Below are 70,200 nucleotides of genomic sequence, written 5' to 3' on the forward strand. Positions count from 1 at the left end.
TAACTTTGGTTTTGCGATGAATTTCCAATCACGTTGGGTCTCAAATCCATGTTAAAGGTGGAATAGTTTTTTATTACTGGCTCCTGTTCAGAGTCTTATTCCAACTAAAACGGCAATGGTTTTCACAGGTATGTGCATGTCCATTTTATGACCTATTTCTAAGCTTTTTTGTTGAATGGTATCATGATAAAAAGCTCCTAAAGATGTTCTGCTTTTAGATGACATTTCTGAGGCTGAGGAGTTGGCCCAGCAGTGGCAAACAGCCGGGAATGGCCACATCCATGCCTCTTTAACCCTTTGGGGCATCTCAGTGTTACCCACCAGGGCACACATCCTCACCAGCCCTGTGACAACTGAAGGTGACCGGCCCTACTGCTGCCGCCTGCGCCCTCAAGGGCGCCGCGACCGAGACCCTCCGTGCCCCGGCCGCCATGCCGGATGGCCGTCGCGCTGAGCCGCGCCCGCCAAAACCACTCTGAGGAGAAAGGGGCGTGGCCCCGCGGGGGCCGCCCGGGGGTAAAGTTCGCGGGGGGGCGCGCGCGTGGGCCTAAGGGTCAGCGCGTGCCCAACCGTCTGCTCGCCTCGCCTCGCCTCGTCCCCTCCCGCGCCGCGCCATGGCGGGAGGCCTGGAGTCGCTGGAGGAGTGCTTGGAGCAGCATATCCCGCCCGAGGACCTCGCTGAGGTGAAGCGGATCCTCTACGGGGGAGAGGCAAGGTGCGCTGCCGGGACGGGCTCTGCTCCCTCTCCCCGGCGCGGGGGGTGTCGTGTCTCGTCCAGGCTCCCTCCTCCCCCTGGGGGATGCCCAGCTCGGGAGCTGAGGGGGAAGGAGTCAGTTTGAGGGCGGGTGCGCAGTACACGGGTCTGGGCTGAAAGGAAAAAGAAGAGTAGGTCCTGTGGTGCTTGTGGTACTGCGGTGAGGTTAGGCTGTGGTGAGATAACCGGGGTAGTTTGGAGGTAATCCAAGTTTGGGAAGCAGGGTGGTAGAGAGGTGGTTTGAGAAGGTGACTGACTGGAATGAAACTTCTGAGAAGGATAGTTTTGAGGGGGGGCTGGGGAGGTCGTGGCTTCGGGGTTAGTGAGCTGCAAAAGTGGGGATCTAACATACATTGGAGGGAAAGCATTTATAATTTGGGGATGGCAGATGAAGGTTGGTACATATGTGCTCCTCGATTTCTGTAGCAAGGTAATAGTGCCTGGGAATCACAATTATAGAGGAGGACGCTGGGAGTTTGCTGTAACGGAGAAGAGTAGTGAGATTTGCAGGTGACTTAGCAACTGTCTCACTGTTCCCTTGTCTGATAGTTGCATAGAGGGGCATGGGAGCTTGGGTGTCTCTGCAGGGGTAGGCAGTGTTTGTGATCCTTTTGATCTGTTGCATGCAGAGCACAAAAGGAGAACATCTCATCTTGAAATGTCTTTGTTTCTTGTTCAAAACAGAAAACTTAATTTGCCAGCTGCTGCTCTATCATCAGCTCAGGAAAGAGAATTTGAGCTACAGGGCTATGGATTTGAAGCTGCTCCAGAGCAATTGAGAAGGCCACGTATTGTTCGAGTAGGACTGGTACAAAATAAAATTCCACTTCCCACAGACACAGCCGTGGCAGTTCAGGTACGCAAACTGGGATCTGGACCGTTTCTGTATAACTCCTCTGCTAGTGGATTGAGACATAACCCAACTCAGTTGTTGATGTTAGAAACTCCCCCATGAAATCTCTGTTGGTTGTCTGGCAATACGGGACCCATCACTATCTTAATACAGCATACTGTAAGAAATTCAAATGACATGTTTGGTTTTATTGTTTTTTTCAGAAACATCTCTTGTATTTACCTAGTGAATTGCCTAACCTGTTTGCAGTTTTTCCAAAGCTAAATATTTAATCACTGATTTTGTACGTGAAAATCCTTTGCCTCTAAAATGAAACAAAATCATTTACCCAAAATCAAAAGAGATGGCAACCTATGGAAACCACAGGTGCAGTTCTTGTTCTAATTGAAAAATCTTCCATTATAGGAAAATCCATTAGAGTAAACACAGATTAATAAAGCTGTGTTCACTATTCTTTGTACAGCAGTAAACCAAATCTTATTACAAGGTGACCATCATATCCTGACATCTTGGACACAAAAGCACTGAGGTGACATATATAGAAATAGCCTCCTAAAAGTAGCTTTAAAAAAGTGAAAGAAAATATTACATTTATAAAATCTCCTGGGTAGTAGTTGTGTACAGTGACAGGACAGAACATTTCTGAGGTAATTTGTTTTGGAAAGATTACCTGTCACAGATGCAAGTAAGTAATTTGGTATATGGATCAAGTTTGTGGACTCTTTGTAGCATCTCTTAAAAAGACTGCCAGTTATATTAATGTTTTTATCTTATAAATAACTAGTTAACTGTTTCTGTAAATCAATGTACAGTTGTTGAGTTCGTAGGTCACTGTTGACTTGTGTTGGGTTTTTTTTTTTTTGACACGTGAAAGTATCAATGCAAAGTGCTACACCTATGCTTATCTTTAAGTAGAATAGTCAAGAAAAAATTACTTTGAAACAGTGCTTTTTTGACTAATTAATAAATGCTTTGATGTTTTTTCTTGGTAATAATCTATTTAGCTCTTTGGACAAAGGGATTTAGAAAATAGATTGGAGTTGTTAACTTCTACAGAGTGTCCAAGATCCACATGTGTGAGCAGGATTCAGAGATAACCAAGGAAATGGACTGTCCTTGTCTCATATTTTAAGATTCTGAGTACTTGACTTTGAAGTTTAAGACTTGACACTTACTTAACATTGTTCTGTAGGTTGTTTATGATGAGCAGTAAAATTATAATTTTTGCTCATTCTGTGAAGATTTTTGGCTATTTGCAAGTCAGTCAGCAATGAATTGTCATGTATTTAAATGTTGTAACCACAGAGTTAGAATTCCATTGGATTGCCTTCTCTATTATCAGCATCTAAATGGTTTTAAAAATCTGTATCTAACTCTTTCTATTATCAGTGCTCAGGAATGATAACTTAAAGCTTAACTGAAAGCAATGGGACCAAGTATAGAACAAGATTCATTTAATGTGAACAAGCTTGTAAAACCAGGCTATTAATATATGAGTTAGAATATACAGCTTTTTTTATTGTGTGATGCTTCTCGCAATCAGGTGGCTGCACTGCACAGACGAATTGAGGAGATTGTGGAAGTAGCTGCAATATGTGGGGTCAACATAGTTTGTTTCCAGGAGGCTTGGAGTGAGTATTTTCTGTGATTCCTTCTAGGTTGTCAGAGGTCAAGTTCCTTCTATTTTAACAAGTATCCTGTACTAGAAGTATGTCTTGTAAGTAAACAGCAGAGGTCTTCCAAGATGCAACAGCTGACTTCCCTAATTTGCTTTCTAAAGGAAAAAAACGGAGTCATAGTTAGCAAAACTGTATGGAAGATGTATGTGAAGTCTGTTATATTGAAGACTGGTGTATGCTGCAACAGTGATATTTGTAGGCATGCGCCTTCTTCACGTCATCCTTCATGATCCTTCCCTAATTTTTTTCCTTCTAAAACTTTGGGGCATTTCTAGACAGATATAAAAATTTTTTAAAATCTAATTTTAATTACAATGGAGTCTTTGAGGCTTAATAGAGGTGAAAACCAAAATGAAGGCCCGAGTTGTGAAAACAGGTTATTCACAGAAAGTGTACACTAGTGACTAGGGTGTATTTTGTATTTTTACCTCCGGTAAGACTTCACTAAATGCATTCTTTCTGTTCTACTTTGCTCTGTGTGGGTCCAAAACTCCTTGCCCTTGCTAAAAATAATTTTAAATAGCTTTTGCCTTTAAACAAGGAAAACAGTTGAATAATTCTTAACTGTTTAATTTTATATCTGTATTCATGCAAACAGTGTGTATTTCTTGAGTGACATGAACGTTTTTGTAAATTTTGTCTTGCACTGGTGTTTTCTAGCCATGCCCTTTGCTTTTTGTACAAGAGAGAAGCTTCCTTGGACTGAATTCGCTGAGTCAGCAGAGGATGGGCCAACAACAAAATTCTGTCAAGAGGTAAAAAAAAAATCAAGAAAAAAACCCTCTACATCCAGCCTCCAACCCCAGCCCATAACTGTCACTGATTAGCACATATTTCTTCTTTATATACTGGTCTTGTACTGCTGAGAAAACTGAAATAATCAAAAATGAATTTTTACCTTACTTGACAAATATTATGATAGTGAGTGAAGTAGAAATGGACAACAAAAACTGTGCCCAATAATTATTTTTTAAACTATTTTGTATTTGTTGCCTTGTACCATGGAAGGCATATGAAACTGCACATTTAACTATTCCTGAATTTCACAATGGAGGAACTATTCTTCATACAAATATTTTAAAATTAGTATTTAAAAGTATTTCTTACCTAGACCAGCTGAGCATTAAACAATGCTTGGATGAAGGTGTGAGGAGAATAGCTAGCCTTTTCTGAACGGGAACACTTTCACACAGATCTCTTGCATCTCCCTGTGAAATGACACAAAATATAGGGGGCTTTTTATGGACCCAAGGAGATTTGTTATTGTCTGACTCTTAATTTTCCAGACACCATTGATTGCAAGGGTGGCAGAGTTTATTTTTGTTTTCTGAAAACTTTTTTTAATAGGGAATTTCAATTATTTTCTTTTACAAGTGATTGAAACAACAAAAGACTGTTTTGATGTAGAATATGCCCAGATATGCACTGATCTATTAAGTTTTCGTGGACAGCGTAATATCGTTACTCTGATCTAGGGCAGGTGTGTGTTGCTTCTCACTATGGAATTAATGACACTGGAAGTTCAGGGAAATAGAAGTGATTTGAAGGAAAGGACAGTGTGCTAGTAAACTGGCAGTCGGAAGTTGCTGTATTTCTTACTCACACATATGTTATTTAATATTTATAGTTAACGTACTGCTACTTTTACCTTTTTTTTTTTTAATAACTATTCTTAGCTAGCCATGGTGTCTTGTTCTGGTGTACTACTCATGGTATACCAGAATGAAAGAATGGGATAAGATCTCCTCTTATACCTGTGACTCGATAGACGTCAGCTTCGTAGTTTGACCATTGCTGTTAGGCTGCTTTTTTTCTTGTTGGTACCTCGCATTTCTAGTTGACGGATTCAGGTGGAAAGCTCTCTGTGATGTATCCATCCTTGATGAAGAAATTGTGGCAATGTGGGCATGCCAGTGTGGGTTAAGCATTAGCCCTTGATAACAGGCAAAGTAGTGTACTAGAGGAAAACTTTTTTTAATCCTTCTTTATGAACAAAAAATGAAAATAATTACTGCAGGCTTATGTATAATAAAAGAATTGTGTTCATTTGTGTAGCTGGCAAAGAAATACAATATGGTTGTGGTATCTCCAATCCTGGAGCGAGATGAAATACATGGGGGAACTCTGTGGAATGCTGCAGTGGTCATTTCTAATTCTGGAGCTGTCCTTGGCAAAAGTAGGAAAAATCACATTCCAAGGGTGGGAGATTTCAATGAGGTAAGATGCTGTATTGTAATTATCAAGCTAGTCTTACTTTGCAGCTCTTGTTTTTGTCAGCATGTGTTGTATCGGAGTCATATTGGGAGGTAATGTAAGGTATTTCTAGAAAACGTGGTTCATTAAGTGTCAAATTATTTTTTTCTCAGATGTTTTCAGGCTGTCCTCTGGAATCAGCTTCAGAAATTGAACTGGTAGTGAAGGCAATGCCAGAACAAAACTGGTAGATGTGAAATGTGTTTATCCATCCATAGAATTGTCACAAGCAGAAAGATCAGGATTAAAAATTAACCAAAGTCTAAAAATACATTGTCTTGCCTAACTAAATCTCTCCTTGTCAGCTAAAGCGGGTAATTAACAGAGGCATTTCTTCTAAGCACTGGGGGATATATACCTGCAGTTGCTTTTGTTCCCTGTCCAAATGCTTCAGTAACTAAACTGAGGCTTCAGAATCCAAACTGTTTTTTTTTATTAATTTAAAAACTTTTTTTTTGTGTCTTGAAACTTTATGTTTGTTTTGACCTGGGCTCCCAGACCTGATCAGACTGGTTTGTGTTTCTTCAGAGGCGGCTGTTAGTAGGTTTCTACACAGCGAACTTCTGGCACAGGCCTGTTAGTCATCAGTGTTGACTTCTATCTTTAACAGTTATTTTGCTATTTAATGTTATTGTATCAGATCTGTCTTTTAGCTAGCAAAACAATAACTAACAAACCCACATAAAATACAAGCACTAATAAAAATGAATTCTGGTTACTTTCCACATTCTTGATTTGTTCCTTGTGTAGTCAAACAAAGAGTAACTTCCTGTTGCTTGTGCTAAAATATGATGTCTTTTAGTTTTCCAGACAGCGTTTTGTGGATCAGCAACAGATTCAGAGAACCTTCTTGTTTCCAGCTATGAAACTGTAATGAAAGGCATCTAAAAAAAGGAAATACTTTTACTTTTCCATGTGAAGTATAGAGTTTCATTAAGAGGTTTGCATAATTCCTAAAAGCAGTTAGTTCTTATCATCCTAATGCCAGAATTACCACAAAACTATTTATATCTTGCAGGTATACTATAATGATTTGACATTTCTTGTTGTATCTACCCCATTATAGAATCAATTTTTTACCCAAAACAGCACTGTCTTTTTAGCTAGTTTTATTAACAAAGCATTAAGTCCATTCTTCTGAGCTGAGCAATTCTGATAGAGGAACTTTAGAAACCACCAAGACTAAAGGCAAGGATTATGCTCATCTCTTTTACTTGAATGTAGTTTTCCTTATCAACAAAGTTAACCCCCAAGGAAGAGTTGAATTTGAAATTATTTTTGTGGATTGTCTCTGCAGACCAGATAGAGAAAGGAGCCTTGTTAAAATCATCCTTGTTGAATCAGTGAGAACTAAATGGAAAGGGGAAAGAGGCTGGTCTGTAACCTATTCAGCCTTGTGTGGGAGGGCATATAAATAAACAAAAATCAATCCTTCTTGAGGCATCACAGTTTGTTGCTGTGGAGATGATTGTGACCTCTGGTGAGGAATAAAGAACTAAGAACTGATGAATTCCCTGAAGCAACAGCATTTTTGTTTTTCTTCTCCCATTGTAATAAAAGAAAGCAGAGAAAAGAAGAAAAAATAGAAATATAGTCAATCAGCGGAATTGTTTTGAAAAAGGATTGTGTGAGTGCCCACCACATGATGTACTTTCTACAGACATGAAAGGGGATAAAATCAGTGCCCAAGGGACTGTGCAAATTCATGAGAGCTGATAATAAATAAGAAACATGAGATGTCACATTTGCTGGGAATACCGAACCTCTAGTCCTTCTTGGTTTCAGAAGAAGATCCCTCTGTATCTATCATGCCATTCTCTTACACTTCGATGAGGCCCTAGTTTGTTCCCTGGCTGTAACTGTGCTTGCTTCAGGCCTGATGTGGTTCCGTGTCCTTTAAGACCAATGGCAGTGGTTATTACAATGGACAGATAATTTCAATAAAAAAGGAATTATTTTATAACACACCTTTCTTATATGATAAGAGGCATGCCCTGTTGGGTCAGGCTGGTGGATTATGTACATTGCTTTTCTGTCTCTGAGATCATTACAAAAAGGTACTGTTAGGAATAAGTCTGGCTACTCTGCAACTTTTGTACTCACTTGGTATCCACAGTTGTCGTATTAGGGATGTTGGGTGGCATGTTCCTGTACAGTTCGTTTCTTATCTGCAGTTCTTTTATCAACAGCTTTGTCTAGTCCCTTCTGAACTTGGTGATAATACCTGCTTTCACAAAGAAGCAATTTCAGAAGTGCACTGCCTGCTACATGAAAAAAGTTACTTTGGTTGAAAACAAGTACAAGAGTGTAATTTCAGTCAATACCTACTATTGCTGCTGCTTTGGGATTTATGTATGTCATTCATCTTATCCACTGCCTTTGTGATTTAGTAAATCTCATTCGTAAGATTGCCCTCAGCCTTCTGTCTGCAAATTGAAGAGCCTTTTTAGTTGCTCCTCACAAAGGAGCTGCCCCATCCCCTTCAGCATTTCAGTTGCCTTTGCTTATTCTATCTCTTGTATATCATTACTAAGATGCAGACACTAGAATTCCCCCAAGTACTCAAGCCAAGGGCACACAGAATTCATATAAACCAGCAAAACAATGTTTTTTTGTGACATTTCAATACCCCTCCTGTTGATGTCCTGAGATTTTCTTGGGTTTTTGAATACCACTGAGCACTAAGCAGGCAGCTGTCAGTGACTCCACACATACCCTTGTCTTGTAACTGGGAAGAACCGTTTCTGTACACTTCGTTTAGAATATCTCCTTGTATGTTTATCTCTCTTGATAGCTGTTAACCATGCCCTATCCTTCTCTTCACTACTGCCTTTTACAGGAACCAGTGCATTTCTAATTGTTTAGAAATGTTTGATACGATAAGGTGAAAGCTCACAGCATATGGTAAATAGGATCTTTCAAGCCAACAGTTGGTTCCACTTTCTTTAAGGAGTGTTCTCTAGATTTATCCTGTGATTTTCCTGGTGGTAGTTTCAAGCCTTCTGTTTGTTTAGAGCAATAGGCATATAGAAAATTTAAATAACCAATCTTAGCTACATACTGATACTTCCTTATAACATTCATAAAATTACTGCATGTCATTACATAACAGGTGAATGTAAAGGAATTTGTTGTCCTTTCAACAGAGTTCATCGTCTCTTTAATCAGAATCAAAGGATCGTGATGACTTAGGAAAATTTTCTTATGTGATGAAAGTACTAAGAGAGGTCCCTAAAGTTTGGCAATTTGTGGAACTCTCTTAAGCTTCTGTAGAAATTTCAGCATTAATAGAAGTCTTTGCGTCAAAGTCAGACAGTGCTTAAGAGTAGTATGAGTGATGGGAAACAGAAAGGGGCTTGAATTTGATCTCAGCAGCCTAAGAGCCACTTTTGCTATGTACCTTTTACAGTGCAGCTATGTACTAAATGAAAGGTGTTGTCTTTGCTCATGGTCTAATGACATGAAGCTGGTAATCAGAAATCGGGAAGTGTCAAAGCAATGTTGGAGATATTTCTTTTTGCTTTTTTAAGAAGTCTGTATTTGTGGGTTTTTGTTTGTTTCTAGTCTACTTACTATATGGAAGGAAATACAGGACACCCAGTGTTTCAGACACAGTTTGGAACAATTGCTGTGAATATCTGCTATGGGCGCCATCACCCTCTGAACTGGCTAATGTTTAGTATGAATGGAGCAGAGATCATCTTCAACCCTTCAGCCACTATTGGAACGCTCAGGTAAAACACAAACTGATTTAGGCCATTGCATGCGTTCTGGGCCAGCTGAACATCTGAGGCAGTTGGGGCTCAGGGGCGCCTTGCAGAGGTCTTGGAACCTCGGGTATCGCCTCCTTGTTTTGCCTTCACGAAGGAATCTGTGTTCTTCTCCATACGGAGTTTTGGGCTACCAGTCTGTTCATAGTCACTAACTCTATTCCAGAACTTTAGTTGTACGTCTGCAGGTCTTTTGTCTCTGTCTCAGAGTTAACCAGCCTCCATCTGGTGTTCTGAAAACTAATGAGAGTTTATTTAGATTATCTATGTAATATTTTTTCTTTATGATAAGCAGTAGTAATTTACATTCAGGCTTAGCTTGCCAGCTTGCATCGTCCACCTAGGAGCCAGTAAGTATGGTATCAAATTGCAGTGTCAGAGCCAAGCTGAGAAATCCTTTTCTCAGAAACATTTTTTTTTTAACTGTTGGCAGTTTTGTGATTATAAGGCCTCTTGAACCAGACTGAACCAGTGTAAACTGTTTCCCTTGAGATTAATCTTCTGCAGATTGACATTAATTGCACTCTACTGACTTGATTTCCTAAAAGAAAAAAGAAAAACAGCTCCGTGAGCTAAGAAAATACACTTCTTACCTAGCCCATAATGATTAATTTGTGGATTAGATCTTGAATAGTCTTTGCCTCTGCATTATCAGCATCAGTCACATTTCAATATAATATCCTTTGAATGTGTCATGCTTCCAAAGCATTGTCTGACACAGGCTGTGTATTGCTTGGGATACTATAATGTGATGCAAAATAACTGCATTTCTTTGGGGCCAGTGGGGGGGCTTTATTTAGGTAGAAACCTTGTAGAAATGGTTTCAGTTGTTCTTTATACCACTCTTCTTGACAAAATTGCCAAGCTACTCAATACTTCCAAATCAGACTATTTGTAAATTGAGGTGTGGGATTCCAGAATGTGTCTACACATCAGCTTAACACATGATAAAACAACTGTGCTTTTTCTTTTTTTTTTTTTCCTCTTTTCCTGGTAACAGTAGGCTCTGAAAAGTAATTTATTATTGTATAATGTTTACATAAATATGACTGAGGAAGTGATGGTAGTTTATGCTTAATTATAAATACTAATATTTTTAACCCTTTTCAGCATAAGTGGTTAGCTTTGTACGGGGTGGGGGGGAGGGAAGTCTGGGTTTGCAGCGTTCTTTGGAACAAAAACATTTCCTTTGTGAGTTAAAATACCATGTTTTGGGCTAGCTGAACTGTCTTTCTGAATCGACTTTCCAGCTCCAAAGGTAAATTATAGGAAGGTAACAGAAGCATATTTCACTGTTACTGATGATATTGTAATGCAAGTATAATATCCAGTAGCAAGCAAAAAAAGAATGCATACTGATCTCTTATAATACTAAAAATTCTTTCTCATTTCTCTTCTCTCTCCCTTCAGCTGGGGTTGTGTGTGTAGACTAATTGCATAATACTTTGATTTTTATTTCTTTAAACCTAGAGAAAGAGATCTTTCCAGTGTCAGTTTTGTAAACCTTAATGTATGAAATGTTCAGGCAATATGGACTTGCTAACCGGGTGTACAACACGACAGAAGAGTTAGAAATGTAATAGGAGTATCTTTTCCAGCATTTTCCATATCTTCAGGATTCACCCAATTCCCTCCCTTTATCTGTTTAATCTAAATTCAGAGTCCAAGAATATTTATCCAGTTTTTGTTCCTGACCGGCTAGAAAATTCTGAGGACATTGAGCATTCATAAGAGGATAGAAGTGGTGAAAAACAGATTAGAGGCATAAAATTTTCATACCCGCAGCCAGTTTAGATGCAGAGAACCATGAATTTACAAACCTGAAGAGTGGAACTGTCAATGCAGTATTTTGTCATTCAAACTGCCTTTAATAGTTTTTGGTATAAAAGATAATTTAGGTTAAGTAATGTTGGAAACTGTCCTTTGAAAAAGAGTTGAATGAATACACAATGCCTTCGGGGCATTTATGTCACTACTAGAATAATATTTGTGATGTTTGTCCAGTTAGAGCCCATTAACAGGAGAGCAAAGAGAAATTACCCTGTTGTCATACAGCACTTCATTGGTACTCTGGGTGCTTCAGGCTCTCCTAATTATTGGCTTTCACTTGATTGTTTTAAGCATATAATTTTTATTGCAGGAAGAGGACTCTTGAGGCCCAAGTAAAAACTGTCTCTGGGGTTGTTTCTTGGCTATAGCCTCTTTTTCCCTGTCTCTCTTCTGTGAAATCGTAATTTGCTGGAGCTTTTCAATAAAATCCCTTTTTCTTAGAAGAGCTGCCTGCCAGACTCAAAGCTATTGGGAAAAGCAGCAATAAACCAACTCCTTTCAATCAGTCCAGTGACCATCTCTTAAGATTCTTGAGTCTGACTGGGAGATTAATGAGTCAGATGCTTGCAACCTTGTCTGGTACTCAGAATCTGGCAGGTACATGCTGTCACAGGAGTGTACAAATTGTATCGCCTTTGTTTTGGAGCTCTGAGTACTTCCAGGCATCATGAACTAGTCTGATCCTTGTGTATCAAACTGTCTAATAAAAAGACAACTGTTTCAGTTTGAAACATCAGTCAGAATTGAAATCTCCTTTGGAAAAGAGGTAGAGGCTTGTAAAAGAGAAGGAACTTTTTATTTCTCAGTTCTTGGTTTTATGTAAATTTAGTGACTGGTTTAATAGAGAATTACCAAGAAATTATTAGAATGCTTTTGTTAAACATGCTTTTTTTTCAACAACCCATCGTGGGAAAATGACTTGCTGGAAAGTCCTATGAAAACTGTGGTTGAAATAACAGAAGTCGGGAATTTTGGTGGAAATGGATTTTTTCTTTTCCTTTCATTTTTGTATTATTCCCATAATTAATTTTTTTTCATTCACTCCTGGATCATTTGGGGAAAGAGGAGCAATTTGTATGAATTTCTTACATCTTTGCTGCAGAATGATATTTGGTATATTGAGGGTTAACAGAATGTGAAAGCACATGTGTAGATCCTTTGCATTTGGAGAGTAAAACATTTTACACTTTAATTGCTTTGAAAATCTTGAGATGTGTTAATTTTTTTCTTTTTTTTTTTCCATGACAAAACCATATTTACCAGGTTGTCAGATAAAATTGTTTATACCTATATTTGAGCACAAAATAATTATAGTGCTTGGCTGTATCTGTGGGGAGATTTTGAGTGTAAGAGCAAGATCATCTTAGCACCTAACTTTGGCTTCTTTGACAGAAAATGTACAGTGTGAGACAGTCATAATCTAAATTTAGCTCTGAAATAGACAAGTAGTGAATACCTGCCACCTCTTTTGTGTATTCCAGTGAGTCGCTGTGGCCAATTGAAGCAAGAAATGCTGCTATAGCTAATCACTGCTTTACATGTCCCATCAACAGGGTAGGAACGGTATGTATCTTCACTTTGCTATTTCATTTCATCGTTTAGGTATTGTAGCATGAGTTAATTCAAGGTAATGAACTGAATAGCACTGGAGTGCATAGATTCTTCTGCTGTATAACTACTGTATTAGTGTTTATAATATGATTTGAAGATGGACAGGGATAAAGAGATTGAAAGCTGCCTTGTTGCTGGCAGCCTATTTTTTGGTTGCAGCTGCTTCCTGTTCTTGAATTGCTCCCTTTGTAATAGGTACCCGCCCTTTTGCTAGTTCTCCTAGTTTCTATCATGAAATCAGTATTCTTTTAGACAAAATGACTGAAAATGAAATATATCCTCAAGTCAGTGGTACACAACTGGTTGCTGTTGTACAGATACTACACTGAAATTCTTTAATGAAAATTAATATTGCACAAAATAGGTAATTCTTGCTTTCAGATTAGTCCACGTACCCTACATATGTGTTCTTTATAAGGTTCTCTGCAAAAATCCAGACTTGTTATTGCCATTATGTGAATACCTTTGCCTTCTTTTGTGATCCACAAAGATGTATTTGGTTAAATGTCTCCTCTTTTGCCTCTTCTTTAGACTTGCGAAACTGATACAAAACATGTTCCCCAAAGTGTATGAACAACAGGCGGTGATACAAAAAGATCTTGTTTTCTAGTCTACCCATCGTAGAAACTAGACCCCTTTGATGACTCCCTTTAGACGGGGCTGATAGTATGCCAGGAAAATTCTTAATAGATTTATATAAACTTCCATACAAAATATGGTAGACTAGCAAGGATTTCTTGAATGAAACAGAATTATACTGCCACCTATGGATTCCTCTTATTTCACAGGAATACTACAAAAATGCCTTTACTTCCGGAGATGGTGGAAAAGGTATGTTCAGAAATCACATTCAGTGGTTGCTAGTAATAGGTAACTAGAAAGTCTGAAGAAATGATAGCTCTGCTGCAAGTGTCTATCCCATGACAACTATGGTAGCTAGTGACCTTCCTACTTAAGTCTGCTGTTTTGTAAGCTGGAGAAAAACAGCATTTCCTATTAAGGTGGTAGTACCCACAGTATGGGGTCACCAGAAGTTCATACCTAAGGTTTCTATATACTTTCAGAGGACTAAGATTCTTGGAGTCAATGTAGTGCTGTAGGACTGGAAGACAGAAATCCCACGAATTAGACTGTGTTGTCAGTGCATGCATGACATTCATTTTATTTGTAGTTTTAAGATTATTAACAGTAATAGCCCTGGCCTGAGCCCCTGGCCAAGTCATTTTGCCCTGTTTCACAGATTTGCTGGAATTTAAAGAAGAGAATGCTCAAAGAAGAGCATGAGATTTGCTTGTATGTACTTCACTTGTATGTTGAAAAACTATAATTTGTCCTGTGATAACCATGATCGGTTCTGGCTTAATCTGGAGTGGGCCTGAGCCTTTTTTTTAGCTAGTTGTGGAGTTAAGTGTTTCTAGCAGCTGCATCAAAAAAGTCAGTGGTATTCATTGCTTAGTAGCACAACAGATGGAGCTGATTTTTGGCACAACTCAGAGTTGTGCAATGCGAAGTAAGATTTTTTTTTTCTGTGCCTCAAATCCCAGTGTTTTCACTTCTGACTTTGTATTGAAAATGGATTGGGTGCATCTCTGTTAGCTGTTTTGGAAATGTATGATTTGACAATTAGAATGAATTTAAATGCTAAATAAAAAGCAATGAAAGCAAAGCCTTTAGTTCAGAGACTTAATAACGGGAAAGCATAATACTACGTTATTTAAAAAGCAATGCAGTGAGTTTTGCTGTTAATTCGATATATGTGAAGGTTGCACCATGCATGAGAGCAACTACTGGCCAAAACTGCAGTTCCCTTAGGATCGTGCTGACTCTTCAGGATGATATCTTGCTTAAAGCACAGTGAGCGAGCAACCACAAGAAATTGAGCCAGGTTTTATGGGACACTGCACGTTAAGTTGTATACTTATTTGCAGATGGCATTACACGCTTTTTAAAAATTTCTTTAAGCACACCATGACTTGGGCCATTTTTATGGCTCAAGTTACGTAGCTGCACCAGATGGCAGTAGGACCCCAGGACTCTCACGCACTCAGGATGGACTTCTGGTGGTAGAGATGGATCTAAATCTTTGCAGGCAAGTCAGTGACAAATGGAATTTTAAGGTAAGGCTGCTTATAAAGAAACAAACTTATATAGGATATTAGAACAAACAAACTTTCATAATGGTTATGTAATCTTACAATAGTTAAAAGGCAGTCTTTTTTTTTTTAACAGTCCAAAGCTTAAATTGTTGAACTAATTTAACAGGATGTTCTGGAGGTCAAAGGCATAAATGGATTCACAAAAGGAATAACCAAGTTCAGGGAAACTAGGCCAATAACTTTTAAATTTAAAACTTAGCCTTTGATCCTTAAGTGCAGATTGCCAGGAGCTCTGAGAACTGCTAGGGAAAGTGTGTGTGGTTTCCTTATGCAAGGTACGTAGGCGTTTGCCACTGAACTAAGATGGGCCTTTGATCTGACCTAATATGGTAGTTCTTTATATTCTTATAGGCCTTACTTGTCAGTTTTGGTGAAATTTAGTGAAAACTCAAGAACACAAGAATCTTTAAGCTTCTGAGAACTTTCTGTGTGCAAACTTCTTGCAGTGATAACTCTGAATTTGTGGACATGTTGAAGCCACAGAGAGAGAACTGTGTGTATCACCTCAGAAGCATCCTAACCCACTTTTGAATTAATCTAAATCAGATTAAGACGACTGCAAGCCTCTCCACGTGGCTTTAATAAACTTACTACTACTTTTTTGCATTCTGCAAAAATTTGGATCATCTGTTCTGAGGGTATAATTTGGATTTAATTTGTCCAGCAGCAGTGCTGGTTTAAGAAATTGCCACCTCAGCACTGCAGTTTGCTAACCCTTCAGTTGTGCCAGTACAAGCTATGTGGGGTGCTATATTGTGTACAGGTTTAGTGGAGTGACCAGATTTTTTTCTATTTTATGTTTTTTTTTTAAACAAACCAATCACAGTCTAGTTTCTTCTTCTAATCTGATCAAGTTTACGGCAGGCCCCACAGATACTCTGTTGGAACAACACAGAAGGCAAGCAAAAGGAGAAAAGAGATGGCAACCTCTTAAATAGGCTTTGTTGATGAAGAAAACATCTTGCTTACTTCTGTGGAAACAGGTCTTTTGTTCTAGTCTTCATTACTGCTAGAGGCTAGATTTTTTTCCTATCCACTGTTAAGATCAGCATGATTTCAATCCCAAAAAATTAGACCAGGACTCATGGCTAGCAGCCATCACCATACATGGAGGTTCTTCGGTGAAAAACTAGTATTTAAAATAAGTAAATGTTTTTAAGGAGTGTCGATTTTTGCACATAATGTTACTGCGAGCAGACATTTATTTTATAGAGCTGGTTTATTTGGAACTACCTTGTGCAGTACAATATAGTGCAATATATAATGTGTTTTGATTTCAATTTGATGTAAAAATACAGTAGTTCTATGGAGTTGAAATGCTGAATAAACTTTTTTAGTTAAAACATAGTAATTTTTTAGCTACAGCTGAATTTCTTTGGTAACACTGCCAATCCATACATAGGGACTAAAGACAAAAAGTCATTTCAGGTCATTTTCTGGACAGAATTGCACTTGTTATTTTACAGATGTGTGTGGTAGGTATATGGTTATTGACATGGTGGAATTAAATTGTAAGTTGTACTGAGAGATTCTGAATTTTTTTAAGTCAGGCAGGCATTTAGTTTTGCTTTGCCACTGAAAGGCCCTTATTGCAGAGATTTAGTGTGTTAGGAAGCACATGAAGCATTGCTTATAACAGCTTAGTAGGGTTATCTGAACAAAAGCAATTGTATTGATTAGGAAAAAAAAACAGTAAAAGCAAAACACAGACTTTAGCTGTTTTGTATGGAATTGCTTATTTTTTATTGTCTTCAAGTCTTGTGCTTTCAGCAGCTTAGTTTTATGTTGATGGTGCAGATTGCTATTGTTGGTCTTTTGGCACACAAGGCACAGCTGTGGCTTTTGTTTATATGACATGGGATATCTATTTCCTTTTCCTCTCATTTGTGGCCAAGACAGGTAGTTTTTGATATGAGGGGAATGAGGAAGTATGAAGTCATCATTTAATCACTGCAGAAAACCCTTGATAGCAAGTAGGAACCTATTTAACCTGCTCTGGTATCTGCAATTTGCATTCAGTGATACCTGAAAGGGACGTTAAGTAGAAAGACTTTGCTAAACTTACAGCAGCAACATAGTTAAACAAATTGTCCTTGTTACACTCTGGTAAGAAGTAGTTTGCCGCTCTCAGAGCCAATGTTGTAGGCTGGGCACTTCAGAAGAGAATAGTGCTCTACGTAAAATGCTGTATTTCAGCCTCCTAGCCTACTGTATCACCCAAAGCAGTGATAGTATTTCGTATCATTAATAGATAAGGTAAGAGCAACCCAAATACCATCAGTGGCAGATGTGCAAACTTATTGCTGGCAGCAGTGTTCATCAGTTATCAAGAACACAATGTGAAGATATAATTACAGATACACTCCTTTGCCTTCATTTACATAACTACCTTAAATGAGAATATTGTTGATGCATAAGAAAGTGAGTCCACCTTTCACATTCAGCTTTCAGCTATCCAGGATAACCAAAATAGCCTTAAGTAATTAGTCAGCAGACATGACTGTCAGTGAAGGAGAGCTGCAAAGCAGGAAGGTGTTAATTTTAAAGTTTTACTTTTTAGAGTGGAAATGCACTTTTTTTTTTGGGGGGGGGGGTAGAAGTACAGTTTTTGCGGTAGAAGTACAGTTCTAAGCAACATAATACAAGTTCTTTTATGAAAGTATATCAGTTTGTCCTAAGGCACTGGAGGTCTTGCATTTTGAGTGAATTATGATTTTACTTTTTGGGGCAATTAAATAATATGTCGTCATAGAAGGTGGATATAAATATTTTCTACTGAAGTACTTTCGTAGCTCACTAAAAGAACTGAAGCTTTGATTTTTCTTTTCTAGATGACTGGTAGATATGAAATGTATGCAGAGAAGCTCACTGAAGCAGTCCAGCCTTGTTTTATACCCAATATAATCAAAGAGTAAGAGAGAGCATCTCATTACAATCAAATGTTATGTAACAAATCAAAAGGTACTGTTGGATGATAGCTTTACTGTGGATCACAAGTTGTTATTTTAATGTTGTTGTTTTAATTTCCTGTAGCCAACTTTTAAATAATAGGATTCAAAACTGTGTTAAGTAAAATAATTGAAAAATGGCTTCTTGGTTATGGGTTTTTTTGGTCATTTACACTAATGAGTCCAAACTTTTGTTCCTTACTAGAACTGTATCCAGTTGGAATACATTGATATAAAATGATGATGAATTTATTCAGTATTATGTACTGTAGTTTTATAGTTTGATGGAGATGATGAGTTCGGACAACATAGAAGTTGTTACATAAGCTTTGCATTATGTGTGTATTTACTTCTACTTCGCAGTTTTTACCCTCTACCCAAATGCATAATTTAGGGAGAAAGGAGACATAAATTGTTTTCATCCTTTTTTTTTTTTTAAATTCTGAACTATTTGAGGCAGTTGTTAGAGCTAAGTAATGTCCTAGACATGTCCTAGTTGTTTGAAGATTTGTGGGTACTGTAAAGCAAGACCACTGTTTTCTATTTCCCTTTACACTATGTATTACAACCACAGTTGGACCAATGTCTTTGATGGGCTCCTTCAAGGTGCACAAGTAGTGCTGCAGGCAGATGCTTTTAATATCTTCAGAAGCTCAGTGCTGTGTTGTGAGGCAAAAATAGAAACACTAGCTAAAGCATAGGCAAGGCTGATGCAGTTGCATACTTCTCATTGTGAACAGAAAGCCACAGAGATGCTATTAGGGATCAGGATGGATAACGAAAACTACTTCCCTGGAGCTGCACTCCAGTGGGATACTCAGTGGTTGCAGAGTACATAAACCAGCTGTAGAACATACATAATAACGCTACATTTGCTATTCACAGCTACTGGTGTATATTGAAATTTTGTTTTGTATGATTCAGGTGATGTAGTAGGTGTTCAGGAAGTGCAGAATGAATATAATTTACAGCCTATTAACTATGAATTTATAGCTGAAATAAATAGTTGAACTCTTAAATCTTTTTTTCCAAATTAAAATTTCCAGTTAAGTATATAACACATATACTACAAGTATATAACACTGATATACAACACTATATAACACCTCTAAATTCCAGCATTTTTCATAATAAGGTAGTTAATAAATGCACTTGCAACATTATTTTACAGGGTTATCTGTGACTTTAAACCTTTATTGAGAATGGCTTAATTACAAATAAAAATATATTTATGTATAAAATCCCTGCATGTAAAATACCCCTTCCTTTGCTATTGACATCATGAAGGAAACAAAGTGACAAAACATTTTCAGAATGAGTATTTTGATAGACAATCTTGTAATGGGAAACACAGTTTCAGAAAATGCAGATGTTCTGAATGCTTGCACAGTGAGCTTCTTTTTAATCTGAAGTTGTGTCATATAAATACTCAGTCTTTTCAGTTGGCTTTTGGTTCTTCCTTGTGTTTTTCATCTCTCATAGCTATCTTCCATTTGGCGGCTATAAGAGATCCTGATACCATGGTGGAACTCTCCTTTTGTGTCTGTATTAGCTCAAACAGCTTTGTTTCGTCATCTTTCGGTTTTGTTGAAGTATTTTAACCCTGGGTACCAAACATTTAACAGTCAATATTGTTACACCTATCTGTGCACCTGAGAACACTTAAGCATGCCCTTAAGTTCTTGCTTTATGTATAAGCTCACGATTTGCATTTGGATAACTGAATGTCAATTACAAGCCTTTTGTAAGAATTGTTTTTATTTAGCAAACCAAGCCTGCTCTAAAATTAACCCTGTGGCAGTTTAATGGTATTGAATGACCTACCTACCTGAAAATGCGCGTGTTAAGGTACTCTATCAACCTGTAATTTATATACCTGTTAATTAGTAACATAGTTTGAGTCAGAAAGATTGTATTAGCTATCATTAATTTGGACTTGGACATAAAAATTCCCAGATCAGTAGCCTTCTGGTGACTTACTTTGGAGGAGTGGGAAGGTGTTTTCTGTAATAGCTTTTGTACCTTTTTTCTGGGATTGTGCTGGTGGCGCTAATGTACTGATTCTACTGCTGACAAATCACATCCTAATTTTTACTCATTTTGTAAGTGTAAGTGCCAGAATGTATTCCAGCTTCACCAATGATAAGCGAAATTTGATACACTGAAAATTTCTTGTCACAGACTTTTTGTTTGGAACTTTTTAAAGGCTAATATTTTTTAAATGTCTATTACTATTTTTAGCCTTTGTACAAAGGAGCACTCTTGATTCTACTAAGCATACTTACTGAACACTTTCCAGATACTTTTCAGTAAGTCAACAACTAATAAAATATTTTCTCTTAGAAAAATTTGTTACCATGCTGAAAGTAGATTCCTATTTATTATTTCCACCACTAAATAATAATGTCCTTTTACTGTTATTCCATGCAGTTCCAGAACTTGAACAGTTATTTTCCTAAAACCATGCCAAAGGTGTGGGATTTCTGTCTTAAATGTAAAATAAAATTTTGCGAGCTTCACATTAGTATTGATTTTTCTACCCACTTCAACATAGACAGAACTGGAGATCAAGACTTATAGGAAATTCTGATGGATGAGTCTGATTCTTACACTTTACAGTGCTCCTCAGCAAAGTAATTAGACCCATGAAAGGATTATGAATGGGCTGCCAACAATTTTCCTTGATAATGTCTGAATACACTAACTCCAACTTCATCCAAATACAGCTGTATTATAAGAGCTGGAAAATCTGAGTTCCTTGTAGCAAAGAGACGTTTGTATTCCATCTTTTCTTAGAAGGTCACTGAACTAATACCAATAGCAAAATTTGGCTCAAATTATGATTCAGCATTTTTAGTTACAATCAAGTATATGCTGTCAGATATTTACAATTTATAGACAAAATATTTACTATTAGTGTGGATGACAGTTTTCTGTATTTACTCAATAAGTTTATATTTAGAATGGATTCTGCAGAAACAGAAAATTCTGCCTGTGGGTGGAATAATGTTCAGAGGCTTTTCCAAAAAGCAATAAAGACTTCTAGATACAAACAAAACTTCACTTAAACTTTTGGGGCAATACAGATCTTTGAGCAGTCGTCCTAGAGATTTAGCCAAAAGAGATTGAGTTTGTAGTACAAGGGAACAATACCAAGAACGATTCAAAATTTAATGCAGGGGTATAAATGCTAAATCTGTGTAAGGTGAATTTGGTACATGGGAAGTTTCCTCAAGTAAATGTGTTTGATTCCTACAGTGCAGACAATACTGATGAGCCAGCAAGGCATTTTTTTATTATTTAAAAGTGGTTTAAGTTAATATTTTTTTCCTTCCGTAATACCCTGCTGAACCTCAAATCCCTAGATTTAGGATGAAGAAGCCTTTGATGCTTTGACAGAGAGAGAGAAACAGGTATTTTCTATTTTTTTTTTCCTGGTTTTGTTTACCTGAACCTAGGCATGTATTACCAAGTGTTAAAGTTCATAAATTTGGTGTTTTTTTTCTTATGTGTTTAATTTGAAAATAAGCTCAAAGTGAACAGGCTATGGGCCTGTATTTTAAAACTGCTGTCCAATGTGCAATGTTGAAAAAGAGAGAGGAAAAAAACCAACAAAAAAACTGAGACATACATCGCAAAATCAGATACATCATCAGGAAAAAAAAGGTAAAGACAGCATTGCAATATAGTCCTATCAATGTCTATAAAGCCTCCCTTGTTTAAGATCCCACTGCAATTCAGGAGGAAGGTCTCTGCAGCAGGAGTCCTGAGACAAGCAGCCAGCTGCCATGCAGGCTGCACAGGAAGGGACCAGAAGTATCAGGTGTGGATGTCAGCTGTCTGTGTAGATGAACAGAATATCTTCATCAGTGCCGTAACTTGTCCTGGCTTCCTCAAAGTTACTGATGCTGGTGCAGCATGTTCCTGTTAAGGAGGAACAAAATGTAACAAAAACGTCAGGAGAATTTGCCTGCGAAAGGCTCGAGTCTAGCAGCCTCTACAAAGAAAAGTAACTAGTATACAGACCAGACCTGTCAGCTTATGTTACAGCTTTACTCAGATCTTTCCACCTCAAAGACAGTGCTCACTCAAGTAGTGCTGTAAATAGGTACTAAATTGGCCATCCTGTTACATTCTGAACAACAGTTCAGCAACCCTCACTAACCCATCTGAAAGCCAAACAAGTTTGCTACAATGTGTATCTTAATGTGTTAAGTAAATCACAGCACAAAATACAGCACTAATTTAATTAATGGGGCAAAACCCTTCTGACAAATTGGTTAGTGATGCTTGAAATACATGCATGCTGTTAGGGGAAGACCAGCTGTGGCTCTGTATTACAGACACATTAGTAATGTGGTGGCTGAGAATCCACCCAAAAGGAACAGGCTACTCACGGTCAGCATAGGCAGGGTTGTTGTAGTAAATACTCCCTGAGGCTTTGTTGTAGCCACATAACACAATGAAATGGCCCTGGTAGTCAGGATTCCTGCAGAAGCACTTCTGACCAATGGGGAGGAAGCAGCAGTATTTGACAGGACTTGAGCAAAGATCACACAGTAGCAGGACTGCATTCACTAGGACGATGGCTATGTGACCTTGGGACAGGTGGTTTTGGATGTCTTGAACAGTTACTGTGCTGCAGAAAAAAAAAATCAGATATGCTTATTAACAAGTTTAGGAAAGAGACTGGTATACAATGAAGTGTGTGATGATGGACAGTACTTATGACATGCAGCTTGCACGGTTATTTTTATATCAGGTACAGTTTTCTTGCTGTTAAACCCTGCAGAACTTGCTGCAGACAAAGCCTGACAAAACCTGTGTCATTCGAGGCCTTTTGATCTCATGGCTGCTACTGAAGTGCAGAGCAACAGCTCTGGATTCTGCAGCAATATAAATGTAATCTCAGAATGTATCAGAAGTCCCAGACAAGAGTATTAAAGGGGTTAGCAACTCATTCAGTAATTTGAGACACTTCTGTTGTGGGAAAATCATAAGTGAAGTGTTCTCTCCTGCCCTTAGAAAAGCTTATCTCTGAAGCACTGAATCTTTATCAACTGAGCGGTTAAAGATATTGTATAATCACTAACCAACTTAAGACATGCCCAAATTTGCCTCTGTCACACAGGAATGTTTCTCCCAGTTGCAATTTTGGACTACCTGATGCTTTTAAGGCTTTATTTCTATAGTACCTCCTACAGAGAATGAGTATTAACCAAACATAAACTATAATCTCATCTGTTAAAAGCTGTCCTTCCCTGAGCCAGGTGGTGTATTCCATATGCATTAGAAACTCATCCCTTGGATACATTCCAGATGTCTAAGATGTGTGCACTACCTAACATGTGCTTTTTAATTTTTTCCAGTGTCACTCCTATTTGATGCCCCAGCCTCAGTACTGCACAGGTAGATATGCCCTCTGTCCTTGCCTTGATCAAGGCCACGATCTTCAGATTGCTAAGGCAAGATGGACTGACTGTCCCGTCTGTCCCGTCACAGGTCCAGTTAAACAGATGGTGCCATACAAACTCCATGTATGTTGAAAAGGACATTTAATGATTCTGCCAAATGAAAGTTGCATTGCAACATTCAAATGCTGTTGTGGCTGCCCTGTACCCTCTTCTTTTCTTACTCCTGATCATTTACCCCACTTCAACTACAGAGATCCAAATTCAACTTCACTATAAAAAGGGATGCAACTGGAGTTGAACATGGACATTTAGTTATTTCCCATGTAGAATATCACTGTTGGTTGTGAAACAGTTCTGCAGTTTTTCCCCTTCCCCTGGGCTTGCAGCTCTTTTATAGCAGTTCCTTATTTCATCCTCCCCTTGGCAAAAGCTCATGTTCTAGCTTTTTCTTTGTGCGTCTGTGTAGGAGCAGAGAGCTATAATGTTTGCATAGCTCTGGGAACAATGGGTTGTGTGCCCACGTAGCACTCTCCTTAATTCCAACAATGGCCAATTAGAGTGCTGTAGGCACTCCCTCCTGGGTAATTTTAATGGATAATCAAATTCAAAACATAAACAGTAGTCAACTCCTGTCAGCATTTTCAAATCACTTATTCTGTGTCGTGACTATTTTTCCTCAAACTTCATTATTAACTCTTGATGTCCACTTTTTTTTTTTGAGACAGATATGGTAGAAAGTCTCTGTAATTCACAAAAAAAAAAAAGGCTCAGGGCTTGATTTTGGTCTCTCTTACCAGTTTTAGCTTGGTGACTCCAAGAAAAGCATGGAGCCCACAGAATCTCCAAAGAGAAAGGAAAGAAAACAATAAGCTTACCGCTTCTCCACCAGCACCTTGCAGGCTTTGGCTTGTGCAAAGAGCTGATTCACGCGATTCTCTTCTGTGTCAAAGTGCTTCCTGTAAAACGACTGTGGAGACAATAGACATTATCAACTGGAATGATGTTTACCTTAGGTAATCCACCAGTTACAATCCCTGCTAGCAAGGGCCTGCATAAATTGGAGATCTGGCTATGGGACAAGAGAGATCTCCCTCAGTTCACTGGTGACAGGATGAGGATTCCTAAGTTTATATTCACTCCTGGTCAGTTATTGCTGTAATTTCCATCCAGTGGCTATTCAACTGCCTACATGAAAGAAGCCTGTCTGGTTCGCACTGGGTAGGAGCTTGCATTAGAAAAGCCATCACCAGTATAGGCCCTCACTGGCCCCCTTGGCAATCCTGAAGAGGCCATGCTCTCAATGGACATGGAGGCTGAGTTCCCTTTTCACCTCTAGAGGTGGTTCTTTCAGGTCAGGGCTGAGGCACGGTGGTGGGGAAAGTGTGGAAGCTAGCACTGCTCCTGCCCGGGCTGTGCCTGTTCTCTAGATATAGAGGGCTTCAGTCTCCTGGACTGTCAAATAGGCTGGAACCTTTCACAAGCACTATGAGAAAACTTTTTAAACAATTCATATTATGGAATCAAAGACATCAAATATGTGGGATCATATCTAGCCTCACCTTTGGAACTGATTTGTGCCAGTTTTGGCAATATGCAAACCTTGTTTACAGGAACTGTGCTTAACTCAGTAACACAGCAGAGCTTTTATAGTGTGACACACAGGGCTTTTAAAACTGTCTGCTGTCTCCCAGTAGATAAGAATACTAACCTGATTTTTGTAGCCCTTGTCTACTCCAAGCGTCTGGGTGCAAAATTTATGCTTAACACCGAAGTGCCGCATTAGGTAGGCCAGGTCAATAGTCCAGATACTCTTTGTTAACTGGAGTTCCTGGATGGCTTTCTGAAATTCATCATTGTCCAAATGATTCAGGTACCTATAGTATTAGGAAAGGCAGAGGAAGGGAAGCACAGATCTTAAGAGAAGCAAAACATGTGCTTTAGCCCAAGCCTCCACATCACAGGACGTAAAAACTGAAACAATGGGCTTAGCTCAGAAATAACCAAAAAAAACCAACCCACAAAGGAGCCACAAATATAAGGGAAGGGAAGGAAGTATGGAATATTTAACTGGATTTATTGCTGACTTTTTAAAATTGGAAATGTATGGATATCTTGACTGTTTTATAGTGCTAGAAGCGTACAGGTGCTGTACAATAGGCAAGCTATACTGAGCAAGGATAGAATTCTGTCCTGAAGGGCTTACAGTCTCTAAATGTACAAGCATATTAGACCAAACACAGAAGTGTTAAAGACTAAAACTTGCTTTCCGCAATAGATGGATTTCAAAAGGAGGAACTGTGAAGGAAGTCGCTCAATATTCAAAGGAAGCTTGTCTTAGGCACTGATGGCACAAAAGACAACAAAGGGGAGATGAAGTCAGGAGGAAGCTTGGGACAGGTTGCAAAGGGGTGGGGAAAGGCAGTTACAGAGAGTTCTGGAAGTTAGAAAACAAATGGAAGTAAATGGGGAAAAAAAAGGACTGGAATTGAGGATGCAGGGCAAACAAGGTCAGATCAGCAGGGTGAGAAGATTAATCTTGGAAGCTGAGTTTTGGGCAGACTGGAGTGGCAAAGAGGTAAAGGGAATAAAGAGGCAGAGGTTACAGTAGTCAAGATGGGAAATTACCAGCACACGGACTAACGTCTTGGCAGAAGGGATGGAGAGAAATGAAAATCTTCTTCATATCTACTAAGTGGACATCTAAATAGGTATTTCTCCTGCACCTAAGCTCATGTTCCTCTGTGGAAGGAAAGAGGAGTTCAGCAGGACAGCTACTAGTTCAAAAAAAAGAAAAAACAAAACCAAAAAAAAACCCAAAGGGCAATACAGTGCATTGTTTTGAAGTTGAAACTACTCCTGGAACAAAAACACTTATCCCACAGACTGGGGGCTCAGCAGGACAGAGGCAGTATAACCTCATAGACTGGGATACGCCTGCCCATCACTGGAAAACACACAAAGGGATTAGGCGAATTGCTGTGCTAACTATCAGTTCTGATTTATAACAACAGGAAAGAGGGATAACTTTTTCTTGGCTTATGCATGCCAGCCTGCAAAGTTCTTAGAGCTGATCAGATATTTTGCATCTGCCAAAACAGTCAATTATTCAAAAGGGTCTTAAGTTCATCTTGGTTTATATTTTCCCTTGCTTCTGGTAGAGAGCTGTGCCAGGCCCCAGCAGCAGCAATCCTCCAAGGGTACCTGAGACTGCATGATCTCGTAAGACTAAGTTAAACTCACAACTGCTTCAACACACCTCCCTGGACGTTGCTTCCCGCTACCCCTCTCCCATAGGATGGGATTTCCCACCCGTTCAAACCAAACCAGTCACTTACTGAAGCACCATCCTGGAGCAGGCCAGCCCACAGTCCCAGTGGTACAGCTGCTGAATGACTGGCACTTTCAGCTGGATGCAGTCAGCTGTAGTGGAAACACCCCGTTGTGAGTAAAACACAAAAGATGTCATACAGGAATACAGATCCACACAGGTTTTTTCCATACCTGAGCATTAAAAGTCAGCTTGTCCTCAGCACTATAGTGGTGGAAACTTAGAAACATTTTTTTACTTTATGTGATTGGCAGGTATTTTTTATTTTCTTAAGGGCATGTAGGTTTGATATTTCTGTACAGTTAAGGATTTGGTTTAATCTCGTACTCGTCTATTGTTCTGTACCTGGATCACTCTGCTATATGGTCCACCCCCTTCTCCTTGGAAGTTTCGTTTTATTCTTTTTGGTGGGGTGACATACCCACCAGCCCCTAACCATGAAGCTCGATTCCCCTCCTAAATAACAGTAGGTAAGGCACAGGTATTTGTCCTTTCTCTTGTGTCTGAATGTATTTCTATGCCACAAAAGGCATTAAACCAAACTGTGAGAAAACAGACACAAGCAAGATCTCTTACAAGCTCCACAAATTTGAGCCTTTTCTACAGACGTCTTTTGCCTCAGAGACTGTAATTTTAGGTTAACAAAGCTCACAAATGGCACCAGTTGGCCTTTTGTATTAACCTCTGCGATAACTCAACAAAGGGAGAGGGAAAAAGAACAATCTTTACCAAAGAGTCCCAGAATACAAGTAACTCCATCCCTCTGCCTCAGTTTTTGTTTGTATAGGGTTGTTGATGTGGCTTCAGTTTCAGAAACACCCTTACCGCTCGAAGGATGTGAAGAGTTGTTTGTGCCTGCTACTACTACTTCAACGTCAATCAAAGTGAGTTAATCATAAAGGGCTTTCCTTACCTTTGATCTAGAAAAGACCTTTGAAAAGTTTTGTTAACACAAAGTCAAGTACATTTTAAGATGGGAATAAAAATGCATTTGACATTACATGGACTGGCTTAGCTTTGATGTAATTTTCTTTATCTAAGAATGTTTTATAATGTTGATTGTAATCTTATATTATTTTTAACAAAGCTATAGCCTACTGTAGGAACAAGCCAATATGGATATTCTGGACTCCTTCCAAATATTTTTTCATAGTTGTGCCGCTATTTAATCATTACTTTGAAGACTGGCATACCCTTTGGTATATCCAATCTTTTTTAAAAATCTAGATTAAGGTGCTCTTAAGTATCCTAAATTAAAAAAAAAAAAAAAAAAAAAAAAAAAAAACCCAATTCCCAGACTCTCCTCAAACCAGGATCTGTAAGTATTTTGTCGTCATTTTTTCTTGGCATATTATGATTCTGTCCCCTTTCTGTTAATACCCAGGGCCTCTGTCAAGTCCCAAGATTAACTGAAGTCGTACATGTTTTCTACGTGAAGACTTCAAAGGGTAATAACTTTAATTTTCTTGGATGTTCAGCTTCCAATCATCCTGTTTCCCAACACACCCAGACTTCTTAAGTGATGACTGTCAGCTGTCCCGAGATAAGACATAAGCCAGTATATGCTGTGGCTGTAAATAACACTGAAAACACCTCTCACTGAAAACATCGGTTTGCAGCTCCCCGGCGCACCCAGCTCACACCGGGAGCCGGTAATTCCACGTTATTGCTGTTGCTGGCGGAACCAGCAGTTTCGCGGCTCCAGGAGGGCGGAGGGGCCGCCAGGGGGGACGGTGAGACCCACCCGCCCCCCGCCGCGGGCGGGGCCGTCCCCCGGGCTCCCGCCCCCGACCTGTTCCGCCAGGGCCGACCGTACCGCCTGGTCCCGTCCCCCTGCCGCCGTCGGGGCGCCCCGAGGAGCGCTCCGCCGCCCCACGCTCCCCGGCAGCAGAGGGAAGGGCTGCGGGAGGCGGCCGGGGCCGGCCCCGCTGCCGCGACGGGGCGCACTGACCTGGCGGCGGTTCCCCGGCCTCCCGGGGGCTCTTCATGGCGGCGGCGGGGCCTGCCGCCCGCTCACTGCCGGCCCCGCCGAGCCGGCCCGGGCGGCGGCGCGGCCCAGGGGCCCGGCATGCCTCGGCGCGGCGCTGGCTCCTCCCGGCCCCGGGGGCGGGGGCGGAGGCGGGGGCTGCGGGGGGCCGGGCCCCGGGGCGTCTGCCCCGCGCCGCGGCCGCGGTGTGGGCGGCGGCGGTCGGGCGTGTCGGTGGGCAGGGGCATGATACGGCGGGCGGGCGAGGCGGCACCGAGGGCGGGCGGGGAAGCCAGCCCTGCCCCGGGAGTAGGGCACCGCCGGCGGGAGGGGGCTGCCCCCGGCCGGCGGGACAAGACTGCGGCGGAACCGTGGTGCTGAGGCAGCGCGGCCCAGCGGCCCCGGGCGCGATGGCGGCGGTGGGCGGGAGGGGAGGGGAAGGGAGGGGCCGCGCCGCGCCGCGCCGCGCCTCTCCTCTCCCCTCCTCCTGCCGTCGCCTTCCGGTTCCGGCGCGCGGTGCACGGCGGGAAGCTGGAGGAGGCCATTAGAGGCTGAGCGCGGGCCCTGGCTGAGGCGGTTGGCGGGTGGTGAGTGGCGGTGGGGATGGCCTTGGCCGGGGTTCTCGGGCGTCCTGCGTGTTCCCGGGCCCTGCTCGCTCTCCGGGTGAGCATCCGAGCTGCCCCGCCTCCCCTGGGGCCTGCGGGGTCCTTGGGGGATGTCCGGGCCCGAGGGGGGTGGCCGTAGGCCTTGGGGGCTCTGGTGGGGGTGGGCCGGGCCGGGCCGGGGCCTTCCTCTGCCCCGAGGATAGAGCTGAGGTTGGGGGCCTTCAAGTGAAGGAGGGCGGTTCGGGGGGCTCAGCGGGGCTGCGGTGCGGTGTGGTGTGTGGGCTGGGCTGGTCTCGCCTCCCTCGTGGTAGAGTCTCTCGCTTTGGTGGTGCGGTCGGCGAGGATGGCTGTGCTAGCCACAGGTCCAGCTTTGCTTATCGGCGGTCGGGCTGGCTGTACCGTTATGGGATACACCTGGGGCTGTTTCTCTTTGAAGTGCACCTGGTTATACGAGTGGTCCGTTATCTGGTATTTACGAGTGAATTTCCTAGGTCAGAAGAGACCTGGAAGAGGCTTACTTTTGCCGTTCTTTTAAGTCTTTTCTTTCCGTAGGCATCTTTATAGAGAAGTTTTACTAATGCGTTGTCAAAGCATATGGTGTGCTTGGGAAAGAGGGAAAATCAGTGCTTTACACTGGGAAAGATCATGGATTGTGTAGGTAAAACCTAGTCTACAGCTTTTTTTGTAATTATGTCCTGTGTTTTTTCTTGTCTCAGGTATAGAGCCACAGTACTGCAAACATGTCGATTGGAGTGCCAATTAAAGTCCTGCATGAGGCTGAAGGCCATATTGTGACATGTGAGACCAATACAGGAGAAGTTTACAGAGGCAAACTTATTGAAGCTGAAGACAACATGAATTGTCAGGTATACCTGCTTCAGAAGGATGGAGGGGAGGCTGTCTGATGTACACCTGGAAGAGCTGATAGCTATTTTATTGGCAGCTTGATTAAGACTATTGCTTTTAGTCTTAGGATAAAGAAAACTGTATTGCTGCATGTATGCTGTCTTACCGTAGTGAAGTGGATTCAGGATTACCAAGTGCGCCAAAGAAGCCAGACCTTACTCTTTCCAGTTTTAGAGTTGGACTGGGTATTCTTGTCAATTATATCAGGGTTCTTAAGATTCTGTTCTGTGAACAATGTTTCTGCTGGAGTTCATTCTTTAAAGCCACTCAGTGTAACAATAAACAAACGATTTAAGAAATTGAAACTTTTTTGAACACGTTTTACTTTAGTCATCCCAAGGGGGCTTAATTTTGATTGACTTTGCTCATTGTTGAAATCAAAATGCTTCCTTAATTGTTAGGACTAGAACAGCTTTGTTAAAACTTACTCAATATGAGAAAACAAAACTAACAAAGCTGATAAAACTAATTTGGAAACTGGGGAGAATGCAAAAGTCCTGGGCCTGCTTGAATAGTAACAGGCTTAGGAGTATGTTTAAATGGTCCTGGATGCCTTGTGTCACAACTCCAGTTGAGAGAGCAGTATGCTTGGAAAGTCTTTGGCTCTAGTACTTGAATCCTGGCTGTGTATTCTGCAGGCGAGAGAAGTAGGAATGCAGAACAGGATTAGAAGCATCTGAGCACTGCCTGATTTTTTTTTTTTTTTTTTTTTTCTAGATGTCCAACATAACGGTGACATACAGAGATGGACGAGTGGCACAGCTTGAACAGGTGTACATCAGAGGTAGCAAGATACGGTTTCTCATTCTACCAGATATGTTGAAGAATGCTCCTATGCTAAAGAGCATGAAGAATAAAAACCAGGGGTCTGGAGCTGGGCGAGGAAAAGCAGCTATTCTCAAAGCTCAAGGTGAGTATGATTTGTTTATAGTCCTGTGTCTGCCCTCCTTTCCCGCACACTCTCCCCCATTTTGCTGTAGAAAAACTGGAAAACTGTAATCTCTATTACTGAGGAAATGTAAGCTGTAAAAAGCTGAAAGATTACTTGTTTGTATATTGTTTTTCCATATATTTCATCTTATGGTGGGAGTCAAGACTCAGACTGCCCAGTTACCTGAATGTGTTCTGTTGATGCTACAATAATTTAGATTACTTATTTGGAGTAGTCTTGTTGAACAGAGGCTTTATATAAAACTTCATCTTCTGTTTTCCAGTGATTGTGGTCACTAGCTGTTTGGAATACTTAGGGAAGAATCTAGGTGTTCTTGTTAAGCTTTTGTAGAAAAACAAATTCAGATATCAAGAAGGTACTTAAACTACTGGGAAGCTGTAATTATTAGCCATTCTGTAGTTCACTCTCATTTATACCTTTCTCAGGGGAACAGCCTAATTATAACAAGATTGAGTAATAGTCATGGGCTGCAGAGTCCTTGCTGAACTTTAGCAAATGCAGTAAGGTTATGTGGGGAAGTAACATCTGCTGAAATGTAATGAGTTCAGTTGCAAAACCTTGGAAGAATGTGGGGTTTTAAGTCTCTTGGGCTACAAATTTGTGTGTCAGATTAGAAGGAACACAAAGTGTGTGAATATTCTACTGCATCCATTCTAAGTGACAACCTGTGTAACCATTAGTTCTGGTTCTTCTCACAGAAAACTCTTTCCTGTTATCACTTTCTGAACTTCATAGGATAGCTTCGGTTCCTTACTTCTAAGCAGGAGACTTGGAGTGGTGTTTGTTTTGCTTGTTGGTTGTTGAGATAAATATGCAGTTATGTCAAATCCATGTCATCCCTGATGTTTTCTTTCTTCAGTGGCTGCAAGAGGAAGAGGCCGTGGTATGGGCCGTGGCAACATCTTCCAGAAGCGAAGATAATCTTGGTGTTGATCGACATGCTTTTTTATATTAGGGGGTGTTAACTTGACTACATGCGCGTTGGTATCAGTTTTGCTTAATAAATGTTTCTGACAAAAACTTGTCTGTTCTTGTATGACAGGACTCCTCTTGGGCAAATACATTGTAGGTTGATCTCAAACTTAAAATAGCTTTGTCTGGAAAATAGCAGACTTCATATCTAAATTTGACTACTTTGTATTTGTGTGATGCATTGACATTTAAAGATCATCATGTTTCATTTTTCTTGTTTAGTCCTATTGTCTTTCATTCTCTAAAGAATTAGAAGGTATTCTTGATGAAGAATTTTTAAATAGTATGTTTTAAAGTCGTATTAGCAGCTGCGTTTATGGAACATACTGCCAAACAGAGGCAGCTTTCTGAGAAGCAAAGCACTATGTTCTTTTGCTTTATATGGATCTACAATAGATAGAGGTCCATCTTCAGAGCTGTACATTGAGCTTGTATTCTTTGCATTTCTTATTTTTTCTCTTTGGATGCAAGGAGAATTTTTCATTAGGAACACACAGCTTTGATAGTCTGAGTCTATATTTGCAGTGAAAAATTCTATTCTAACTCTCTTAGTAGTTCACTTGGGTTTTTGTGTGGTTTTTTTTTTTTTTTTCTCTCTACCTGGGGGGGAAAAAAGGATACAAAATAGGCATTTTCAAGGATAAATTTGAAATGTTTTGTAAATTTGAAAAGTAGTGCAGGTGTATGGTGAAAGTCGTATAAATGGTATCCATTAAATACAACTCTAATACAAATGCTAATCTTTTGAAGAAAACTTAGGATCACCTTTAGCTTTTCATCTTAACACTTATATGCAGTCACAAAGATCATCAGCTGATCTGCAGGAAGCCAAATGTAACTTTATTTTGCTAAAAGTATAGTGTGGCTGACTTACTGACTTGAAGGGTTGAAATGTTGAATGTAACACTTCTGTACCTAATCAGATACTTGCATACAATCAATTATCAGTCTGTACATGTACGAAATATCTAGTGTTGCTTTTCTGCTCTGATGCTGTGAAGACTCTCCCTTGTGTGCAGACATGAAAGTTGAACTAATGTATTAATTTGTTGAATTGCCTGTAAATAAAGCCGTATTTGGTCTTGCATCACTAGAAAAACCCTGCTACGTGTTCTTCTGGGTAGTAGCAATCCTAAATATTTGTATTAGAAACCTCCTTAAAATGTGTTTAAGATGTGGTTGAGCTTAATTACAAGAACATTTCAGTTTATTACTATGCCTAGACTGAGGAACCCGTCCAAAAGCAAAAACGGTTTTCACAAAGCCCTACTTCAAAACATGGCATGTGAATCACGTTCATGTAGCAGTAATGCTTTCCTGAAGACATCATTTCCAACTTAAAATGAGCACTTTAGGGCTTTAGTAATGATATTAAACACTTCCTTGTGGAAATGTCATTTTTCCAATCCACAGTCACTCAGAAGAGAATTGTGACTGATAACAGTTGATCAGGCCATTTCCCTCTGAAAGTATTTGTAAGATATGGGCATGTAAAATTGGTCTATAAGCAAAGTACAGCCTTTCTAATCACTAGTAGTTAACAGCTGTTTGTACTTTTTGGAACTTTAATAGTTTGGTTCTAGCTCTTACTATGGGACAGGAGACATCTCTCTTTCTCTTTTTTTTTTTTTTTTTTTTCTTCCACAGAGTTTCCTCCCCCTGCCTAAGTAAAGGCTTCTGTATTTCTCAAGAGTTGATAAAGACCATCTTAAAATCAACATGAAGCTGAAGTCCATTTTGAGTCTTTATACTAGATGTCCACTGAGACTGACTTTTTTTACCACACAAAGGAAAAAAATTCCTGTTGCTGTGCCATGAGGTTCATGGTAAGAATTGAACTGTCTGCTTGTAGTATCCCATGCCAAGGCCTGGGATCTCTGGAAATTGATTGGTAGGTAAGAACAGATACTTCTGTTGCAACCCACTGGTGTTGCTTGTTGCTATAGAGTGGTACACAAGTTGTCCACTTCCCTAGTAGGTAATATTATGGCCATTTGAAATAGATGTCTTCTATTTGCAGCCTGTTAACTGGTCTTACTGCTTTTAATACATCAGGCTTGTGATTTTGTTGCTAATCAAGTTGGAATTTTTGTACAGTGGAGTTGCATACTGTCAACAGGCAGAACGGGAATGGCACGATACATGATTGCTTTCTGTATAATTTGAGGCAACTGTCTGCTGCGAGATTCGGCAGCTACAACTGCTTTCTCTTTCCAAAGCAAACACCTAATAGAAACCCGAGAATGATTAGTGCAACAATTAATTGCCATACATATAAACTAGTATAGGATAGAGTGTGTATTGAAGGATGGCAAGCTGTTCTGCTTAAAAGGTGTCATCCTGGCTAATGTACAGCGAGTGACAAAGGAAGTTACCGTTACCTTGTTTAGTATCAGGACAGACAAGAGGTGTACTCACAGTTTGAGCAAAGAGAAATCACTTTGCCAGAACTCCTTTGAGTGTGGCTTCTCTTGGGTCTCCCTGTAACCTCTCAAGGAAACTAAGGGTGAGGATTGCCACTTCTTTTTTTGCTGGGACTATCTGGTACTTCCCAGCCCTCAAAACTCTGCTTCCTTTTTCCATAAAGCCTCCAAAAAGAACTATTAATACATGGAAAAGGAAGTAAGCCACAGATGGGAGACCTGACTAAAAGTATTTTTGGAAGAGATTCAGCATTTTGGCAGGGCTGCAAATCTGGCCCATTGGCTTTGCATTTCACTGTTTCCTTCTGACTGTTAAATATCACGTAACCTTTTCTGAAGGTTACATGCCAGCTTCTTTTGTAGAAGGCAGGGAGAAATGGCACCCATTTTGACCAGGGACAGCTACTGGAATGGCAAAGGCTTTGAAACACTGAGGGGAACCCTAAAAAGTATAATGGTTGAATGCTATTTAAGCAAATTAAAGCTGCCTGGCAGTTAACAAGTTTGTTAGGGATTGTTTTCACTAATGATGATTAGCTTACCTTTTCTACTGTTTTTTGAAGTTCCTGTTCCTTCTTCCTGTGCAATGCCAGGCTTCTGTTCTCTCCACTGCGCCCTCCTCTCTTCCCTGAAACAGTTGGTGTGGTGTTCAGCAGCACTGAGCACAGGGGGACAACCATGAATTTCAGAAAGCAACAGGAACCCTCCCCAGCAGGTTTGACTGATAGAACAAACTGCAGCATATCTGCTTTAAGAAGTTTCTACCCCTTCTGGTGTTTCTCACCCTCTATATTTGTGACTGTCCATTAGGCATGCAGCAATGAAACTTTTTTTTTTAATCTTTTTTTTTCCAACCAGTATTGCCTTAGCTTTTAAGCTTTATTTAAAACACGTAATATCTCTAACTCACATCAGATTTGAAGAAAATACTGGATTTTGCATAAACCCTCAGGTTGAGGCTGGGTGTTCTCCCTCTTCAGAAAGAAAGATGTTGTGAATTAGTGTTGAAAAGTTTGAAGTTTCACATTGGTAGGAATTTAAGCACCAGCCAAGACAAACATATCACTTAGCAATTTCTTATTAGTCAAGTAAAATCTGACTATATTGACTGATATGCCAGTTCCAGTTTGTTACAAGCTGCTTTGAAGATCCTACATACAATGTGTGTATTATCCTTCCTTACAGTGGGATAAATCAGAATTTCCTTCTAACATATGAAGTCTCATCCACTAGATGGCTCTGTCGGTAAGAGAATGAAATACAAGAAACCAGAACCCTCTGGAAGGAAAAAATGCAAGAAATGTGACTTCTGCTATAAAATCCATAAAATCAGTGCTATTGCAAACTCTAGCATGGAAATACTCAGCTTATTTTCTTTCCTCTTCAGTGTTGCCAGAGCAGTGGCTTCATACTCACCCAGGTTGTTCCAGCTGTTGCCTGATGCTGTGTGTTGTCCTGGTACTTGACTAATTGGGCATGTGCACTTAGGTAGGTCGTGCAGATTCCTCCAGTTCAGCAACTTAAGCAATCTGTTTCTCTGGGACAGAGGATACTACAGATAGATGCAACTGTGTGTTTTTAACGTCTGCCATTATTTGTCACCTTTTTTTTCTGTCACAAATTGCAGCATTTCTTTTTATTCTTTGCCATTGCTTTGTGTGTGGGCTTGTAAACCTCTTCCTGTTCAGTGGGTTCGGGGCTCACTGTAGCTCCTGTTTTTGACAGAGAAAGGCAAACCACTGGCCATCAACTTGCCCTGTTGATATTCTCAGTGTAGATGCCTCTGAAATACTCATGTGGGACAGAGAAGCTACACGGCAGCCATGCAAAATGATGTGTGGAGAAGTGCAGGCAGAAATTCACCCAGTCTTCCTGAGACAAAACTGAGGTTGTGCTCCGGTACAAAAACAGAGGAGAGACTGATAATGGCAGAGAAGAGTTAAATGGTTGGAGAAGATATCACTTGAAAAAATTGCTTTGCACAGAACTGTAGGGACTCTTCCTCACTGACCAGGTGCTTTCATCCCATGCCTGTGAAGTTCTGCTCTCCAGGTGTGTCTAATTTATATTTGACCCTAAAGCTGTACTCTTCTTTAGTTCACTTTCCAAGCGTACCCGGCAAAATATCATTCTGCGACATATTGTGTTATGACTGAGAGAGGCTGGGAAGGGATGCTGTGTAGATGAGATAAGTGGCAAACTATGGTGTCTCTTCTCTGAGTATAATTATATTCCACATTGTAAAAGCCCTGTTCTCCACGGTAGCAGGACTTGGTTTATGCCAATTCTTAAAATTGCGGGAGAGGCAGCAGCTGCTTAATCTCTGCCAGTGAAACGCAGAAGTAAAAGGATGTGGCCCCTAGATCTCCCATGCCCTCCAGAAAACCTCTTCTCGAAGGGCAAAATGGAGGGGGAAAAGTGATTTTCTGGTGCTGGTGGTCAGGATAACTGTCCAGTCTGTATCTCTTTGCTACTATAGCTTCACAGTGAGCTTTCATTTAAAGTAGAGATGTCCTATTTTTTCTTCCCAGTAAAATGTGAGCAAGGATGTAAGGCTGACATCCCAGTGGAGTAATAATATGGTAAGGTAGCAAAGGGTGGAATTCTGAGGTCTAAAAGAAAGCGTCGATTATTTGGTTGCTTATTTCTCAGCCATGATTCAAAATGGAGGAAGGGTTCTCCCAGGGTTCTTTAATGTTTCCATCCTGACAGAGGCAAAAATTTAGGTCTGGACTTGCACCTTATTGCAGCTAAGCTGATTTCAGGCAATAAGGCCTGATCTTCCTCCTCCCACATTAGAGAAAGCTAACTTTATGGGACCCTCCTGCCAGTGTTTCTTTGGGAGGAAATACGGGTACACCACATTTAAAGCATAGTCCAGAACAGCCTTGAAACAGATGCTGATATGGGCAGTGTGCTGCAGATTACTTTGCAAGTAAGATGATACCGTTCTCCATCTCCTCATCCACTCAGGGACAGATCATGCCTGCGGACAGAAGAGCTACCATATAATTACAGCATGCTGGTGCCTGAAGTAGCCAAAGCAGTGCTTGTCTGCAAGTACTTTCCCAGATCAAACTGCATTTTAACTGCTTCAGGTGTCCTGTTGTTGCCTGGTCCTGTAATGATAGTTCTTGGTAGTGTCAAGAGTACTCTGGAGGTAATGAATAGAGAAGTGCCACCCTCCTCTGCTCATGCTAACTGTTCCTCTAAGACTAGGGTGTGGGATTATTTAGCTCAGAGTGGAGGCTGACATTAGTGTGCGGTATGGCCAGTAGGTTCAGGGTGCTTTTAATTCACCTAATTCAGACACTTAATAAGAAAAGTATTTTGGTTTTGTGTGTGAATTGGTTGTTCCTAGTAGACAGGCTGTTATTCCTGGCACAGGACCAGTCATTGCATAAGCGAGTATTGTGCAGCCCTCTGCTGCTCAGCAGAGACTATCAGAGTCTATGAAAAGTGGAGATTTTCCAGCATCATTAATTCAAGGGAGAATGTTGAAGCTCTGGCAAAGAAACAGATTGTATCCAGAAGACGCGTAGTTATGCTGTGAGAAATGAAAAGAATGGCAGAAAAACACTATTATTGTTCTTTTGTTTAGTGAACTGTTTGCAGCGAACATTTAATTTGTTCTTCATTTTCCCTTGCCTGGGGACTTAAAATCTGTTGTCTGGTTGGGGGTTTGCCCTATTTCCAGCTCAGTGGGGAGACACTAGTACATCTACTGCAGAGCAAACCACTGCTTGTTGTGGGGCAAAACTCACATTTTGTCCCACAGTGCCAAAAATGTTAACAGGGAGTGGGACAGAGCACTCAGTGGGAATATCAACAGCACTGGGCTGGTGATGCAAAGGGGAGGCAATGGGAATGTCTGGATTTGTGGGGAGACACTGTGTCATATGGAACTGTCCCTTTAGCTTGTTCACGGCTCCCTGCTGTAAAGTGCCCGACCATCACTTTCATGTGGTTTTTTTTTATAAAACTGTTATAGATTATAAAGTCATTGTCACCTCGCATTTCACAAAGGGAGATGGAGACCAAGCCACGGAGAGGTTCAGACCAGGATTTGAAGACAGATTTGGGCCCACAGCTCCTGCTGAATCCATTGAGCTAGGCACCTAAGTACTTTTCAATACCTATCCTTTAGTGACCAGCCTAACAGTGTCTCTGGAGCTCGGGGACAGTCTCCAGAGGCCCAGTGACCACTCTAACTGCTGGATCATCCCAGAAATTATGCCCTCTGAGCACTACCTCCTACATCAGTCTCCTCTTGAACAGTAAGACACTTCGTGGTGACTTATTGGAATGGATACTTCTTAGGATATTCAGGCTGCTTTGCTGCAAGTCCCTCAGTGGCATCTGGAAAGTGCAGTTTTGTTGTTTCTGTTACAGCTGGTTTGTACCCTCTTTTCTGATTTCTCTGCTGTCCTGCAACAAACATCAATCCTCCTTGTTAGGCAATTCCAGTAAGGCCTGCTGAATCTGTGCTGCCTTGATTTATTTTCATCCTCCCTCCTTAATTATTCCCTTAATTTCATCCTTAAAGGACATGGACTGATGTTCCCTTCTGGAGAATAAGAAAATGTTACCTGTAAGTTTATAACAGCTGCAGGTGCGATCCTGCTGTGGATTCCTGTGCTTCTGGCAAACGTTTACTCATGATAGGTAAATGTGAAAAATGTCCTTATGGAGAAGTCCTTTCAGGGAAAGACATGAGACTATGAATCTGGAGAAAAGGATACAGTCTCTGCCCCTGTTCTGGAGGTTTACAGGTAAGTTGCTTGACAAGATAGTTGTAATTCTTTCCTTGCAATGATGTGGGGAAGGTAAACTGCTGATCAAATTATTTTGGATACTGTGGTAAGAACACCTTGAAAATCCCTTTGTCCAGGTGCAACCAAAGATGATGATTAGAGGATTAGCCTTATTTATAATCCTCCTTTCAGGAGACTTGATTCTGTTTTCAGGGTAGAAGCCTCTCCACCCCACTTGGCAGTAGAGAACAGACCTCTGCAACATAAACGTGTGTTGGACTTGTATTCCAATTTTGAATGTGTTGACTGCAATTTACATCTATAAATAACAAAAGATTTGTTGTCTAAAAGTAAGAGCTGTCCAGGCTGTTGCATTTGGGCTTTTTGGGGAGAGGGGGTGAGATTTTTTGGCAAATTGGAAGTATTTAGCCCTCATTAGAGACACAAGTCAGGCCACAACTGTTATAAGCCCATAGCCTCTTAGAGGTTTTGGAGTACTGCAGCTGATGGCCCTCAGCAGGCATGCTTGTGGAGCTGAGAATGCAATAATGCATAGACCCATGTGGTGGCATTTTAGCTTGCTTATTGGCATTTTATTTTATTATCGGTATGCTTATTTTACAGTCTTCTAAAATCCCAAGTAGACTGCAGGGTGAATAGAGGGCTTTTTCCCCCAACACAATATCTAGCTGGGAAACAGAACTGAAGTGTGGAGATTTTTATTCTTCTATAACAAAAAAAGGTGTCGCTGTTTGTTACTTCACAATTGAACGAGCTCCTTTCTGCCTAAGTCTCATGTGTCTCTGGAACAGCTCCACAGCAAGCCTTTTGTTGCAAAGCTCAGTCGTTAGCCAATATTGTTCCTCTTTGAAGGACACAATATAAAATGCACATCAGAGACATCTTCAGAACCAGACAGGAGTGCGTCATTCTGCCTGAGGTCTTGTTCACCGCTTGCTTTTGAGGACAGTTTGGGTACAGCAGTAGGGAGTGCTGTGGTTTGGGAAGAGAAGGAATGAATGCACATAGAGGAAACGTTGCTTCTGCCTTTTCTCTGGGTATTTATTAGGATGTAGTGTCTTTGTTTTGTCTTTTCACTACAACCTTTTTTTCTAGTTAATGAGCCAAACATGACATGGAAAAAGTGTATGAAACTCTAGGGAACTCATTAGAGGTTTTTCATGTCAGAATTTGACTTCAAATGCATGAAGTCTAATCCTGAACCTAGGCTGAGATTAATACCCTGGGACGTGCTGAAGCCTCTGGCTGGAGACTGTTGCTGGGAGAGTCCAAGTAGCAGCCCTCACTTTACCACTGCAGCCCCATTTAAGCCTTGCCTTTAGCGTGTGTTTCAGCTATCTCTTTTTGGAACATGATCCTATTCTTAGGCTGGAACTAAAGCTATGGGACACACCCATCCCCCAGTCCAAGCGTTACACTCGAGAAGCAGCCTTAGCCTCTTCCTCCTCCTCCTCCTCTGGCCTTGGCTTTGCAGGGCTGTTTCTTGCACTTTTTTACCTCACCCCTCGCTGCCGTGTGGCGTTTTGCCCTTTCTTAAATATTCTTTCCCAGAGGCGCCACCGGCGTTGGACCTGGGCCTAGCCGGGCCCGGCGGTGGGCCGCTGCGGAACCGGCCGGAACCGGCTGTAAGCGCTGTGCCCGGCAGGGGCGGGCTCGAGCTCTCCTCACAGAGCCTGCAGCCCCGCCGCCAGCCGCTGGGGACGGGCACCCCGCGCAGGGCCGCCCACAAACACCCCAAAAAGATGTTCTGGTGGATGCACCCCGCTGTCCCCGCTTGTAGGAGACGAGAGACCAGAGCTACTGTCCCAGCATGGCCAAAATGTCTTCTCTCCTGTGGGACAGCTGAGGTTAGTAGTTAGGGAGTGCGTTTTTCTGGCCTGGCTTAATTCCTGTCAGCGGGAACAGCAGGTAGGAGCCAGGCATTGCCTGCCTTTCTCCTGCTTTAAAGAGGGTCCTTCTGCGTGTTGCCACAAAGGAATTTCTGTTATGGTCTTCTGAAAACAAAGTCTGGAAAGCCAGTGAGCGCCACCAGTTTGAGGCAAGTCAGCGAGCTAATAATATTGCTGAGGGACAGAAACAGCACAGCAATGCAAAAACTGAGGCGATGCTGTCGCTGTTTCTGCTTCTGACCTTTCAGCTCAGAAGGTGACAGAGCGGCCGATGGCTCCTGTTCTGGTGCTGTTCACAGGGGGCAGGCAGGAGGCCGGGGGCTGCCCGTGGGAGGCTGGTGAGAGGCTGGCACAGGCACTGGGCAGTCCTCTCAAAATTACTCGTATTCATACTGGAGGTGAGGGATGGGACAGTCCAGGGCTGAGATCCAGGCGAGGGGACCTTTCAGCTGGAGACACCCTCTGGGCTGTTGCCTCTGAGCGCCTGGTTGCAGGTCACAGTTGTTTCTTTGGTGTCCTCCATTTCGCTCTCTTTCAGTCACGGTTTCTGAAAAACTAAAACCCCCCAAAACTGCTGGTGAAACGAGCAGTTTGGTTCTGACTTACTCAGTTATACAGTTGCAACAGAGTTCAGACAAAGATGCGCACGTCAAACTGTTGGCTCTGCAAACGATTTCAGGGGATCAAGAACAAAGCTCCGCTCAGAAGTCTGACATGGAGACCCAAAGGCAGCTAGCTGCTAGTCTGGGGAAGTGCTTTTTCCCAGATTTCCTGTATCACGGTTGTGCTTGATGAGACCACATGTGTTTCAGGGGAGTTACACAGGTTGAATAAAGGTTATGCAGTTGTTTGATAGCTTTCCAAATACTTCCCATCATTGTATCCAACCTGAGGCATATTGCCTCAAAAATGGACTGGAAAGAATAATCCTCCCAGAAGTGGAGGAACTAGCTGATCAGTAAGCAGCAAAGTATCTATCCTCCACCCTTATGACACGCCTGCATGCAAGCGGAATAAACCTGATGCTGTAGAAAGAAATGTCAGTGTGTTTGTAGTTTGCTTGCTTTTGAGGCCAGTTTGGATGCAGCAGGGGGAGTGCCAGGCTTTGGGAAAAGGAGTAAATGCACGTGGAAGAAAAGCTGACTTTCCTCTTCACTCTTCTCCTGGGGAAGAGTTACTGTGTGGTTATTGTGTTTTGTGGGTTTTGAATCCGCATCACTGAACCGGAATGCTATCAAGTCAAAGAGGAACAGAAGAGATTCATAATCAAGTACTCAGTGTCTCAAAGTAGATCAAGATGCGGTCATGGCTTCCCAGAGCGCTGGCCTCAGCTAAGAGTGTTCCGGTCTATTTTGTTTTGTGAACTACCTCTTGGCAGCCTTAAACCAGCTATTGCGTCTATTTCAAGAGCACTTGTTTAATGCCAGTAAACTGCAAAACAGATTCTCTTGTCCATTGATAATTGTCCCCAGCTGCTCAGAGCTAGGGTGTCTGGGCTTTCTGCCAGCTGCCCTTGAAGGCTGTTATACCTGCTGCGCTGTCAAGATAGCGTAGCGATAGGAGTTTGTATTGAGACACGCTGTTGGCTCTTCTGACCTGTGAAACAAATGTGATCTAGTGGTGGACAGTGATTGCTAGAGGCAAATGTTTAATCCTCCCTTGTTTGCTTTCTTAAGATGAAACAATTTATATGTTGGCATCTTTGTCAGCAGCTATCCACTAAGGAGGCTGTCAGCCTGCCCCAAACACTGCAAACTCCTTTATCTTCCAAGTGCTCGTGATGAGGAAGGAGCTGTAAGTTGAAAAAAGAGCCTTGCCAGTGCAGAAGAGAAGGGCCTTGACAGGTTTTGAAGTGTGCAAAATAAAAATAGATCAGACAAGTCTGTGCTTCCAGCTGCTTTTTGCATCCTTACCTCAACAAAATGATTACCAGTTATTTAGACAGAGTCACAGGAATGAGGGAGGCTTATGGTGGCCTCTGTGCTAGGCACATGCTACCTGGAGTATGCTAAGATGGGGTTTGTGGTCAGAGTCTGAGGTAAAATAAAGGATGGAGGAGTGAGGAAGGCATTGTTCAATTAGGTAGGGAACAAGTGCATTTCTGTTTGAGTGACTGAAAAGGTCTGGCCTGTTCCTTCATCCCTCTGCTATCTGGCCCAATGGCTTCATCACCTGGGAAAAGGAGTGGTGCAAGAGGGTGTGCTGTGGCAGGTAGGAAACTGCCGGCTGTGAGGGGTGCTGGGTAGGAAGCTGCTGCCAGCACAGACTGGTGGACATGAGAATTCACTGTCTCATGTCCTGCCACTACGGGATTGCAGATCTGAAAAGGGACCAAGCAACCCCAGCAGGAGGAGGAGTTTTTGGGGGGTATCTTATAAAGCCTGGGAAAATGAGGTGGTGTGGAGGTGTGGCATGGCTTTGCACCTGATGACCTCTCCTTCCAGAAGACTGCTTTTGGAAGGTGTGCTTAAATGTCTCACTTTGAGACCTATTGTGAGACTGATTACCTGGTGAGAGGTCAGGGGTGGGGACGGGACTGTGATACTACCCTGTGCAGCTGCAGCTTCCTCTGTGATACATGACATAGGTCCCATCACAGGCTGGCCAGCTGCATCCTGCACGGAGAGGGAGGGAGGGAGGCTGGGAAACTGCAAATGATAGAGATAGCTGGCTGTGTGAGTCTTGATACTGAGGTGTGTGTGTGTTGCTTTAAGGAGCTGAGATTACAGCCCTGCACCAGCAAGTACGGTACTGAGGATTCAGTATGACAGGGATCCATCTCTCCTGCTGTGTTATCTAGCAGGTGACAGAGGCTTACTACAGGGCAGGCATCCCCTGATCTATGAGCATAACAAAGCTGGTCCCTCTGGGTATCAGTGAGGAGACATGAATTAGCAGCTCATCTCTTTAATCCCCTTTGAGAGCCCTGAGCTTTCTCATTCACTGCAAGGAAAGGCTGATTTGGGTTGTGTCATCCTCTCTGGTTTGTGAACTCAGCTTTTATGAAAATAGCTTCCTCTGGATTTGGGGCCACCAGGCCACCTCCTCTGTAGGGAGGCGCTAGGGCACTTCACAACTCTGGAGCTGGAAGCACATCACTGTGCTCCTGTAGAGTCCTTCACCTGTCAGTGCAGTCAGGAGCTGGCAGGGAACAACTGGGTGTGCTGTGATAGTTTCTCCACAGCTAAGCTGCAGCCCAACAGAGATCATCCAAGAAGCAGTGGCAGTTTCCTAGGCCAGGACCTCATAATTTGCCTTTACATGTATTTATTCACAACCAGTTCTCCATGGGGAGGTTTCTATGGCAAAGCGACCTAGTGCATATGGAGGAATAAACATGGATCCCACAGCTGCTCAGCTGAACCAGTCTGTTTCAAGCCATGCTTTATCTCCAGCTCCTGGAGCTGCCAACTGGCAGCCAGACATCGCTAGTGATTAGCACAGAATTCCCTTGCAAAGGGGCTGAATGTCTCATCTCCATCCTGCTGATTAGCACAGCTCAAACCAAAAACACAACTTTCAGCAGGGCTAGAAACAGACTGCACAGATCCTCCCTGGGGCTGGGCCAGGGACTCTGCAGGGAAGAGCTGCATCAGTGGTGGGCTGCACGCTGGGGGTCTTGCCTCATTTCGGGTGTGTGCCACTGTTATGGGAAAGCTGTGAAGATGCCTTGATGCAGAGCCTTACAGAGACAGTGCTCAGAGCCAAAGAGTGAATGCTCAGCACCCCTGCTCCCTCTTTCTAGATATGCCACTGACTCACCAGGCAGCTCCAAGCCTTCATTTAAATGCTTCGTGCCCGAGTTTTCTTCTTGGCACAGAGTGCTGCTCTGCTTAGACTGTAAGAGTTTAAGCAGATCTTGCTGACATTTGAAATGCTTTTCATTTTTGCTGAAAGGTATTTTGGAAGGAAAAGAAGAAAAAGAAAAAATTAATACCATCTCTTTCACAGCAGGGGAGGAAACAGCGCACTGAGAAGGGAAAAATGAGTTGTGAGAAGAGAGGCAGGCGGTGACCTCTGGAAGTAGCACAGCCCTTCCCCCAGTAATGGGAATGGACACTTGAGCAGCTGTTTTGCCTTTTGCAAAACAATCTCATGCTCCCCAAACGCAATCTTTGCCATAGAAATTACTCCACTTCTCCAGATTCACCAGAAGGGCTAAAATGTGGGTTTGGGTGACAAGTGTGCAGGGGAGCACATATACCCTTTGCTCACACCTTGGGTTGTGCTGGGGCCTGGCTACATTTGCATGCCTTGTTCCCCATCCTCCTGGCCAAACATCATATTCTGGCTATCTCAGGGCCTTTTCTCTTCTGCCTCCATTGGAATGAGGCAGCTAGCGCCTGGCCCTAGCTATATTTGCTTTACGCTGTTGTATCTTCTGCTCTTTTTGGTGAGCAGGACAGAGACTTTACAACACTTCTGTTTACAAGTTATCAGCATGAAGGTTATGAAGTCCTGCTCTAGTGACTGGAGTGCGAACAGAACTGGGTCCACCATTTGCAGTGTCAGGTTGTAATACTCAGTGCAGTGTCTCTAAACACAGCTTTCTTCCTCAGTGGACTGGATTTATTTGGGGCTTTTGGCGGTTGAGCAGAGGCACCGATACCTTTCAGTGCCCTCACACTCTTGGTCAAAAGGGGATAATTCACTTGATAAATATCACCAATTTGCTTTTTGCAATGTCTTGTAAAATCAGCAAGGAGCATGAAAGGTCTATTTCATGTTGATTTGTGTGGCTTAGTATATGAGAGTTGCTTATGTGTGTTCAGACTCCCAGAGAGAAACAGCAAAGGAAGGCAAATTTACCATTGTTTATTTAGGAGGGCCAGGATTTATATGGGTGCTTTTATATGTCTGATTTCTCTAACTCTTTCATAAACATATCTGATCTCTGAATTCCTTTGGGGACACATAATTGAGAGGACTTGACTTATCAGCTAAAGTCCAATCAGTTTATTTATATCAGCACCTTGCAACACGAAGGGCAACAGCCTACCACAAATGAACACCCATGTTTCACTTTCCTTAGAGGAACGAACCACTCTCACCAATGTGAATGGCACCTGCTGATCCTCTCCCACCCTGCTCAGGCACTGCAAGAGGACTCCTGGTCCATGTTCCTGCAGTGTCTGGGCTGCTGGCTCAATTTGTGTACAACCCAGATACTCAGACTCCGTAGTGCTTCATGCTCAAGTCCAAGAGAACTGTTTATTATGTTTACATAGTGCATGAGCAATGTGGAAAATGCTAGAAATATTGCATCAGTGGTTTGGTTTTTGGACAGCATTGGAAATGGTGATGCAGCTGCTCACATCATGTCTGTATTACGAGGTATGCAGTAGGCCATGATGAGCCAAAGCTTTGCGCTTTAGTTTGGGAAGTGCCCACCTCTGGCACATTCACTGCTTGCTCCTCTAGTGCCACAGTTATGCACTTAACTGTCTGCTTTTCCTCAATTTCACTTGGAACTTGTAACTTTAGTACAAAAGCACAGTTTTTGAAACCAATCCTGCTAATCCACAAGACTGCTATCCCTCCCTCTCCTCCCCCCTCCTCCCATCCCATCCCATCCCATCCCAACTCATCCCATCCCCCATGCTCCCACCAACACATACCTTCTTCCCCTCCCTCTCACCCCGGTCACACAGCAAATATCCTGATGCTGCAGTTCCAAGCCATGCGTCCGCCCCAGCCTATGCAATCCAATGGTCTCTGACCAAGTCCCTTTGTTCAGATGTTAATACAAAACACACAATAGGAAAAAAAAACAAAACAAAAGGAGCCAGACACAAGAGGGAGACACACTGCCGGGCTCCAGCTCTGGTCTCTGAGCCCTTCAACTAAGCTCCACAACAGCTAGGCTCTTGGGGTACCTCCTTTAACACTCAAGGCTGCAGGTCCCAAGGTTTCAAAGGTGCATAGGAAAAGGAAGAAAGGAAGTAAACTACAAGCCTGTTTCTGTTTTAGGTTGCCCCCCATCCCTTTCCCTCAACCCAATGGCTGCTGGAGGATATTCTTGACTCCGACAGGTCTTTTTCCGTCTTCCAGTGAGACCCTGCCTGGGGACCAGGTTCACTGTAAGTCACTGGTTCCTCTCTGGAACATGGGCGATGGGTTTGGCAGTGAGGGGAGGGAGTGGAGCACGTTGTGGGGGGACAACAGGCTTTTGTCTCACAGCAAGTGGGGGGGGAGATGTCAGGGAAGGCGAGAGAAAAGAGCCAAAGGAAGCCGGTAAAGCTGGCCCTCTGCTTGATGTTTGTACTCAAGACGTCTCCTTGGAGTGGCTTCAATGTGCCAGCGCTGGCCTGTTGTCCAGTCACCTCTCGCAGCCCTGCTGAGAGAAAGCACGTGGCGGGGTGCTTCCTGCTGCTTCATCCTCTGGCTGGCTGCCCTCGTGCCCGCTGGAGATCTCCGAGTCACAGTCGAGCGCCTCATAGATGGTAGGCAACGTGGTCTGCTGGCTGAGGCGCTTGCGCAGGCCCACAAGTAATGGCTGTGGCATGGAGGAGACGTCCACGTTGTTGCCGAGGTCAACCCAGGCCAGGCAAGGGAACTTGTTCATGTCCTTCATGGTGTCAGTCAGCTCCTTCATGGTTGCCCGCGTCAGTCGGTTGCCATTGAGGGAAAGGTGAGTGAGCTTGGGTAGTGCCCAGAGGAAGGGCAGCAGCAGTCGCACCATGTCGTCATTCAGCTCGGTGAAGCTCAGGTCCACAGAGGTGAGGCGGTCCCCATTGTTCTGCAGGTAGTAGGCCATGCGGTGGACATCCCGCATGGTCAGGGGGATCCCTGACAAATCCATGGAGTCTTGGCTCACCTTCTTCTGCAGGCTGGTTTTCAGGCTAGTGATGGAAAGGGGAAGAGAGAGATCGTTAAGGGGACCACTCTTATCCATCTCTCATCCAAGTGGCAGATCACTTGGGGACAGGGGAGAACTTATTAAGAACATGGGCTAGAACATTAAGCAAAGGGTTAATGGAGCTCATTTGGGAAACAAGCACAAGGTTTGCACCATGCCTCTGGGCAGACTGTCTCCTGGGGCTTTCCCATATATACTTAGGACTTGCACACACATAAACTTTGCCAGAACTGGCTAAACATAGGGTGCTAAAGTGTCTCCACTAGCACATTTCAAAGGGTTTGTCTGTATGTGCATGTACAGACGCTCATGCATGGAAAGCAAAAACAACCAAGGCAAGCAAACTTTCCAAGTGCACTGGTCTGCACTGTGTGTGGGCTGCTCGTGTGCCACCTCTCCAGGTGAATGCCAAGGTCTGTTGCAAACAGACTGTGCTGCAGGGCTACTACAGAGGACAGCAGTGTTAAAAGGCTGAGAAATTGATATTTTATCAGGAAAACAATCTACAGGCAAACTGCACTCCAGGAGTAGATTTACTGCATGTCCCTTTAAAAGCTGTCCCAAGCAGCACTTAGTCAGTAAGCAGTACCAGTGGCTGCCTATTTGGGTCTCTGTGGTCAGCAGATCATCTGGGATCTGCTGCAGCTGTGAGGAGGCAGGGAGGGCATAAAGGTGCTAATAGAAAGCTAAAGAAGTGGTTTCAGCCATTTCTTCTGCTGTCTGCCTGGCAAGTGGAGTGAGGAGGAGGTAGGCAAGCTATACAGCATGCAAAGCTGTGCTATGGGGCTGTTGGGTATGCAAAGGGAGTGGGATGTGGAATTTTATGATGGACTGTGGGTTTGTGAGAATGCTGTAAGACGTGGGAGCTGTGGGGCTATAGGAGCTGGTGGAGATATGCTGCAAGAATGAGTAGAAATGTGTGTTGGTGTAACATATGAAAACCTAATTCCTTAGTGTAAATGATATTAGTCTTGCTGTCCTTCTGGACACATCTAGATTTAAGTATATAGGAGCCCTAGTAGAACCCCCACTAGTGTCATTAAATGTGTGTTCAGTGGGTCTAGAAGTGCCTTGTTGAGCTTGGGAGGAGCAGGGTGGGTTAAGAACTAACCACCAATTTGAAGGTCCCCACTCTTCCTATCTGGCTCTCTGTAGTGTCCTGCACACCTGTGGCACAGCCAGTCCCTGAGAGCAATGGGTACATGGGGACATGCAATTTCCTTGGAGGAGGCTGCAGCACCGCAGGAGCTCCCGTGGCAGGTGAGACTATCCCTATAAGCCTTAGTGTTGCCAGGCCCTTCTGCAGTTGTAGAAAGGATGTGATGCTGCCTCTATAGCTTTGCTTCCATAGTATCCTGGAAATTTCAGTCCTTAATAATCCCCTATGAGCGTGTGATAACATAAGTGAATAAACATGCACTTCTGCAGACAACAGCCCTTCATGGACACATTCAACACTGACAAACCTGTAGCTGTGCTTCCTTGTAGAAGTGTGAGGTGGAAAGACCCTGTGGCCTGCCCTGTCAATTCTCAGCCCACAAATTCCTGCTCTGGGTTTAGCAGCACTTTGTTCAGGCTGCTTCTGTGTGTCCTCGTGCTTCCTGTGGGAGTTTGCTGTGCAAGGCTGAGGCTGCATCTGCAAGCATGCATTTGAGCTAATGAACTCTCGCGGTAGAGAGGTAATAACAGTATGGAATAACTTATATTCGGACTTAAAGGTTTAAAAGAGCCTTATGTATTACTTACTAAGTGTTTATGCTTTACATGACCCAGACTACTCCTCAGTGTATCACGGGAGGACCAAGGGGAGCAGTGCATGTCTGTACTGTCAAACAGCAGAGACTGATGTACTGGTGAATTATAATTGGCCTGAAAGCACACAAGTGAGTTCTCCAAAGGGCCTTCACTTGAATATGGTACTTGATATCTCTCCAATATCACGGCCCCAGAGACAGGATTGTGAAGAATTAATAAACCACATTGCTTGTAGCAGCGGTGCAGTTCTCTTAGCTGCTGCAATAGCAGTAGGAGTTGTGAACTGTCCTGTGCAACTTGCTGTAGGTGACCCTGCTCTGGCGGGGGGGTTGGACTATATGATCTCCAGAGGTCCCTTCCAACCCTGACCATTCTGTGTGCATGCTGCAGTCTGGATGGCACTGGGCTAGCCTCCCTTTTCCTGCTAATCCAAGGGATGCTTGATATCAGCCCAGGCTGCCTGGGAGCTGTATTTCTTCTACTCTCCCAGGAAAAAAAATGTATGCTCTTTGGTTTTTTGTTTGTTTTGGTTTGTTTTTTTTTTTTTTTTCATAGTTTGTCACCAACCACTGGCAGAGGTATGGCACAGTCTACCACAAAAAAGGGTTCAACTTGTGTAAAATCTGTCAGGGACTGGCCTCAAAGCTGGAAGAATCTCAGGTCTTCTCTGGCACAACATTATTCCTTTAGCTGTGCTAGATGTTTAATTGGGTGTTTGATATGGAGTACTTGTTCCAGCATAAAGAAACATCAAATGCACAGTGGAGGTGTGCATTTATATTGGTGAGATTAAGCAGGGAGAAATGAATCTTGAGTGTAAATCTGACTGCATAGGGGAAACAGTCCCCTAAATCCAGCAGGTGCTGGTACAAGAGATGAGACAGAAGCCTTCTCTGGCCTGTATTGGTTTAGAGTAAGACTTTGTTGGGGATGTGAGGGGATACAGGATAAACAAGCATACAAGCAAGCCTGTAATTACTTCAGTGCCTGTTTTGTGCAAATGCAGCCTATGGCTTCTGGAAATTCTCTTCCCAGTGCTGTCAACCCATGGCAGATCCTGGGGGGAGCAGAAAGGAGACATAAACATAGGGCATGCACCCCCCGGCCCCAAGCCTTATCTGAGTCTGTGCAAAGCCTCCTTTGACCTTCCTATTGTAAAGCTACAAGGCACAAGCCTTAGAGCTTCCAGTTTGGGATGGGAACCAGGCTGGAGTGGGGACCACTGGAGGGCATGTCTGAGCCGGCACCGCTCCCTCTGCTGGGCCTCTGCATTCAGGTGCTGGTTTTCCTACTGTCTGCAACAGCAGCTTTCTTAACAGGGGGCAACTTTGAATGGCTCTTGGGGTCCCCTTTTGAGTGACTTGGTTCTGAGCGCAGACAGTGATAACTGAGGGGAAAATGTCAGAAGGAGGACAAATGCAATGTGCTTGTCTGACTCTGCCTGTTAAACTTCCCCTCCTGTTGACTGCTATGCAGGGACTGCAGTAATAAGTCATAGATCTTGCTCTGGCCAGAGCAGGTACCTTCTGCTGTTCTCCCCAGCAGCAAGCCAATACCCCAAGGAGGCCTTAATCAAGCAGACAAATTATCTTCCTGTAATTGATTCTCCAGACAGGACTGTTCCTGGCTGAATGTGCTTAAACCCTCCTGCCTCCTGTCCTGTGCCAGGGCCCTCCCTCCCTCCTTTTGCTGGCTTGTTTTTCTTTCCTTTCCTGTGTTTTTTGCTGCTTCCTTTTGCCCTCATTGCTGTACCTGCCAGGGTGACTCTGGGCCTCCTGTCTGAGCACTGTGGGCTCCTCCTATGTTTAAGTTGTCCTCTTGCCTGTAAAAATGCCTCTTGTAGGGATGTGTCTGTAGAAGCCTTGCCCTGGTGGACACAGCCCCTAATACTGCAGCCAGGCCCTCAGCTCTCTGGTAAGTGCTGAAGCATGAGACGCGATGCCCCACGCATGCTTTGAACCCTGGCAGCTCGCCTCCTTGGTGTTCCTGGGCAGCTGAATACCATCTCTGAAGCAGGGAATAGAATAGTTGACCACTCCTTCTCCTCTATTGCTTTAGAAGTAAATATATCTGCTGTCAGAAAAGGGACAGGAAGATGCGGGTAGATGCTTTACTCTGAATTATCTGATACTTGGTTTTGGTTTGGGTTTTTTTTTCAGCTCTGCTAAGTTCTATTTCTTGGGGTGGGGGGTGGGGAGGAGGGTGGGCCGTGGGGGCACAAGACACAGGACCCCAGGCTCTCAGACACTTCTGCAGCAGCTGAGAAAATGCCAGGTTTATTTCCAGGGAAATGGCTCATCTATTAACCCTAATTTCTGCAAGTAAAGTAGGCTTAAAGATTGCTTCAGCTACAGAAGCTTTATTTTCTTTGTGTGAGACAAAACAGCTACTTAGTGACATGGCTCTTGATGCCCATGGGACTTGTGGGCAGAGGATTGCAAAGCACTGGAGGCTGGTTTAACCTAATGCTACCACAACTAGCGCTGTGTGCGGATTTGTAATTGTGGGGATTTGCATCTAACAAGAACCTGGACCCTGGATGCAGGGAAGCAGACTGCGTTTGTATTATCTGCACAAGCTTGGAGAGGAAACAACTCCCCCACTCCCTCAGATGCTGGAGAAACAGCTGCAAGTGAGAAATCTGTGAAACTTTGAGCAAGAAGCAACAGCAATCAGAAGCCTGTCCCCTACTACCCACCTGGAGCTAGATGAAGCATCCAGTGAGGAATGGTGCCTGCCCATCTACCTGTTTACAAGGGATCAGTGCCCTGCTTGCAACCCTTGTCCAGTCCTGCTGAGGGATGAGAGCTCTTCTAGGTACATCTCCTTGTTTCCCTCATATGAAACAAGTTTTCTCTTGCATCTTTCACAACTCTCTCCTTGTGGTCTGGCCTTTCTCCCACTGACATGCAAGCAGCCTCCCTTCCACCCTCACTGCTAATTATCCCTTCCCTAGGTGCCAACTTTACTCTTCAGTGGGCCTTAGCCAGCAGTCCCCAGGCTGCACCATGAGCCTGGCTGTGTGAGATCCACCCAGGATCAGTCTGGACAGCACAGGGGTCTGAGGGACCTGCAGGTGTCAAAAGAAAGCACTCCATCTCTCAATCAGAAATGTGGGCTGGGAAAGGGATGAAACCATCTTATTGCCTCCCTTGGCTTTTTTCTGGGATAAAAATCTTCCTCTCCCCACATCAGGCTCAGTCACTGTTCCTGCCTCCTGGGAACTCAGCTAACAAGCAAATTCAGAGCTGTTTTGAGATGAAATAATTAAGGGACCTGAAATTAATTGCTATTTTTTTGTCTCCAGGACCTGTCCCAAACGACCTAACCCTTAGGCCCTCTTCCAGGTCTTTCTTAGTTAGAGTCCATGAAGCAGAGGGCTCAGCACTCTTTATTAGCACTGAATCCCTTCAATTTCTTGCTCATCAGCTAAACTCTTTGGTTGCTGCAGGGAAGAGGTGATCTTACTGGTGCTCTGGTGGGACTTGCAGGAGCCACAGTGATGCTTGGCCACTCAATAGCTTTGTGGGGTTTGGAGGAGCTTTTTCAGGTTCCTGTGGTCCCAGCCTCATTTCCTTGTCTTCCATGATATGGAGAGAGGCCGGGAGGAGACAGTAAGAGTCAGATAGGATTTCAATAATGAGGGATGCCTGCTACTCCTTGCCTGTCTCTCTGGGCAGTTACCAGCTTTCTCCCCCTCCTCTTATTTTTACATTTAATTTGTCTCCAAATATATTTTTTTTTTCTGATTCCAGAGACTCCCATCACTGTGCATCCCCTCCTTCATTAACAGGCACGGCCAGTAGTGGCTAATTGGCCATCAGTCAGGTATCTCTTGGCTGCTCTTCCTTGCATAGAACCTAGTGGCAGGCATGTCTGTATGGCTTCTCTGCTTTAAGGAGTGGTTTAGGGGATGGACTCTGGGCTTTTAATTGCCTACTTAACATAATCTGCTTGCTTTGTTTCCCTGTGGCACAGGGTGCTGCTGCACAGGGCTGGCTTTAGCTGCTTCTAGTGAGACACGAAAAAGGTAAGAGAAGCCTCAAAAGCACTGACCTAGACTAGGCCATCCTGAGCTGTTCTGAGGCTGGGTCCAGCACCTCTGCGAAGATGGAGGCAGTGCACAAACAGGCTGCTTCTATGAGAAGTCCCTTAGTCACATCTCCGTTCATGAACCCAAGCTCTTTTGCTCAACTCTGGGGAGATCCCTTACTGTGGTGAGAAGGGTGTGCAAAGGTAGCCTTTGTCCTACCACCCACCCTCTGCAAAGGGGTGGGACATGGATATCTGTAGGTGTTGATGCAGCTGAGTGCCTCTCCTTCTCCTGGCTCTGCTGTCATCTTTACTCTGTCCTTGAAGGTATGTTCAAGAGGGCTATGAACCCTTGGCCTTCCTCCTGCTGCTACTTGATCTGTCCAAGACCTCTGGTTGTTTTCCCTCATTATTCAGGTCTAAGCAGGGAATAATGTTACCTCCTTGCTGTAAATGTCATGTATCAGCCCATGCCATAGAATCATAGAACAGTTTATGTTGGAAGGGACCTTTAAAGATCATCTAGTCCAACCCCCCTGCAATGAGCAGGGATGTCCCTGTCAGACCTTCAACTGTGCAAGAGTCACGAAGGCACAAGGTCTTTGCTGATTCCTTTTAATCTTCCACCCAGCCTCCTGGCTCTCTATCAAAGTGTCCTAGACTTTTTCTTCTGATCTGTGACAAGGCAGTGTCAAGCTGCTGGATGACTCTTTCTGCCATCTCTGACAACCTTTGCAGATGTACCTGCCTCTCTGGTGCTGGGATCCCTGAACCCTCATCATGGGTACTGTTTGGGGCGATCTGCACTGTAAAATGAGGAGACAGTTCCTGCCTCTCTCTGCAACTTATTCACCAGCCTCATGTCTGTTCAGCTGACCTCTCTGAGCAGCAGCTTCTTGAAAACATTGTGTGGGGCAGTTTCTGTACTCCTATATGACTATTGCCATGTGGCTTTAGTTAACTTACTGGTATTCTCTAACTTAGCTTCCTATCTCTAAAGCAGGAATGATGGTGCTTATTTACCCTGTTGCATAAGGGTGACATGAAGCTGTAGTTAATATTCACCTCATGCCATGCAAAAGCTAGGATCTCATCTGCCAGAGCTGTCATCCACAGCCCTGAATGATGTTTTTTTTTTGGGGGGGGGGGGGGGAGATCCAAAGCCCTTTAGAGCTGTTTTCTTGCAGTCTTCTAGACACAAGTGTTTTCATTGCATTTTAAAAGTTTATTTAATGCTGCAATGTCTGAGCAATTCACATCAATAACTGAAAAACAGAGCAAGGAGCCCAGAATGGGTAGAGAACAGCATATCCCGTTTTGGATTAGCCAATTAGCCAAGATGAAATTCACTCAGATGGGCAAAGTAAAACTGTGGTGAGACTTGTGAAAAAGAAATCCCTGATGCATGCAGTTTGGGAGTTATTAACTCTATACACACAAATGCCTTTGCTCTTCCAGAATGTCATTGTGTGAAAAATCTGGGTTTTTTTCTGTGCCAGGAACAACCTGATTGTAAAGATCATTCTGTGTTTGCTGCCTGCATGCTTTGTGGATTCAGGTTTGATCCTTTGCACTCAAGACAGGAAGTAGTTACACTGAAGTAGCCAGCTCTGGGGGTGATGCAAGTGGAAGATAATAAGGCTCCCTGACATGGCTTTGCCAAGACAGCTCAGTTGTAATCCACAGCTTCTTGATTGCAGTGCTAGGCTGTGATCCAGCTTTCCATACAAAGGCTGTCTTCACCTGATACCCTTCTCCCTCTCCATTCTGAATTGTAGTCCAGCATGTCTTGCCCTCAGAAAGTAATGCACCCTCTGGGTCCAGATTTCTGAGAACAAGAATGAATAATATCCAAAAATTCTGCACCTGTCAAAATTCTACAGAAGTGGTGCTGATAGCCTAAAAACTCTGTGTCTGTATAGAGGAGCATTTCTTAATCTATTACTCTTTACACTATAAACGTCAATTTAATGAGAAAGCAAAGCTGGAGCTATAAGACACTCTAGGATGTATTCTGCTCATTAAGTGTGAGTGATCTATACAACTGTGAAATGGTGCTAAAACTGAATTCCCATTAGGATATGAAGGACTGAAAATTGTGCAGTAAAGTCATGCTGGTCCCTGCTGCAGAAATCTTATCCTCCAGCTTCTGAGTTTTAAATTTTAACACTCCCCCCCCAAGTAAATTCCCCAAGAGCTCACCTTCCCTGATTGGTTAGGCAGTCAACCCAAGCAGGGTCAGGTGCAAATGGCGCACAGGCTGTTAGCTGCAAGCTGCAGACCTGAGGCAGGATTTTGCAGGAAAGGAGAATTGAACCCCTTGCTTTCACTATGGCAAACCTGGGCAGCTGAAATAGTCTCTTTGGGTGACTGCACAGCTGGGACACTGCTAAACCTTCATTGTATATGGCAGACAGCCACTGTCAAGAACCCACAGGCATGGATGCAGAGGGCAAACTGCCTTCCAGCATCATCTGTGACAGTTTAGTCAAGCAGAGGAACCAGACACAGCTTGGGCTGGATCTCTCCTACTCGCTTCAGCTGCTGTTGCATTGAGTCCACTGTGCTGCAGTAAGCTTCCTCCTTCCACGTTTCTGTTCTGGCCTGTGTATCAAAACAGGAGCACTTGAAGAAATGTATCTTATCCTTTCCACTTTATCAGTTCATGGGTGACCTGTGTTTGTATTTGCTGGATGTTTTGGGTCCTACTGAGAGTAGATGGGGATGTAACTACAGTTAGTAGTTTGCTATTTGGCAGTGGGGAGGAACACCTGATGCATGATCCGGTTCCAGTATTGCAGGTCCTTTCCATCTCCCATACTACATCTCCATAACAGCCCAAATGTAATTAAAACCTGGCAGATGCTCTAAGCTCTCTGTATGGCTGGGCTTGTTGATTATCTCCTGGACTCATCTGACATGCTGCCAGAAAGCGGAAATTGCATTTCAGAAGAGAACAAGGGAGTCCTGCATCAGCTCTGAGAAAGCCAGAAGCCAAAGCCCAGGAGACTACAAAAGCGAAAGGAGAACTTGGTTCCTGAATGTGGTCTCCGTGCACTGATTCCTCCCTGCTGTCCCAAATCCCCACTAGACTTTAGAAATGCCTTCAAAGTACTGCTGCTACACCCATGCTTTTTACAGAACCTTGACAGCAGGAAGTGTACAAGCCAAGGGCACAGGTTCAGATACAGAGATTATAGTAAAATACTCCCATTAGCAGACAGAGGGAAGTGGGGAATTTGCATCAGGTAAAAACAGCTTGGCTGGACAAAATTAGGGCCTGATACCTCCAAATGAAGCAGCTATTTCTTGCCTTCTGCTACTGGCAACATCCATTTTCTTGCAATGGCCTCAGATGCCAACTCTGCAGGTGCCTTTTGTTGCAAATTGCAAACCAGTTACTCTCCAGCCTTAAAAGAGGAAGCTCTGCTGTTCAATATTTAATCAAAATTTTGTGCTTTATGTAACACCTTGCATCTGGGCCTGACTGCCAGGCAGGGCCACCCATTTTAGACCTACATTTCCCTCCATCACACATTACCTTGTTGCCCTCTCCCTGCTTGTGCTCACAAATGCTCTATACCTGGCCAGTACTTAGGGCCTGACCCCTCTGTGTGGCATTTGGGCTCATGGGGCCCAGAGCTCTTCCTCTGGCCACATATGTCCTCTCTGTGCTGTTAGTAAGCGATGAGTTTGCAGCAGGCAGTCCTCTGCTCTCCCTGGGCTGTGCAATCAGAGGAAATGCCTCCAGTTTCACTCTCCAGCCTGGAGTCCATTGGGAGAAGAGGTTTGTTCTGCCTGCAAACAGGAGTATGGAGGCAGAGGTTTGAGTTAGTAGTGGTAGGGAGAGATTTTTTTCGCTTGGAAAGGAATGGAGACAGCCACACTCTAAAGTGCTGGAGACAGGGAAAGCTCTTATCTTTAAGCCTCTCTGTCTTCGGAGGGGATGGGGATGCAGTCAGATCTGCTCTATGTATCCTGCATCTCCAGTGCTCTGCAGGATCCCATAGGGAAAATGTCATCTAAGTGAGTGGGTCTGAAAAAGGACTCGCTCAGCTCTGGTCGCTTGGTCTTGTTCTGTGCTCTAGTTCCCACCTGCAAACTGGCATGACCAGTCCTGCCCTGTGGGCTGCTGGGGATGAGAGCATTGAAACTCACAGAGCACTCGGATTCAGCAGCAAAGTGAGGCTACAGGTATGAGGCAGATGGTCTGGAAATCATGGTATTAGGGATTTTATTCCTTAAGATGCACTGGGGATCTGCCTCTGAGTCAGAATGAAAGGTACAATGGAAATGCCAATTCCCATGGTGGATTTTAAGTTGCTGGCACATGCATCAAAGACTGAAAGTCTCAGAAAAAGTCTAAGGCCATTCTTGGAGTGCTGCCAATTTTGCATTTCTTTTTACCAAATCCTTTACTTATTCCTGTGGAGCTAATGGGGAGGACATGAACTCCTCTTTTCTTAGTTACTTCTCTGTCTTTTCTTCAGCACTGGTGATCTGTGTCACAGGAACAGGCTTTGCTTGAAGAAAATGAGGAGAGAAGGGGTGGATTTAAAAGTAGAGATTGCTCTTTATCTGGTTAGAAAAGCCAGCAAGTGTCAAGGAGAGAACAAGTGTGGGTGTCTGAATATGTTTGTATGTGGAAAGCAGCTGCCATCTGGTAGCTGTCTGTGGCCAATGTGCCTTCAGTTGGGTTCCCTATGCGCGAGGCTCTGCATCATCTTGGGTCCCTCGCCTGGTCCTGGCAGAGACGTGGGAGGTGAGTAAGGGTGGTCACCTCTCTGCCAGCCACCCAAAAGAGGTTTCTACTGAATGCGGTGATCAGCTTGTGGAAGTGCCTTGTAATAGGAGACCTTCCCCACAGGCAGGGAAGTTTTACTGGCATAAACAAGGACAAAATGGGATGCAGAGTTGGGGGCCAGCTCAGCTTGGCACATGGGGGCATGTATCTGTAGGGCTGCCAGCTGCTCCTAGGGTCAAACACCCTGCAAGCCCTGCTGGGAGGGTTGTCTGTGCTGTGCAATCGGTGGGATTGATTTCAAATTAGGAGAGGTTGAGGAACTGTAAGACTACATAAAAAGGAGTAAATGGCAAACCAGATTGGGGAACCAGGGGTTGGCACTGACCCTGTGCTGTTTGGCTGAGGTTTTCTGTGACTGAGCAGAGGCTGCTATGCAGGTTTTTAGCCCTGCCTTTGTCTGAGAAGGGCAGTAATGGCAGACTGGGATGGTGCTTGGCTGCAGCACAGTTTCTCCTGACAGATCCCCCTCCATGCCCATCCACACTGTCCCCAACAGGCTGCTTACCACAGTTGGGACTTCCTCCGGGGCATGCCATGCCGGTGCCATTTTGAGTGAGGGGTTAGGTGGTAAATCAGCTGCCTGCAGATCCTGTCTGAGGATTTCCAGGGGTCATATTCCTGAAAGTAAAGGGACAGCTTAGCCTCTGTTTGCACCACAGCAGAACAGGAAGCAAGGGGGAGGACAGAGGAAGATGAGAAAGGATCAGAGGTGGTAGGGGAGCAAGGGAATATATATAGGAGAGGAGATGGAGAGAGGATGAAAGAGGAATGGTGAGAAGGCCTGAGATGCCTCTGTGCCACATGCCATCTCCTCCTGGGGTGGAGGAGGAGCAATAGCTCTGCACTGCCAGAAAGGACCCCAGCTCAGCCAGCATGTTCCTGCCCAGAGTGGGGCTACAATTTCACACCCTACCGAGGAACAAGTGGAGCTCAGAAGAGGGGGTTATTTTCTAGAGCTGTGGCAAGGGGTCCAGCTCTAGGCCAGGCAACACCCAGGAAGGCAGGGATGGCTGAAAATGTGAGAAGGGCTCTGTGCAGGGACCCCCTACACTCTTTTGAAGAAAAGATCTCTGCTTTCAAAAAAAGCCCAGTGCAGGCACCGCACAGATGTCTCAGCTTCTCACTGCTGCATCCTCAGTAGCACCCCAGCTGGGCAGACAAGCTGCCAACTCATTGTGTTACAGGACTATGCTAAATTTCTATCAATTACCTTGCTGCCATGCTTCCCATACTGTCTTTGGACTGATCATCTGTTCCCCTCATGTGGAAAGTTCAGCAGTCAGCACCCTTCCCCCATACCCCATGTGCTTCTTGCTGGGAGAGATGTGCCCTGGGACATCCCTACTCCTGCAGCAGCACCGTGGCTCTATTCCCTTCTGTGCTCCAGCTGGGAGATGCTGGGACAGGGAACCAGCGAGTTCCCCATGCTCCATCTTACATCTTTGCAGTCCATTCTGCTCCTGGAGGTTTGAGTTTGGGAGCTTCCCAGTGCCAGCAGTTCCCTCCAGCCCCTGCAGTAACTCGTCAGGAAAAGGTGGCACCAAGACGGTTGCTAATTTCCTGGGTTTATTGTAGCACCACATGTTCTCTATTGCCATGACTTTGAATAGCACCTCTCTTCCTCTGGCGAAGCAAAACGGGGAACGGCAGCTGCTGAAGGCTGGGATTTCTGCTCCCTCTATCTTATTTTCCAAATGCTGACAGACACCTGCATTCCCATTCCTCAGCCCTCCAGCTGCGATGCAACATGTGCATTTAGGGATTCGATAGGTAAACACATAGTAAAGCTGTCGGGGAATATGCTAATTTATTCTTTATTGCAAGCGGTTAAAATGCTGTACTGTGGGCCAACAGCTGCACTGTGATTTTTCCTAAGTAGTCACGGAATAAGCTGAACTCCCCAGGGATGTGCTGCCAGCATGTGGCCATTCTGCTGTGCCAAGTGGAGAGGGATCCCAGCCTCAGTGCTCAGCCGAGCACCCCCAATCCTTGTCCCAGCTCCTCTAGGAACCCCCGAGGGACCATCTCTTGCCCTTGAGTTAGATGCCTTGTTCTAGACTACTGCTGTGCTGGCAAGGCTGCAACTGGCACCCTGCTGTCACCTACAACAGCAAACCTTTCCAAGTGGGTGCATGTGCACACCAGGCTTCAGCACAGAAGCTGGCACAATGCTCTGCAAGTGTTTGTTGGCTCACAGCTGAGAATTACCCTCCTGTTCCTTTCTGTGTCCTCACTGATTTCATTTCCACTGACAGACTGGGAATTGCACTCAGCCTGCTCGCCTGTAATGCAGTTAACACCCACCAGATGCTCAATCAGGGTTAGAGAGGGGATGTGGTCTGCCAATGTTTGTGCTGGGAAGGGTGCTGAGTCTCTCCAGCCTGTTAGTTAAACTCCTGTTGGCTTTCAGGGGCAGCTCAGGTGCTCAACATCTTCCTTAGGAATGGGGAAAATCTTATCTATCTAATGCCACATGTGTGAGTGTAGATAAGCATGTCCATCTATAAGACACAAAAATAGAGGGGAGTGGTATATGCAGATATCTAAAAACTGTAGTGTGTTATCTGCTAGGCACCTGGGTACTGGAATAGGGTAATGTCCTCTCATGGTGCCTCCCCTGAAGGGCACTGCACAGCATGAGGTTGGAGACGGTCTGGTAGAACAGCTGGAGATGAGGTCAAGTGAAGTATGGTTAAGAAGTACTACTGCTGCAACCCACCCCCTTCCTTTTTAGATGCTTATAAAATTTTCATAAAAATTACACTTGAAAATAAGATTTTTCAGGCTGCATTGGAGCCCAGAAACGATGATTAAACTTTGGCTAAATGTAGTTTGGCTATTGAGACCTAACTGGTTAATTGTTATCAGAGATCCTCAGGAGATGGCAAAACAAGGTTAGAAATGCCATTAATCTACACCAGGCATTCAATGTATTCCCTGGGGCACTGCTGTTTGTTCTGAGCTGTGTGTACTTAATATCTCTCTTTGAATAAAGAAATTCACTCTGTTGCTCTTCTTATAAAGCAAATGTGATGCTTGCCAAGCCTGATGAGCAAATGGATGTATTGCAAACCCAAGTGTTTGTGGTGGTAAAGGGTAACAGAAGTAGATGCTGATGTTGCAGTGGGACTGTGGTATCTGTGATGTTTGTTTGCACTGAGCCTTGCCTTTCTTTGCCTCTGCTTTCCTCATTCTCTGAAGGAAAGTGCTGGAGCAGTGCAGGGATACTGTGGGTGCAACATATTTGCTTCTTGAACCCCAAGTTGCAATATATTCCTACAGCACCATTCTTTACTCGGAGATCTGGGAGGTTATGGGGGGGTGTAATGCTAGGTTAGGGTAGTTATATATGGCAAAGGGCCTGGGAAGAGAGAGGTTCTTGTCCTCCTCCTGCAGAGGCACCAGCCTGCACAGAGGTGCAGAGATCTCTGTTCCCCTCTGCAGCCCCATAAGCTAGCTGCTTTGAACCTCTGGGGCATACCAGTGAACATGGCACCACCATCCACCCCGTTTATGTTTATCTGGCCTGCACACTGTCACCAAGTTTACTATTGGTGCAGAAAGTCCTTATTTCTGTGCACATAACTACCCCCTCCTTCAGCTGCATTCATGTTCTGAGGTAGTTTTAACTGTGTTCTAGAGAAATATGCACAACATCCTATATGCTACCACTCCAAGGGCATACACTGGCTGGTTCTGAAGAACCAGCAGAGCACCCGTCAGTCCATTAGGGCTCTTTTGGCATCAGTGCCATATGGCAAAACGTCCATTGAGCTGAGGGAAGGGATCACCTTTTTGGGACACTGCAGATCTCTAGCGAGGCTCATCAGCAAATCATGGGAGATAGGATCCACCAAGTTGAGAAAAGTTGCATTTTTGTAGAGCACTTCATTGAGGAATGTTCCTTCCAGTCCCAGATCCTACAAGAAAAACACAGTCAGTGAGATACGCAGACTCCTTTGGAGCTATGACCATGAGGTGTTCTGAAACCAGAAAGTAAATCCTATGAGGTGCCCAATGGTTGCTCAATACAGGAAAGGTGAAGCAGCTGTATCTGGCCCAGTACTACTGTGATGGGGCATGTGGATAGCCAGAGAGCTGAATGAGATGCAGTGTCATGTTGAGCTAGCCAGCCTAGGGACTGACTGCTTTGTTTCCACCTACCAGAGGAAGATGAGAGTGATATAATTTCTCTCCAGAGAGAATTAGCTTCAGAGAAACTTACAGTTTTGTTAGCTTCTATGTGTGAATCTGCTGAAGGAGCCAAGCAGGGAGGCTGGCTCTAAACCTGCTTCTCCAATCTGAGCTTTCCTGTAAGAATCAAACCTTTCTCAGGTACTTAGATACTGCCATATGCCCTGGTGGCTGGCTGACTAAAAGTCCTGCCCATCAGTATGAGTTTAGCTGCGCTTTGAATTTCTCAGTAAGTGCTAAGCACTGGCAGCATTGTCTTTTGGCTGTAACGGTAAATGTATAGGTAGCTCTGCACAACAGTCATGGGGAATTCTCTTCCCATCTTCCACAGTGTGAGCTAGGGGAACACCTGTGATCCATGCAACTTACCTGCATGGACCAGGATATGGGGCACCTTGGGACATGCTGGAAGAAACCTTAGCATCCTTGCGAACAAAAAGCCTCCCCAGGGGCCAGATGGGCAATACTGCAAAGAACTAAGCTGTTTCTTGCTAAGAGGAAAGCTAAAATCTACTATATGACACAGTTATTACAATCAGGAGGTGCCACAGAGCTGGGGGAGGGGAGGAAGCATCTGGGAAAGAGCAATCACATACATGAAAATACCCTGAGGGCAGAAAAAAATATTCCAGGAGTAGAAATGTAGAACAAAAAAACTCCCTAATAGGGATAGTGCTGGGTTTGATTCAGTTGACAAGGAGGGCCCAGCTGAGGGAGGAAACAAGTCCTCTGCCCGTTCTGTAGGCTGCTGCCAGGAGAAATGAATAAGCAAATGGGTGCCCCATATGTTCATGCTGCTCCGTTGAATGTGTGCTTCAGGCACCACCCAGTGAAAGATGCACTGAGAGCTCAAAAAAAAAAAAAAAAAAAAAAAAAAAAGAGAGAGAGAGAGAAAAAGAGGGAGGGAAAAAACCCTGGGTGTACATGCATACATCACCAGCAGGGATGGAGCCATAGCTGGCAGAGGTGTGGGATCTTAACCCTAAGCAGCAATCAACGCTGGTGTTGTATGCACTCTCTCCTGCTCTCGATATGCTTGGATTGAGCAGAGAGCGCAATACCAAAGAGACCCTGGATACAGATCTGGTGGAGAAAGGGAGAACAAATCAAATGCTTTGCAGCCCCATCACTCTGTGTACGCAGATGATACCCATAAGGAACCCAAGCAGTGGATCAGTCCTGAAGGACAGACAGACACAGCTGGATGTGGGCCAGGAGTGTACCAAGGCATTGTGCCAATGTCTCCCTTAACCATAAGGCTTCAGGGAAATGGAGCCTCCTACGCCAAGTGTAATAGGCACAGATGAAGAAAGCTGCCGAGAGGATAGCATGGCTGGGCATGCAGCAGTGGATGTCACAGCAGTAATTAAACTCCCCCAATTGGAGCTATACCATTAGGATGAATCTGCATTCCCATTATAAATCCTGCCTGGAAAGGTTTTATAAATAATATAGCTGTAAATATTCACTTCACATTGACAGTCCCAGGGGCATTTTCTGGTTCATCTTCTCTCCCTCCCCCCTTCCCCATTTTTTGGAAAATTTTGTACCAGCTAGCGCGTGGCTGCAGACAGCAGAATATTATAAGTCTTGCTAGTTCAGTTGGCTCAGTGCTGTTATCTTAAAAATGACACTGGGTCATTGTCTCAGCATGAGAAAATCAGATTGTACCAGATGTTTTGCTGGTGTAGGTCTAATGTCTCCCCTGGCTTCAGCTGAGTGATGCCTACGCAGACCAGCAGGACAGCTGGTCTGTCTTTTGCAGGTGGGTATTTCTGAGACTGGTAAGATGATGTGCAGTGAAGCTGTGTGAGTGTTCCTGTACAATGCAAGTGTACGTAAGTGTACACCCGTGGTTTGCGGTTGTTCTCTGTGCAGTCTTCTAAAACGTTGGGATCTTGCGTCTCCGTGGATCTGCTTCTGGCTGGCTTGCTTGCTTTATGTTATTACACCCTCACAACACCCTAGGAACAGTCCACAGCCCTTTGCGGTCTGCAGACCACAGGTCAAAAAATACTGGCAGATACAATTACATCCCGTGGGGTACATCTGCAGGGCTGGACAAGGTCTGTGTCTGCTGGGAGCAGCGGGAGGAATGCATCTGGAGCCTGTGTCCTCCGCTCTGGCTGAGTGCATCTGCTCACTTGGGGAAGCTGCAATTCCAGTCCCACCATTACTCTGCCTTCTCTGGGGTGTTTCCACCCTGGTCCAAGGAACAGTGATGAGGTATGGTGTTATATATCCTCGCTGTCCACTAGAGTGAACAAGGTGTCTCTCTTTTTACAGGTAACAAACAGATCCTCACCTGGGACACATTAATCCGTGACTCCTGAGAGCGTGTTACTGCCAAGGTAAGCCAGTCTGTGTAAGGAAGGACATGCTGGGGGACAAGCTAAGGGCTGAGTTTAGTTGAGCGAGGGAAATTTGTAAATGAGAAAAAAGGCTGATCATAGTAATCTTTGAAGCTGACATCAGACGTATGAAGAGGACTGGTTCTGATTATGTGACCCCAGACCAGCGGACGGTTGTGTTTAGTTGTTTAAGGGTGTGGTATGTGTTCGTGGTATAGCCTTCTGCCTCCACAGTCTCAGAGCATACAACAAACCAGAGGCTTTGGGGTGGTGTTGGATGGATTCCCATCTTACTTGGCAGAAGAAGGCTGTGTTGTGACTACACGATGCATGTCCCACTGCTCTGTCATGCGCAGATGAACAGAGAGGGTCAACTGTTTCGACATGGACAGTCAGAGATGGGGACCAGGAATAACAAGGGGAACTGGAAAGGCAGTGGACAAAATGTGAGTGTTCAGGACATGGTAATTCTCAGCGCAGATGTGGGGAAGCCGGGTGCTTAGCTGATCCTGAAAGGAGCTGGCAGACTGCATTGAAAGGAGGGCTTAGAAATGACCCTCTGTTCCAGATGGCCCTATGACTTAGCATTCAAACTGTGGCTGTTCAGAGATGGACCTTCTGGAGACCTCCAAGGTCTGTGGGGGATTTCAGCGCTTCAGTCTCGAGGAGAGGTGCTGAGCACTATAAAAAATTACATTCTGTAGTTCTGGCCTCTGGCATACCCTACAAAAGTCTGTTCATGTTACATCGCCACATTCATGATGTGAGTGGTTTCCTCTTCTTCACAAGCTTCTTGTAATAGTGCCTTTCTACAACTGTCTTTGAAACCTTATTCAACCCTTGTCCGCTTTACCAGTGCGCACACACAGAGGCTTTCTGCTAAGGGTTTATCTGTCTACGCATGTGGCAAGAAGAGCATTTGTGGTGCTGGTAACAATCTTCATGTGAATGCTAAGGCAGTGGACGGGAAAAGCAGAGATGTAATTTTTGGTCCTATAAATTCTTACTAATGAGTGTGCAACTTGTTGGTAGCCCAGGGCATTGACCACCACTGTTGGACATGTTGTAAAGCCCAGGACGTTCAGAGCAGATACAGGGCTGTTCATACAGCTCCCTGCAGTTGGTAGTATGGCTGTACAAGCATTCCAGCAAGCCAGTCCCTGCTCCAACTTACACCTGAAGGTTACTTGCCACTCTGGTGAGAACTCAGTATGTTCCCAAGATGTAGGTCATTATCTAATGAAACAACATGATAAGCTAAGAACTGATGGTGCTTTATGTCCAAATCAGAGGGAGGATTTGTCTTCTGTGCTACTGATTGCAGAGCTGCCTGCAGTTTAGGGGAGCTGAGTTTGCCTGGAAAGTGGTGGTAGCACTGAGCGATGGAGGAGATGGCTCTGTTCCAGCAGCAGGGCTCTGTCCTCAGCATCAGTTTGGCACCACGCTGTCTGCACACTGGCTTTTCTGTTCCCGAATGGCGGCAGACAGAAACAAGCTCCCACTGATACACTGACCCCTTTACCTCTCCTCTCAGCCTAGACTGTCCCGGAGGTCCTCTCCAAAACCATTTTCGGTTCTCCTAAAGACAGATCTTGGCCAGCCTGGATGGGTGGGCATAATGGGATGTGGTGGTAGTGGGATAGTAGTGGCTTTTCTCTGGGGGACATCGATCCTAGGGCTTGCATGGAAGGGTGCAGATGGGGACAGCTGAGGCTGGGACACCCCTTTTCCTGCGTGCAGCACAGCCCTCCTCCCAGCCCCTCTCTCCCTGTCCCCTGGCAGTCGGGCCAGGTGCCCCTCACCCGGGCTGGGACACGGGTAGGTGGCAGGGAGCCAGGGCGGGTGTCGCCTCCCGCAGCCGCTCCCTCCCGCCGCGGCGGGGACCGAGAGAGGCGGCTCCCGCGCCACCGGCGCACGGAGCGGCGAAAGGCAGCAGCACAAAGAGCCCGGCCCGCCCCGCACCGCCAAGAGGGGGCTGCAAACCCCGCACCGCCGAGGAGGATGGGGGGGACGGACGTGTAAACCCCGTCTCCCTGCCCCGCTCCGCCGGGGCTGGGGGCTGCAGACCCCGGCCCGCCCAGCCCCGCCCGCGCCGCGCACAGCCCTTTGTTGCCTGCCCTGCCCGCCGCTCCCATCCGGCCCGCACCGCCCCGGGGGCGGCGGCCCCGGGGCCCGGCTCGCCCGCATCATTTACCTTCCTAAGCAGCCTGAGGATGTGCACGGCGTGCTCCCGCTTGTGCTCCCGGATGGTGGCCTGGATCTCCCGCAGCCACCCCACCCGCCGCACGTAGGGCGCCGGCGAAGCTTTCCGCAGCACCCCGGGCAGCTTCTGCGGATGGAGGAGCAGGGAGGAGAGGTGGAAGTCGCCCCGGCCGCCCTCCAGCCTGCCGGCGCAGGACTCCTCGGTGCTCTCCTCCTCCAGGCTGGTCTGCCGGCTCAGCCGGGAGCCCATGGCCGCGATGCCGCCGTGCCGCGCTCCGGACCGGGCGGGCACCGGGCTCTGAGCCGGGGGAGGCGCCGGGGGAGGCGGGGGGTCCGGGCTGCCCCGCCCGGCCGGCCCCGCCCTGGCTCCCCGTGCTCCCCGGCTGGTCGTTGCCGGCGCTCCCGAAGGAGCAACGCCCCAGGGGTATTTTATTTGCTCGGGTCCCTGCCCCAGCACCCGCCTCCCCAGTAGCTGGGTAGCCCCCCGCTGCCTCTTCTCCCGGAGGCGCCTCCTCCTCCGGGTTTGTTCTGCGGGAGATGCTTGGTGGAGAAGACAAAGAGAGGAGCGGATGCTGTCGGGACCGCTCATTGCATGCAGGCATTTTGGGGAGCTTTTTTTTTCCCTGGGCAAACTCTTTGAACACTGCAAAAGGTTGTCGAGATTAATAGTGGTTCAAAACACGCCATCTGGCTGGGACTGCTTCTGTGGGCTGTGTTTTCTATCAGTCTGCTGTTGGACCCAGCAGAGGTTTTTTTACGAATCTAGAAAGTGGCAGCAATTTTGCCCACCACCCGTCGTCTGCAACTGATAGTACGATGCTGGCACTGTGCCTTACCTGCTGTGGGTAGAAGTGTTTTCCTTGTATGCATCCCTCCCTCCCCCAGCAGTGCACAGCAAGTTTAGCACATGTTTTTCCTCAGACAAAATCACTGCCATCCAACAGGATGGTAAAAAACAAAGCCTGGATCCCATCTCCAGCCTCTGAGATTTTGCAGGCAGCTGAGTCATGCTCCCAGTATAACCAGTGGCTCAGTCTGACCTGCCGCTTTCTGGAGCTGAAGCCATGGGCTCACTTCTGTTCAGGATTATCACCATGCTGAGCCCAGGTGCCCATGACAGACCACAAGTCCTGCACGCAGAGCAGGAGTGTCTGGTAACTGTAATGTGAGGGCACATGGCTAGCGGAACGGTCTGTGGTTCCCACTGCCTTGTGCATCCATTAGATAGGTATCATCTGATGCATCTGTAGAAGAATGTCTTCTTGTGGCCATTGGGGCCTCACTTTGGGGAGTGGGGACGGCCATGGCTCTTTCCTGTACAGAATCAGCAAGTTTGTTTTCCTTCTCAGCATTTCTCAGAGTCGTGAATGGGGACAGAGATGTGGGTGCTCTGCATCATTGCAGCATCTTTCATATACTGTACGGGTGACCTGAGTCTGGCTTGAAAAGACAGGGACAAAATGGGGCTGGACTCTAAAGTGGCCTGGTCAATGCATCAATTTTGTCACAGTGTTTACGTGGGTGTTTAACCACGATAGGCCGAAATCTGACAGCCCTTCTCAGAGTTTTACTCAGTGTTTTATCAGAAAAAGGACCTGACTGTCCATCTCCCTATTATTCCCCTCCCTGCTCTAGCTAAGCACCTGCAAGAGAGAAATTAGCATTGACAGATCCTGAGATATTGCTGAGCCTGACTCAGGCTAATCCCATTTGGAGGGAGTAGATGCTGAGTAAGGACTTCAGGAGCTGGTTGGAGAGCTTTGAGAGAGGCTGGGTCAAGAAACAAATCACTAGTATGGGGTGCAGCGTTATGGCTGCAGGAGTGTCACTGGGAGCAAACAGAAGGACAAAAACTGCCTGGCTAAGAGTGACGGGTTAAGGTGTCAATGGAGGGTTGCACGGTGGCCCTTTCCTGCCGTCTGGCAACTGGACAGGCTGCCTTAGATCCGTGCTTCTGCCCGCTCCATTCTGTGAGCACTGCTGAAAGGAAGAGCAGCAATAGTTTGCAACCACAGGATCAGTTGAATAGCAGAATGGCTTTGTATGGCTGAATTGTCTCACACCTTATCTCTGAGAGTCAGGAGAAGGAAACATAATCTGCAGTTTACACTTAGGCAGGGATGAGATTGTGTGCGTTGTTCTGAGGCGGTGGGAGAACCAGGGCAAGCAAGCAGTTCAGAGGAAGGCACTGTTACCCAGGATATCTTCTCCTCTGTGTGTGACTTGAAAATATCCCACCACAGATCAAATCCTCTTAACAAACAAACAGTTGCGGGAGCAGTTCAGCTGTCTCTTGTCTGTGTGCTTTAAAACTGGAGACACTACAATAGTGTGAATAATATGAGCTAATGAGAAACACATCAATGCTCTGATTGGTTTTACTGAAGGAGAATGGCTGGCAGGCAGCTCTTTGTAGACTAAGAGATAATCCTGCCCTATCAGTGTGTGCACTTTCAAAGGGCACATGACAGCCAGTGGGTGTATTTCTATAGTTAAGATGGTCAGCAAGGTTTGCTGCATATATGGGGAGGAGGCAGGAGTTTGCTTGGGAAGAGTAGACTCTATCAGAGACTGCAACCTCTGGCCCTATGCAGCCCTAGGAGAGACTGAGCCAGCAGGTGAGGATGCAAGACTTGAGGGATACCAATCTACAGGAGCGTCACCACCTTCCCTTTCCTCTTTGCTCCAGTGGCAAGGGCACCTGAAAACTCTACAGGGTGATAGATCAGTTCATGAGCTTGTTGGGTTGGACAGAGTGGGGACTGTGGGGCCTTTCACACTGACCACAAGCTGTGGTTTTGAGGCTTGGAAAGAGGATTCCTCCACCCCATCCCAGTGGATATATTAACACCTCTCAGAAGGATATTAGCTTGCTTCTAACCTGAACACAGGTGTATATGGTGCAGCCAACTGTTACTA

General features: G+C 44.3%; 4 protein-coding genes across 6 annotated transcripts; 2 read left to right on the top strand and 2 right to left on the bottom strand.

Moving 5' to 3' along the window:
- Positions 1-614: 614 nt before the first annotated feature.
- On the top strand, positions 615-17,821 carry UPB1 (beta-ureidopropionase 1; the record flags this gene model as incomplete). The annotated part of the gene is made up of 10 exons (XM_082491751.1): positions 615-715; positions 1,439-1,610; positions 3,151-3,238; positions 3,947-4,041; positions 5,342-5,503; positions 9,104-9,273; positions 12,621-12,702; positions 13,539-13,581; positions 14,713-14,867; positions 17,738-17,821. 10 exons carry the CDS (start codon positions 615-617, stop codon positions 17,819-17,821), a joined length of 1,152 nt encoding a protein of 383 aa, XP_082347877.1.
- A 1,206-nt stretch (positions 17,822-19,027) lies between these two features.
- On the bottom strand, positions 19,028-28,664 carry GUCD1 (guanylyl cyclase domain containing 1). The gene is made up of 6 exons (XM_082491860.1): positions 28,548-28,664; positions 26,604-26,688; positions 24,977-25,142; positions 24,144-24,235; positions 22,252-22,493; positions 19,028-21,778 (listed from the first exon to the last, which is right to left on the bottom strand). Exons 1-6 carry the CDS (start codon positions 28,582-28,584, stop codon positions 21,687-21,689), a joined length of 714 nt encoding a protein of 237 aa, XP_082347986.1. The 5' UTR covers positions 28,585-28,664; the 3' UTR covers positions 19,028-21,686.
- Positions 28,665-28,753: 89 nt separating this feature from the next.
- Positions 28,754-32,045, top strand: SNRPD3 (small nuclear ribonucleoprotein D3 polypeptide). Of its 3 annotated transcripts, none has more exons than XM_082491461.1 (4): positions 28,754-28,796; positions 29,884-30,033; positions 30,791-30,983; positions 31,885-32,045. In XM_082491461.1, the coding sequence occupies exons 2-4, from the start codon at positions 29,908-29,910 to the stop codon at positions 31,944-31,946; spliced, it is 381 nt and encodes a 126-aa protein (XP_082347587.1). In that variant the 5' UTR covers positions 28,754-28,796; positions 29,884-29,907; the 3' UTR covers positions 31,947-32,045. The 3 variants fall into 3 exon arrangements, with proteins under 3 accessions (XP_082347587.1, XP_082347585.1, XP_082347586.1); XM_082491459.1 differs by lacking the exon at positions 28,754-28,796 and adding an exon at positions 29,032-29,149; XM_082491460.1 differs by lacking the exon at positions 28,754-28,796 and adding an exon at positions 29,122-29,225.
- Positions 32,046-47,403: 15,358 nt separating this feature from the next.
- Positions 47,404-67,531, bottom strand: LRRC75B (leucine rich repeat containing 75B; the record flags this gene model as incomplete). Its single annotated transcript, XM_082491566.1, has 4 exons — positions 47,404-47,926; positions 59,040-59,152; positions 62,326-62,454; positions 67,274-67,531. 4 exons carry the CDS (start codon positions 67,529-67,531, stop codon positions 47,404-47,406), a joined length of 1,023 nt encoding a protein of 340 aa, XP_082347692.1.
- Positions 67,532-70,200: the final 2,669 nt, after the last annotated feature.

This window comes from Vanellus vanellus (assembly GCF_965231255.1).
Source record: "Vanellus vanellus genome assembly, chromosome: 16".
Taxonomy (NCBI): domain Eukaryota; kingdom Metazoa; phylum Chordata; class Aves; order Charadriiformes; family Charadriidae; genus Vanellus; species Vanellus vanellus.

What these genes read in the sequence shown, in the direction of transcription:
- GUCD1 (XM_082491860.1), bottom strand. Translation starts at nt 28,584, where the DNA reads ATGAAGAGCCCCCGGGAGGCCGGGGAACCGCCGCCAG. An exon ending in TGCTCCAGGATGGTGCTTCA is followed by an intron (nt 25,143 to 26,603) that starts GTAAGTGACTGG and finishes CTAATACTATAG; the next exon opens with GTACCTGAATCATTTGGACA. An exon ending in ACAAGGGCTACAAAAATCAG is followed by an intron (nt 24,236 to 24,976) that starts GTTAGTATTCTT and finishes TTGTCTCCACAG; the next exon opens with TCGTTTTACAGGAAGCACTT.
- SNRPD3 (XM_082491461.1), top strand. Translation starts at nt 29,908, where the DNA reads ATGTCGATTGGAGTGCCAATTAAAGTCCTGCATGAGGCTGAAGGCCAT. An exon ending in AAGACAACATGAATTGTCAG is followed by an intron (nt 30,034 to 30,790) that starts GTATACCTGCTT and finishes TTTTTTTTCTAG; the next exon opens with ATGTCCAACATAACGGTGAC. An exon ending in AGCTATTCTCAAAGCTCAAG is followed by an intron (nt 30,984 to 31,884) that starts GTGAGTATGATT and finishes TTCTTTCTTCAG; the next exon opens with TGGCTGCAAGAGGAAGAGGC.